The sequence below is a fragment of the Thamnophis sirtalis genome, unplaced genomic scaffold, assembly GCF_051295495.1.
Source record: "Thamnophis sirtalis isolate CommonGarterSnake01/CBP01778 unplaced genomic scaffold, rThaSir2_p1.2 scaffold_3, whole genome shotgun sequence".
Taxonomy (NCBI): Eukaryota; Metazoa; Chordata; class Lepidosauria; order Squamata; family Natricidae; genus Thamnophis; species Thamnophis sirtalis.
This window is the reverse complement of record NW_028261383.1, coordinates 97,723,924-97,796,012: the sequence shown is the minus strand read 5'-3', so window position 1 is coordinate 97,796,012 and position 72,089 is coordinate 97,723,924. Positions and strand designations below refer to the sequence as shown.

Genomic DNA, 72,089 nt, shown 5'->3' with positions numbered 1-72,089 from the left:
TAATTTCAACTTGTTTTAAAACTCAAATTTTCTTCTTAAATTGTTTTCCCCCCCTCCCCCACCCAGATAGGCTCATTTCAGTAGTGAAATTCAAATTTTTTTTACTACCTGTTCTGTGGCCGTGGCTTGGTGGGTGTGGGGGAGCAATGGTTCTCAATCCATGGCCAGGGTCCGTGGCCGCAAAAGGTATTTAAAGGGGGCACACAGAGAAGAAAAATTTTGGAACCACTGCACAAGAACATCCACGAGCAGCAAGCAGCTCAGAAACTCAATGGTAGAAAATGAAATGTTTACCAATCCCACTTTCTTTAGCCTTATTGCTACTGTTCTGATGGGCCTCTAAAGCAGGGGTCTCCAACAAAGCTGGGTTGCTCCTGGTTCGACCTAGATCAGGCAAACTGGTAGTGGCAGCAGCGGGATACACAGAAGCCTCCCGGAGAGACATTATACAGACGCAAACCGATAGTAAAAAAAAAAAAAAAGAGGAAACCCACCACTGGTCTCCAACCGTGGCAACTTTACGACTTGTAGACTTCAACTCCCAGAATGCCTCAGCCAGCGCATGCGCATGCTGGCTGAGGAATTCTGAGAGTTGAAGTCCACAATAGCAATAGCAATAGCAATAGCAGTTAGATTTATATACCGCTTCATAGGGCTTTCAGCCCTCTCTAAGCGGTTTACAGAGTCAGCATATCGCCCCCACAATCTGGGTCCTCATTTCACCCACCTCGGAAGGATGGAAGGCTGAGTCAACCTTGAGCCGGTGAGATTAGAACCGCTGAACTGCAGATAACAGTCAGCTGAAGTGGCCTGCAATACTGCACCCTAACCACTGCGCCACCTCGGCAAGTCGTAAGGTTGCCAAGGTTGGAGACCCCTGCTCTAGAGCATATTTTGATGGGCACAGTTGACTACAAGAAGGAGCCAGAATTGATAAAGAATAACTTCTCTCATCTCAAGCCAGGAGAAATCTCCACAGGATCAAAAGCTTTCCATCTATGGGAGGATTTTGTTGGAGCTGGTCCAGTTCTTTTAGAGAACTCAGATATCTTACTTAGTTTAAGACACGGGAACAGTTTTCCATGGACTGCCACTCTTATCTGAAGAGTAAGCTTAAATATTAATCTCATATCATGATGGAAAACATCCACTTCCTTGTATTTCCTTCCTTCGTTTTGCTTCTTCTCTTTCCCTTGGTATTGTTTAGTGCAGAGGTACAAACAGACAGAGGCAGATCACAGAAGAGGGGGGTTTATGGAGATTCTCAGTCATCCAGGTCATGGTTGTCCCAAAGGTGTTTTTTCCAGAGACAACTGGACTTTCTGCTTTTTCTTTGAAGACATTTTGCTTTTCATCCAAGAAGCTTCTTCAGCTCTGACTGAATGGCAACAGAGGATTTATACTCTTTGTAGACAGCTGGTCATTGGCATTCTTTTAGTGAGTTTCCTAAGGTCACCTGAAGGTTTATTTGTGTCATCAGAATCACCTGAGTGATGGAAATGGGTGTGGAGGCTTCTTGGAACTGTTGAAAGGGCTGTGTTGTAGACTGGAGATAGATGATGTTATATCCCTGCCCCTCTGTTGAGAGAGGGCTGTTCAATTTTGACATGGCCTCTTTGACCCATCTTTCAAACCAGCAGTCCTCTCTGTCCAAAATGTTGTCTTTGCTGTCTTCAAAAGAATGGCCCTCTGTCTTTTACATGCAGATGGACTACTGAATCTAGTCCTGATGTGTTTATTGTACCATAAGTGTACCATGCACTTATGAAGTTGTTGTTTTGTTTCCCCAACGTACAGATTTTCACATGCATTGTACTGCATATATCACGTTGCTCAGTTTTTGTCTTTTATCCTTGGGTGGACAAGCTTCTGCCTTAGTGTATTCTTGGGTTTGAAGTGTGCACATGTGCTACGTTGGCTGAAGATCCTCCTGAGCTTTTCCGATATGCCTACAATGTACGGAATGACAATTGTTGCTTCATTTATTGTTCTCTTCATTATCTATTATGGAGGAGCTCCTGTAGGGTTTTGGCCCCCGCCCATCCCGGCTCTATGCCAGCCTATTTAGGCACATTTTTTGGGCTGGGCGCATGCACAGACAAAGCGGACATGAGTGAAGCGGGCAGGCAGGTAGGTGGCAAACCGGTGGTAACAAAATGTGGAACCCACCACTGGTCCACATATCTATACCAGTGGGTGTGTGGAGTCAGAGCTGAAGAAGCTCCTTGGATGAGAAACAAAACATCTTCAAAGAAAAACCAGAAAGTCCAGTTGCCTCTTCAAAAAAGCACCTTTGGGAGATAGAAGTAGGTGTTCTAGCAACAACAGAACAAATAAGAATACAATTACACACACACACACATGTCATTTCCTACATTTCTAATGTTGTTGAGATAACAGCTGCTGCTGAAATCTATAAGCATTATATGAAGGCATATAATGACTTTGGAGATATAATTAAAGAGACTTTGAACCGGACAAGGCATTACAACAACATTCAAAGTGCAAGAACATTGATCCTCTGCTTACAGCAGCTGTTTCAGAAGCATGTTGAAAGCCAAGGTGATGGCAGCCATATCAGCAATAACTTGGATTCCTCCACCACCTCCTTCAACAACATTAAACAACATCTCTCAGGCTGGGGGGTGAAATTATACGCCCTCAGACAGGGTTCGCAATTTGGGAGTACTCCTGGATCCTCAGCTGACCTTAGAACACCATTTGTCAGCTGTGACCAGGGGGACATTTGCCCAGGTTCGCCTGGTGCACCAATTGCGGCCCTACCTGAACCGGGAGGCACTCAGAACAGTCACTCACGCCCTCGTGACCTCAAGACTGGACTACTGTAATGCGCTCTACATGGGGCAGCCCTTGAAGAACATTCGGAGACTTCAGCTTGTCCAGAATGCAGCCGCGCGAGCGTTACACCTATCCTCCACGAGCTGCACTGGTTGCCTATTGGACTCCGGGTGCATTTCAAGGTGCTAGTCGTTACTTTTAAAGCACTACATGGTACCGGACCTGGGTACTTGAGAGACCGCCTCCTGCCAATTACCTCCCTACGACCAATTAGATCCCACAGATTAGGCCTCCTCCGGGTTCCATCAGCTAGCCAGTGTCGACGGTCGACCCCCCGGGGGAGGGCCTTCTCTGTGGCTGCTCCGGCCCTCTGGAACGATCTCCCCGTGGAGATTCGGACCCTCACCACCCTTCTGGCTTTCCGCAAAGCCGTTAAGACCTGGCTGTTCTGGCAGGCCTGGGGCTGATGAGTTTCCAGCCCCACTTGAATTGGTGCACCTGTTGCGGAGTTTTAATATGTTTTTTGTAATTGTTTGTCTTGTTTTGCTTTTGTTGTGTTACCCCCTTTCCCTATGAGTTTGTTAGCCGCCCTGAGTCCCTTCTGGGAATAGGGCGGCATACAAGTTTAATAAACCATAAACCAAACCAAACCATTAAAGAGCTTGCCCGGCGCTTTTCTAAAACAATAAAATAATTCTTAGGGATGGAAGATTATACTAGCACTTTTCTGCATGTGATGCTTCTCATGAAACATTTGAGGTGTGGTCAGAGCCATGAGGCATGATTGGAAGAAGGACACATGACACGTTTCCCATGTCTTAGCCTGATAAATAATTTATGTAGGCTCAAATGTTTGCTCCTTTGTTGTGTTGTTTGTTTTCGCTAAATGAAGCATTGCTCATATAAAGAATTCCTCATTTTTCTCTGTGAAAATGGGTGGCTTCAAAGTCTTCAAAGTCTAATACTGACTGTGCACTTTCAAGATAACTTCTGGATACTTGTATGGCTGGGCACAATGTTCTTCCTGTCAAGACTTCTGATTCTATTAAGGGTGTCTGTGTGACTCTGTTGAATGCGGTGCTGACAGCCAATTTTGCAAAAAGATAGAGTTCTTTCACCAATATGAAGTCAACTGTAAAAAAAAAAAACATTATCAAATGTTTCATTTAAAGGGAGGTCAATCAGTTCCAGTTGTCCCTGGAAATGGCCCAAGTTGACTTAAAGGCTGAGAATGTGGCTAAAGCGCCCCCTTGTGGTTAACAGTGTCGAAGCCATAAGCTACATTGTAAAAGAAAAACAAGTCCATTTGCCTCTTTGAAAAGCACCTTTGGGACATAAGCTGCATTGTTTCAGGAAGTTCCATAACATCATAAAAAGAGTTGTGGAGCTCAGATGATGAAGAACCCCCAAATGTGACTACTGTTCATCACTTATATTCATAACGTAGCCAGTATTGCTTTTCAGATACGCAAGAAGCTATGACAGGAAGAACCAAGCATATTCATTCTAATTTTCCGTGTGCCAATCTTGGTAACTAGTTATCTTCTCTTGGATGTGTCAGAGTTTACCTCATATCAGTCAAGATTAAGGTATGGGAGGAAAGAAAGGAAATTGAGCAGTGAGCACCAGGAAAAAAGAAATAAGTACTTGAGAGACCGCCTGCTGCCAATTACCTCCAACAGACCTATTAGATCCCACAGACTAGGCCTCCTCCGAATTCCATCTACCGGCCAATGCTGATTGGCTACCACCCGGAGGAGGGCCTTCTCTGTGGCTGCTCCGGCCCTCTGGAACGAGCTCCCTGTGGAGATTCGGACCCTCACCACCCTTCAGGTTTTCCGCAAAGCCCTTAAAACCTGGCTGTTCCGACAGGCCTGGGGCTGACGAATTCCTGTCCCCGCTCGAATTGTGTGGTTGTTGATTGTTTTTAAATTGTTGTAGTTGTTTGTCTGTTGTTTTCCTCTTGTTTGTATCCCCCCCCCCCCATTTTGGTTTATGAGCCGCCCTGAGTCCCTCTGGGAATAGGGCGGCATAGAAATGCAATAAATCAAATCAAATCAATCAAATCAAGTAGAGACACAGAGAAAGAATTGTCAGGCACAAGTTTCAACCCACAAATTAGATTTCTAGACATGTATTAACAGTCTATTTCTCATTAACATCCCATCCTAAATCTTTTTCCTCTAGAGAAAGTATTGCTGATTTTGACAGACGTACTTTCAAGTCGGCCTCTTGACTACTGCAACCCTATTTTAAGTCCTAATTTATTTTTCAGTTATAATTTTTATCTGAAATTATAATAAGCCCTAGGGTTCCAGCTACTAAAGGGAAGAAGGAAGCCAGAGTTTTATCTGGAGGAAGGGGGAAGACTCAGTCCACATGAAGATGGAAGACTTGCTTTGATCCTAACATAAGGATAGAAGAACTCTGATGGATTCAGTCACTGGTCTACATCTTCCAGCATTCAACACCATGTGGGCAATTGAATTCTCGGGTATAAAGATGTGCTCTCTTCTTTTGTTCCATAAAGCTGTCATTTAAAGTTTGTTGCTTCCAGTTCTGGAAGGAGTTATCCTTTTGTAAGGCATTGAAGACTTGGCTGTTTCCCCCAAGTATTTGGGTTAGGAGATGAAGCCTTCTCTGTGAGTTAAGTTTGTCTTCTTGAAATTGTTTTGTTCTCAAACGTTACGTTGGTGTTGTTAAATTGTTGTATTTCTTTTTAACATTTTACATCTGCCCAGAGTCACTGCTGTCAGGTGGGCAGCTATAAAATAAAGACTAGAAGATACTGATCACCTAATTTTCTAGGAATTTATGCAGCTTCTTATTGAAACTATCTGATGTGGTGGATTCCACTTTAGGGATAGAAAAAAACCTTTCTTGAATGTTCATGTATTTAATTTTAATGGGTGATCTCCAGGGGTGGGTTCCGGCAGTCACTATTGCCAGTTCGCTTGTGGCTGTGCTCTACATGCATGCACAGTGCAACAGAAATTGCTCTGCGCATGCGCAGAAGCAAAAAAAATGGCGCCGCCTACAGCACCGCCCGAGGAACCAGTTTGGGGGCATCGCAGGCCTGGGTTGCTGCCGGTTCCAGCGATCTAGGCTGCCAAACCACTACCAGTTTGGCCGAACCGGGCCGCACTGGTAGGAACCCACCACTGGTGATCTCCATTCCCAAGTGATAACATTATGAAAAGGAAAGAAACATTTTTTCTCCCACATTTTCTCTATTGTGTGTGATTCTTTTTTATTTTAAAGTTTATATAATCTATGGTCTTCTATCCCAGGTAGTCTAGGATACAAGTATTAACCAGGAATGTAGCTCTCCCAGCTTGTTATTACGTTTTGACAAATTCAAGGAGAAAAACACACACATTCATAATTTATGGTAGTAGATGTTTTACCTCAGAAACCCAGCTCTTTGTGGTAGTTAAGGCACCATACTAGCAACTGGGAGAGTATGAGTTCTAGTCCCACCTTAGGCACAAAACCAATTGAGCGACCATGAGCGAGTCACACACTCTTATCTTAGGAAGAAGGCAACAACAAACAACTTCAAGAGTTGAAAAAAACATTGTGTGAGGGAGTCAAACATTTATTCAGATTCAGACAAAAATTCCTGCATTAACTAAAGTTTTATTACTATATATACTTGAGTGTAAGAGACAGAGAGAAAGAGAAGCACTGCGGATAGAGAAAAGCATAGCCAATTTCATTGCTGAGTATTATTTTATGGATGAGTAGATTTGAATTTAAAAATAATCGAGATATAATTTAAAAAACTCCATGTTACATAATTCCATGTTCAGTAGAACAGTATCAGAAACTATTTCCTCTTCTGGTCCAATATCATAGGGCACAGATGTCAAACTCACAGCATCACATTGCCATCATGTGACATTTGCAACGTTTTTCCTATTCACAGAGCTGGGGTGGGAGTGGCTTCAGGTGACGCATCCGGCTCAGGCAGGAGACTCTGTACCAATTTAGACAGGTGTCTCTTCTTGAAAACCTCCAGTGATGGAGAATCCACAACTTCTGCAGGAGAGCTGTTCCACGGGTTAATTCAGGGGTGAAATTCAGTAGGTTCTGACCAGTTTTGGAGAACCGGTAGTGGAAATTTTGAGTTGTTTGGAGAACTGGCAAATACCACCTCTGGCTGGCCCCAGAATGGGGTGGGAGTGGAAATTTTGCAATATTCTTCCCCCAGGAGTGGGGAGGGAATGGGGATTTTGCAGTATCTTTCCCCTGCCACGCCCACCAAGCCACACCCACAGAACCAGTAGTAAAAGAAAATGAATTTCACCGCCGGGTTAATTGTTCTCATTGTCAGGACATTTTTTCTTAGTTCTAGGTTGGATCTCTCTTTGATTAGTTTCTATCTATTATTTCTTGTCTCACCTTCAGGTGCTTTGGAAAATAGGTTGACGCCCTCTTCTTTGTGGCCTTCAAATATGGAAACACTGCTACCATGTCTCCCCTGGTCCTTCTTGTGATGTGTGACATCACAATGCACATAGGAAAATTGCAGTGCTTGCACTGAAATGTCAGTCACTATGCTATCTGTCCCTGAGGACCCTGCTGGTGGCTAAGCACACCAGTTCTTAAAATGCTAGCTCAGCTGTGTCTGAAAACAAGAGTGAGATTACCATGGCTACTTACACACCACACATTTTCAGGAATGATATAATCTTGCCTGTAGGTGCCAGTATTTGACCATTTTTGATATCATAATGGACCTTCTGTAGGACTGTGCGTTTCTCATTTAATTTGTTTTAGCTGAATGCTGAGAAAATTATACAATATGATAGCCATAAATATTTTTTAAAAATAAATAATGGATGTCCAAGTATTTGTAAACCTATCTAATTCCTTTATCACTTGTATAAACAGTTATAATAACAGCTTAATAACGTTTGCTGAAATGAGGGCATCAAAATTCACTTGAAAAGGTGAAAAACCTTATCTAGCTCCATTCGTTTTTGAGAGTGTAACTCAAAATCATACAAAAACGTGTCAATGTTTGAGCTTTCAGTGCTCTTCTTTCAGCATCAAGAGTATTTCCAATGAAATAAAGTTCTTTAACTCTGAGCAGTAAGATAAGCAAAAGAGGCAGGGAAGAACAGGTTTCCTTGTTTGTTTATATAAATTAACATTTACATCGATGTAAATGGATGAAGGCTTGCAACCTCTTCTCACATTTTGCCTTAACACTAAGGCAAAATGTGAGAAGAGGTTGCAAGCCTTCATCAATGGTTTCATTAGGAAAACAGATGGTTTGGTGTTGCATTTAGGACTCTCCAAAGAACTGTAGCTTCTTGGGCTGAAAAAGTAACTGATGCTTAATTCCCCATACTTAAAAATATGAAAATGGAACCAGTCTTCATCTCTGGGCAAAATAGTAATGTTCTGTAGAAATATTGAACAGCAGTTCTTTCTTTATAAACAAACTCCCAAGACTCTGAGCAGTTTCCTGCACATTAAAAAAATCATTAAAACAAGAAAGCAATATAAAATTTTGAAAAAAAGCAAAGAGGGCAGGAATAACAAACACAGATAGGAGCAAAGACAAAGCAGAAAAAGGGGATTCACTCATGCTTGCCAAAGACCTGGATGAAGCCCCATGCTGTCAGAGTTCTTCAAAATGTATATTGTTTTAATCAACAGAAAGATCATCAACTAGGCCAGTTGAATGCCAGTCTCTAAAGCTGAGCCTCAGCTCTTGACTTTGTAATATAAAGAAGATGCTATTTCTGCCTAGGTACAATGTGTCATCCACCCTAGAAGAGAACGTATGTAGCTCAGGATTGAGCTGTGGAGTCCTTCATGCTGAGTTTGGTTGTTTGCTTGCAGGTGTTTCATTACCTGATTAGGTTACCTAGTTGAATAGCTGATGATGTTATCTAGTTAGGTAATGAAATGCCTGCAAGCCAACACCCAAGTTCAGCAAGCACTAAGAAATCCACGATATGTCATCTCTCTGCTGAATGATTATTACCACCATCATCAAACCTGGGGGGGAAAAGCACCTTTGGGACATCAAACCTGCATTTATAGCGAAAGCCACAAGAACTCATACTTGATTCCGTGATCTCTCTCTGTCTCTCGCCATGGATGATGTTTGTGTCATACATTTTAATTCACATCACTCTAATTCCTTGGCAAAGTGTCTCTTTTCTTCCGCAAAAGTCGGAGGGTGAAAACCAACTCCCCTGGGCTCCAGAGACTAGAAATGGACTCGTTTCCAACCTTCCAGAACTTTCAGGAGGTCCATTTTTCACCCTCTCCGAGTCTCCGCATGAGTCCTGAACTTACCTTGCATCTAAAACAGGCTGCATGGAGACTCCTGGGAATGGTGGGGCAGGGTGGGGCCAGGCAGGGATGGGATTTGGAGGTTCTCTGAACTGGCCATAACATTAGCTACGGGTTCTCCCGAACCTGGTCAAGCCTGTAGCAGCCGGTTCACTGACAAATGCGCACCGACAAAACTGCGGTGACAACACCGTGACATCAAAAACGCGCCCACAACAGCGCATCAACAAATGTGCGCCGACAAAAGTGCGCCATCCACAAACAACATATTGGGACGCGAAAAGAACGTTATAACCCTAACCCTAACCCTAACCCTAACCCTAACCCTAACCCTAACGTAAAAACCCTAATCGCACTTTTATGGGCGCGCTTTTGACGTCATGGTATTTTCGCCGCGGTTTTGTCGGTGCGCATTTGTCGTGCGCGCATTTGTCAGGTCACGGTAGCAGCCCACTCCTGCCTTTAAGGTTCTATTACTTTTACATTGTGCCTTAAAGGGCACAATGGCTCAGAGGTTAAAGATATTGAGTTTGTCAACTGGAAGGCTGACAGCCTGCGTTCGAGACCCCAGCTCCTGTATCATTGGCATATAACCATACTGGCCACATGACCACAGAAATTGTCTTCAGACAACACTGCTCCCTCAGCCAAGAAACTCAGGATAAGCACTATGCTGTAGAGTTGGACACGAATAACAGGGGGAATATTACCTTTGGGTTTTTTTTTTAATTTTAAGTACATTTTAAAACCAGTTTTTCTTTGCTTATGCTTTTAATTATTGATATTGGTATGATTGTTTTTCATTCTGATTTTATGTTTGATTGTAAACAATTGAGAAACTTTGGTAGTTGGCAATATAGTCAATTAAATGAGTAATAAACAGAAAATGAAGGGAGGGGCTTCTAAGAAGCTTGCAAATGGCCTAGTCCAATATTTTTTCAAACTTGGCAAATTTTAAGATGTGTGTGCTTCAACTCCCAGAGTTTTTAAGTCAACATGGGAATTTTTCTGATAATGCTATTTTACTACATGCAGGCTTATAAAACTTCTTGCCCTCCTTTCTGTTATCTTGGTCCTTACAAAGAAGGTGTTGAAAAGAATTCATTCATTCATTCATTCATTCATTCATTCATTCATTCATTCATTCATTCATTCATCCATGTACAAAAGCAGGGAACATGATATAGTACCTTTCTCCCCTTTTCACCCTCTTAATAGTAAGAGAGATTATAATAAATGGGCATCCTAGAGTTACGTACTGACCTTCCTGCCTATCTAGGGTTTTAAGCCTGTCTCTCTATGTCCTAATCTAAAGCCACTACACTACTCCAGCTCTCAGGAAACCGATCCCAGAAATTTAACCACTGTCAGAAAGTGGTAAATAAATTTGGAATAAGGCTCTTCTTTCACTGCCTTTATCTCCATTGTGCTACACTTTACTGTTTTTCTTTTCTTTTCTTGCATGCACATTTTAGAATTCAAAAGTCAGCTGAATCCATTTCCAAAACACTTTTCTCCATGGTGATCTCTCAAACCTGGGGTCATCTTTTGATATTTTTTTCCCTCTTTAATTTTGTAATTGAAGGCAAACTGCACAGTGATTGTTTTCTCCGGTTCCATCGCAAGGGATCTGCAAAATATGTTTGTGGTTATTAAATATCCCAGCAGAGCATTCTGACGCAGTTTGGGTGTGTTTAGCAAAAGGAGTAATTCATTATTCTGCCTGAATCTTGTGTGTCAGGCTTTGAAGCAGATTTCACTTCCCCTTAATGAAACAGGAAAGCTCATCTTAATCAGACAATGTCTTGGCTTCCTATTGGATTATCAACTACCGAATGGAATTTAACTTAATTATCCCGGCTGAGCCCTGAGAATGTATGAATAAATAAAGCTCTAAGCAAAAAAGATTACTCCTTTAAAAATTCTGTTAAAGATGGAGTTCAGGTTTTTTTCCCTCCCTTTTATATTCACCCTGAACTTTTCCTTGGTAATTTTAAGATTGTAAATGATGCACTGGTAATAGCCATTCAACAGAGAGCTTATATATGGTATATATATGGCTTATAGTATGGTAGAGTTGAAATTTGGGGAAGGAAAATGTGAAGCTAGAAATGGCATTCTGTGAATGTTTGCAAGCATTGGTAAACTAGAAAAATAGAGATTTTTATCTGATCTTTAAATTAAGAATTAACATTAAAAAAGAATGTTTTCTTCCCAACCCCTCTACCACTATTTACTTTCACATTCCTTCAACTTAACGGTTAAAAACACGATTCTGTATAAATCCGTAAGAGCAAAAGCATTTATTTCCAACAAGACTGATATTATGGATATTTAAAAAAAACAATTTCAAAATGTTCACTACAGCTTCATAATTCATTCTTCATAAGTGTTCATCTCCAGATTCCTTGTAAAACTGACTAAAAGTATTTACAATGGTACAAATAAAATAAAATAAAAAATAAGATAAAATATTTTGCAAACATCTGGCAGAAGATACATGACATAGAAGGATGTGAAGGAGCAAGGGGCTTTAAGGGTATGAAGAACTTAAAAGTTAACTTTATCCAGAATCATGAGCCAACATGAAGCTGATGGAAAAATATCAGAGGTATCATAGAATAAGAGCAATGAAAGAGACAATTGATTTAGTCAGCAGAACGCTGAGTATATGTGGAGGGCAGGATAAAGAGATAATAGAAGGTCATGAAGGAAAATATTATAGTAGTCTAGGTAAGAGTAACCCAAGACACAGACCAGAGTTTGCCAAGAGAACAGAAACAAAAAGGCATTTTTACTAGGTTATAAAATGTGGTGATGTCTATTGAATATGGGAAACAAAGGAGACTGAGGAATTAAAGCCAAAGTATCATTGGTGGATGGTAACATTTTTTAATGAAAGTTTAAAAAGCATATATTGGGGAGAAGAGATCAGGAGGGGGGGAAAGAGACACCCCATTTCAAACCTACTGAGCAAGAGAGACTGAAAAATTTCCATGCAGAAATGGAGCAGGACCTGGAAGACCAACAGAGAGAGGGAGGAAAGCAGTCCAAGAACTTCCACCACTAGAAACTTATCTTGATCAACCTAGATTTATTTACAGCATGAAGCTACATTTGGGGGAAAAAGATACTGTTGTGTTGCCTCTGTTAAGCATGTTTGTACCTGGTATATTTAGAATAGTGTTTCTTTGTTCTTAGTTCCTGAATTTCCCTAAAGATCACTCTACTTCATTGGCCCTTCATTGGTACATGCTGGAAGAGAAGGGTCACATCTGGTACCAAGGGGTTGCCGAAGGCAAGGGTATAATAGGCCCTGTCAGGACCTCGGACAGATCACACTAGCAATTGCTCACCTCAAAAAATCAGCAATGAAGCAATGAAAGAAGTTTAAATTTACTTTTAATTTTATCTATTCTGAATCTGGATGAGAATTAACAGGTTCAGATTTAATATTAAGTGGATGGAGTGATCATAGCTTCAGAAGCCCTCCAAGATCAGGAATATTCCGTCTTTGGTCATGCACTGCATTACATATGAAATTAGTTCATAACTTGAGGATCTTCTTGGACTCAGTTCCCACTTGAGGAACAGGTACAGTTTTGAGTAAAAGATATTTGCACAACTACATCTAGTATACCAGTTAGGATCTTGCCATGATTGTCATCTGGACTATTGTAATGTGCTGTACATTGGGATGCCCTTGACTACCACACAGAAGCTTCAGTTGAATAATAACTCAATAGCAATAGCACTTATATACCATTTCATAGTGCTTTACAGCCCTCTCTAAACAGTTTACAGAGTCAGCATATTTTCCCCAACAATTTGGGTCCTCATTTTATCTACACTATATTGCCAAAAGTATTCGCTCACCTGCCTTTACTCGCATATGAACTTACTGTAAGTGACATCCCATTCCTAATCCATAGGGTTCAATATGACGTCGGTCCACCCTTTGCAGCTATAACAGCTTCAACTCTTCTGGGAAGGCTGTCCACAAGGCTGTGTTTATGGGAATTTTTGACCATTCTTCCAGAAGCGCATTTGTGAGGTCACACACTGATGTTGGACGGGTTTACGTGGCCTACCACTTCGTGGCTGAGTTGCTGTCATTCCCAAACACTTCCGCGTTCTTATAATACAGCTGACAGTTGACTGTGGACTATTTAGGAGTGAGGAAATTTCACAACTGGATGTGTTGCACAGGTGGCATCCTATCACAGTTCCACACTGGAATTCACTGAGCTCCTGAGAGCGACCCATTCTTTCACAAATGTTTGTAAAAACAGTCTGCATGCCTAGGTACTTGATTTTATACACCTGTGGCCATGGAAATGATTGGAAAACCTGATTCTGATTATTTGGATGGGTGAGCGAATACTTTTGGCAATATAGTGTACCTTGGAAGGATGGCAGGCTGAGTCAACTTTGAGCTGGTCAGATTTGAACTGCTGAACTGCAGCTAGCAGTCAGCTGAAGTAGTACTGCACTCTAATCGCTGTGCCAGCTCAAGTAAAGAAAGGAGCCTCTAGGTTTAGGAGTCCCTTCTGCTTTGAAAGCTGAATCAGTTAACAGTTTCCCCCTAGCTGCAGTTCAAGATTCTGATTGTCATCTCCGATATTCTACATGGCTTAAGACTGCCTTCTTACCCACCCAATAAAATCAGGATGATAACCTGTTTTTGGATCCTCTCTTAGAAGTGGCCCTTTTCAGGGACCACAAAAATGAGCCTTCTCACTTTCTCCCTCTCTTCTCCAAAAATCAGAATGATCTCTACCATACTGGATTTGGAATGTATGCTTGTTTGTTTGTTGAAAACCATTTAAATGTCGATATTCCATAGAACTTTAGGAACAGATTTGTTATGAGGGGAAACTTCCTGTTATGCATTTTTTATATGAAATAGTTTGCTGTTCCTGTATGGATGATTTTAAAATTTTTCTTGTAGATTCTATACAATTCTAAATTATAGAATTTTTCTTTCAGCTACTGATTGGACTGGAATGAAATATAAGCCACAATAGAGAATCAATCAATCAATCTGTAAACACAATCTCTAAAACAAATAGTTCTTCGCCCTTTGGCCTTAAGAGTATTGGGACTCTGGGTTTTTTTTTGGGGGGGGGGGAAGAATTGCCCTTATTTCCTAATCCTCGGCAGCTATTTTGTCTGATCTAGAGAATTGGATGATAGCTTTTTCATTAGAGTTTTCCCTGTGGGTCAATTCTGTGGGTGATAAAGGAGAATGCAAGCTGGAGAATGTGACAGTTGGTCAAACTGGATAAAGCAACTGGAATATTCATTTCTTACAATTAAATGTATAAATAGGGTTTAGACCATGTCTTACTAAGTCCCATTCTTGATCACCAGAGTTAAGGGCTCTGAAGGAACTTCCCTTTGCTACTGGTTCAGAGGGAGAATGCAAACTAATGGGTGGGCAGGATAAAGGGAACAGGAGAAGCAGAGGCCCCACTGCCTGCTTTATCCCCATCAGTCTACAGCAAATAAATTGAGATTTGAAGAAAAGGGGGGAGGGATTGGAATGGGGTAGATGTACTTAGGGACATTTCCCCCCCAAAGTCAGAAATGGCCCAAAATATATTGGGTGGGGTGGGGTGGTATTGCTCTTTTATTGTTTTCATATTGGATTTTTATCCTTGTAAGCCATCTGGAGTCACTGAGTTGGGTGGCCAAATAAGTTTTCATAAGTAAACAAGCAAATCAATAAGCAAATATTTCTGCCTCCTTATCCTCATATAAGGATGACTATTATTAAAATTGATACCTGCTTTTCTGCTTACCTAAATAAGCAGAGGAGTTGGTTTTTGATAAATTGATTTTATTTGATGCATGACAATCACTTCTTCCTCTCTCCTCCCCCCCCTTTTTAAAAAAATAATTAGCTACTCTGCTTATCTAAACTTTATAATAGCAGTAGCCTTGTGAAGTTGGCTCTGGTTTTAATTTGTAAATGGCTGCTTCCAATAGGTTTCTGGACCCTCTTCCCCCTCAGCTGGCTCTTTTGCTATCATGTTCGGTTCAGACAAAAGGTCCCTAATAGATAAGAAGAGGCAGTAGGAAACAGAGGACCTGATGCCTCTCACGCTCCCCCTTTTTTTTTCCAAATCAGACACCATCCCACATACATGCCATTTTAGATATGATCAGACAGACCAAGATTTTAAAAAAATCATCATTCTGCCTAATTTTGCCCTAATACTATGACACTTTGAAGAGGAAATAATGATGGAGAACATTTGCAGTCCAACGGAGGTGCAATCCATTCTTTCCTTAAAAGTGGGAGTCTGAAAATATCTCTGTAGCTCAGCCTGAGTGGTCCATTTAATTCAATCATCAGCCTAGAAAGAGCCCATTGGAGGGTGATTCATCAGAGCACCGAGCTGCTGCAGCAGCTCCTGCCTGCTGCCAAGGGCTGCTAGTCACTCGGATGAGCTGGCTGTTCTTATTTACCCACGGCTGTTTCAGGTTTCATCCCTCCTTCTCCTGTCACTTCTTTCTGCTCTGTGTCAACTTGTGGTTTTAGGTGGAAAGGGTTTTTTTTTTCCCCTGCTCTGTCTAGCAGGACCTCTGAGGAATAAAGTGTAACCACAGTGATTCCCAGGACTTTTCTTATCCAAACAGAGCTGTGGACACTGTTCTGGAAACCTTCCAAGCCCTGATATGCACGTTGTGGCCTGTCACATTTGTTCTCCACAGTAACAGAGAGAGGAGAAGGCGGAAAGCACAAGGCAGTATCTGAGTGAAGCTGTACAGGCATCAGAGTAAGAGAAAGGAACCTGAAGCTGTGTTTGCACCCTTCTCTTTTGCTGCTCAGCTTTGCTTCCCGATCCAGACGGCAAAAGCTTCAGATCAGTCAGCTGAACTGCCCTCTAGCAGGTAAGATAATATTATGCAGAGATGGCCAAGAATGCTTGAACAACAGGAAATGGATGAGGAAGAGACAGAAAGGGCAGAAAGCCTGATGCACCTTGTATAGGATACTGCTAACTGTAAAAGGCAGATAATCTAAATATGACTACCTTCTGTATTGAGAATCTATCCAGGCCATAAAGGTAAGAGACTTAATCAAGGGCTCCTTCCTTCCATATGCATTCCCAGGGATAATCTCAAAGACCACAATTATCCAGAATTCAGAAAGAAATCCCTTCTTCCCCATCTCTGCCCTTTTATTAGTGATGGGCCACCCTTGAACATGGGTGAATTCATGGGGAAGGTTTCTAAGAATATTTGCTGGGAGACAGCAGGAAAAGTTTGTTTTGCTTAGATGCCAATTCTCTAGCTTCCGCATTAGCAAAAACAGGGGGGGGGGACTGCTATTAGTTATAAGTTGCCTTTTGTCCTGTCTTTAATTATACAAATCCTGTCAAAATATCTATGAGATGGTGCAAAGGATTTTGCCTGCTTGTTTGTTTTTCTTTTGCTAAATCCCCACTGTAAGAAATCTGTAAAGTAATGGAGGTCCCCCCATGGAGGTCAGTTGGCCCTCTTTTCTTCCTTGAGTTTTTTTCCCCACATCAAATAGGTGTGGACAAATGGCTTATGAGAGCTTGAGAAGCCTCTGCAGGCTTCCTGGTCAATCTCAAATGTTTTCTTGTTTCTTGTCTCCAAGTGTTGATACTTTGGAGCAGGTGGAACAGTTAGCATGGTGGTGGGGCAGCTTGGAATCACATGGCTATTTTTTAGAGCGTGTACCACATGTCTTTCCATTTGTTTCTACTTGTGAAATGCTGTGTTCCGAATCACATGGGATTCTAAGGGAACGTATCTCAGCATCTTGATACAAAGCCAACATGTGTCCTTGAACATTGCATTCAAATGTTCCTTTTGAAGTTTATGCCCCTCATTGCCTTTATAATCCTCTGGCTTACTACAATATGGCTAGCGGTGGAAATAATAATATGATCCAATTATATTTGTTCTAAACCTAGAAAAAACAATCCAGTGTTATTCTAGTCCCTGATGACTCTCAGATACCCAGTAATGGGTTGGGTTGGGTTTTGTTTTGTTTTGGCTTATGAATCAAATGCAATACTGTTTCATAGACTATTTTGGGATACGGCTATAGTATAGTATAATATAGTTACCCAGATCAGGGAACCAGGCATGTTATTAGTACCTGGCTTATGCTTGCCAGAGCCCTCCAGGGCTGAAACCGTTTGCTGGAACATGCTCTTTTTTTTACCCCTGTCTTTGTATAAAGCCATAGCAATAGCAATAGTACTTAGACTTATATACCGCTTCATAGTGCTTTATGCCCTCTCTAAGCGGTTTACAGAGTCAGCATTTTGCCCCCAACTATCTGGGTCCTCATTTTATCCACATCAGGAGGATGGAAAGCTGAGCCAACCTTGAGCCTGGTGAGACTCGATCTGTCAAACTGTAGGCAGCCAGTGATCAGCAGAAGTAGCCTGCAGTACTGCACTCTAAACACTGTGCCAGGGCAGAAAGATATGCTCACTGTACTATTTCTACTTCTAAAATACAGCATTCTTCTAAAAGAACAAAAGAAAGAATGGTGCTTGCACTCAAGGATCAATAGATGATTGAAGTCCCTACAACCAATGAAATCTATGTTGTAGAATAATTAAGTTGTATCCCAGGGGTTATTACCACCATAATATTTGTTGGTGTGAAAGCGGATTTAATTTATCTCAGGAACTCCCAGCAGCCTTAATATCTTTATTTGATACCTGGGGTAAATGTTGCTTTGCTCAATTAAGACACCAACTCTGGTGTCTTAGTTGAGCAGAAACCAAATCCCAATTCCATCTCTGCTGAAATCACATTTCTAGCAGATCCTAACTAATGGCTTCAAGGGAAATACTGTATGCTTCCAGTATAATGTGTGATCATTGGGTAAGATTTGTGGGGAAACTGTCATATCTGAGAGCTTCCTAGTAATCTAGGTAAGAAAGGGTGATACAATGCATGTCTTAGGACAATTAATACTGAAAAAAATGTCACGGTTAAATTATTTGTGTGAGAGATAAAAATAATAATAGGGATGTGTTATTTAATCCCTTATTTTTTATTATTTTCTTGATCAGCAATAACCCTCCCCCTTTTCCCCATGTACATTTAATATCTTTTATTTTGTGGATAGAAAAGCAGATAAGGGGCCATTTTAAGTGGGAAAAGAGGAAGAGAGGAAAGGATTCTCATAAGGGTTGTTTGTTTCAATATTATTTTTCTCAAGAGAATTCAAACCATTGTACGTGATCCAAATAGAATCAAAGAAGCATTCATGCCTGCATTCTAAGTTTCCTTTATCCCTTTATTTCTTTTACAATCTCTTTTTCTAATTTAAAAAAAAACAGCAGAAAACTTATATAATTTCAAAAGAAAAGTTATATAAAGGTAAATACATCTTAGTATATACAGGTAGTCCTTGACTTACAACATTTAATGACAGTTTGAAGTTACAATGACACTGAAGAAAGTGACATGACCATGTTTCACACATATGACCATTGCAGCACTCCCATGGTCAGGTGATCACAGTTCAGACACTTGGCAACTGACTCAGATTTATGACGGTTGCAGTGTCCTGGGGGAATCTTGTGATTACCTTTTGCAACCTTCTGAGAAGCAAAGTCAATGGAGAAACCAGATTCACTTAACAACTGTATTACTAATTCAACAACTGCACTGATTGACTTAACAAATGTAGGAAGAAAAGTCATAAAATGGAGCAAAACCCACTTAACAAATTTCTCACTTAGCAACATAAATTTTAGACTCAATTGGGGATGTTAGTTTAGGGCTACCTGTATAATATTGCATTAGATTTCCCCCCTTGGTGTAGGCAAAGTCATCTAAGGCATTTCACAGAAGACTTCAGTACTGGAAGAACTGAATGTTCTAATTATGTGCTGGCATAAGGTGACAACCAGGAAAGGGTCCCATACCCCTTTCCAGAACTTTCCCAACCTTTCTATTATCCATCGTTTTCCAGTTGTAAGAATTGTAAGGGAATCAAAGCCAAGAAGGAGAAATGTAGCTATAGCAGCTATAAGTCTACTGCTATTGCTCTTGATTCCAAAACCATCTGAACATGACCTCTGTCCAATCTTCCCAACATCTTGTCCTGGGCCTTCTTGGTGTCAGAAATGTTGATAAACAGTTTCAGAAGGAAATGGAAGAGGCCAGAGGGAACAATCTAAGGATTTGATACTTCCTGCTTTGCGTTTGGAGCCCTCAATCAAAATCACCCGCCCATGCATGCATTCTTAATTAAACCAACTTAATTGCATATTTAACTCAAACATTTTTTTCAACTCACAAGGATAAGGCTACTTATAGTCTTTTTTTCCCCTACAGAAGAATAAGGCTACTTATAGGGTGTGTTAAGCTCATCTTCTCCAGGGTGGAAACTGAAATACTCCCTTCATAATATCCAGAATTGAAATTATAATATAAATAGTGGTGTTTCTTCGTCCTCAGTGATACCTTTGAAAGGCTATAGAGGCCATAGTTTTTTCCATGTGTAAAAACTACAAAGAATCTTATGTTAGCAAAAATATGAAGACGTGTAATGGACACAGGCTTTGGGAGAAGTATAAATTAGAAAATGCGTGGAACATTATTTTGTTCATTTATTTACTTCAATATATTGCTTTCTATGAAATGATATCTCCAGATGGTTTATTTGTATAAAATTAAAGAGTATTAAAATACAAAAATAAAATACTTAAAAAACACGTAAGATACAATATATCAGGTGCAAGTAATCAGGAACTAGGAGAGCGTTCAAATTACTACAAGTTTAGTTCACACAAGTCTTTGAACTACTAAAGTCAAGGCAAATTGGCACTAGATAGGAGTCAACGGAATTCATGGGCGGCTGAACTTAGGTCTCTTAAGGGAGCGTAGTGACTTCAAACTGATGGTACATTTTATCCCATCCTTGGGCTCAGTCTCATCAACAACACTATAATTTAAAAAACAGTGTGTGGCAAAGCAAATTCACAACATTGAAAGACAAAGACAACATTGAAAGAAGAGGCCAAGTGAAGAGTCAGATTTTTAATAGGCATCCAAAAGATGTAAGACCTTCTGGGTTTCAGTGGAAGGAGCATTCGAGAGTACTATAGAGAAAATCTACATGTAATCAAATACAAATTTATACTTTATCATTTGACAGTGAACAAGGAAAGATTTTCTTTAAGGTTCTTAACAATTAATCATCAGTACACAGAAAGTGAATCCATGTATTCTAGCCGCAAATCACATATGAGCTTATCGGTCAGAAGTAAACCTTGAATCTAGCTTGGTACTAATTGATAATTAACATTATAATTGTAAGGGCTCCAACTAACACCCCCAATGAAATAGGACTCTGAGGCTCAAAGTTCCATTTTATTAGAGATGTCATATTGGCACCTTGGGTAAAACCTGATTCTGAAAGCTTCTAGGTTTTCCTCACCCAAATGAAAGACCAAGTTGCTGCCTAGCATACACATATCTGTCACATTTCCCAATCAGGCACCATCCCAACTGGAGATGCCTCCCAGTCATATCCCTCCAGGTGCAGGGCAATATGTCCTTGACTCTCTGAGAAAGGAATGTTATTATGAGTATATATCTCCCATACTCCATATAAGCCCCCCTCCCATTTTCTCACAGCATTAAATGTGGCAGGCCTAATGGCCCAATGCAAAAGATTGTTTCTAGGCCTGACAAATAAGTAACAAGTGAACAATGAAATTAGGTGGATAACTGCATATCAAAGAGAAAATGGTCAGGGGAAGTGCATAGCATTCACCTGTGAGTGTTTCATGTAAATCCTTCATCACTTTGAAAATGTATTTTAATAAGTAATTTAAATGTAATGGTTTTTCATTTCTACTGTATAATTTGTATGCTTTTTTTTAAAAAAATGCAGGCTTTACTTAATTTCCCAATTTCATGTGATTTTGCTATCCTTGTTTTGTGAATTTGTTGGGAGAGCCTGTGCTGCGGGATAAAGTAAAATTCAAAGACTTGTGAAGAAATGAACTTCCCAGTTATATCCTGAAAACACGGTTTTTAACTTGCATTGTAACATTTATAAATTAGGGTTGCACCCATTTTTTTTTCCACTTGATCTTTTTGCAAGGGCTGGAATCAGCAATGTTGAATACATAAGTATTAGTCCAGGTACAGTAATTTCATAACAATTCCAAGAATTACCTGATGTAATCTGCATTCCTGAGCATTAATTAAGCTCATAAATCTCAGTTATAAGTTTCAGTTATAGTGTTTTGTCTACTTGTAGGTTTTGTATGGAATTGCCTTTGATAACATCTGGGAAATTAATATATCAGTTCAACTCATCAGAAGAATGAATCACTGAAAGCATGTTATGTCAATGCTCTATCCACCATCCAAGTAGAGGATGCTAGGCTAGGGAGAGTCTTGAGGCTGCTGTTGTGGATTCATGACCTTGATAAATACAGGTAGTCCTTGACTTAGGATCATTTGTTTAGTAAGCAAAGTATTCTTTTGAAATGATTTGGAGATTATTAGAGAAATCCCAATAATATCCCAAAGTAATTTCAACTGAAAGTTGTGTTTGCATCCTCTTGAAGGAAGCCCCCTTCACTGGAATAACTAAATTCAAACGATAATGAATAACCAAATAACCAATTATTCACCTTATATGTCACTAAGATAATCTCTGAGAAACATATTTAAGATAAATTATGATAAATATAAAAGCTGTAGATGCATGCTTATCCATTAATTCTTATGTATGGCACTGTAGTATTTCTTTATCTGTCTATTCCTTACAAAAAGGTAAACATGTTCATTTAAGACTGACCTAGTTATGTCTGGTAAGAGAACTACCACGATTTTTAAAGAACTTCTCTTAATAGTATAATAGGTCTTGAGGGGTGGGACTTGTTGATCCACGTCGTGGCTCCTTCCTTCTGGTAGCAATTGTGCAGGCCATTTGTAGTAAGAGTAATAGGATAGTTGTTGTGAAATGAATTCAAAAGCCATCTTGGGAATTGCACCCATAATAAGAAAAATAACATGCTATTTCCTTCCTTAAATACATAAAAGAAAAGGAACTTCCTTACCATATCTGTTTTATTTAAATCAGCCATAAGCAGATTTCTGTACTTTTCAAAGCCATGCCAAAAAATCAGGTATGGTCAGACTTAACAAATAAAGAATTGATTAATTATGGGTGAGTATCAATTCTTCTCAGCATTGGAGCTTTCTCCAATGAGCTACAGTAGGTCTTCACATAATGTATTAGACTTCATTGTATGATAATTTAGAGCCAGGTCATTTATGCCTTGAGTGAGAATTCTGGATTGTTTAACAATCCATTTGTTCTTCCTGTTGTCGTTTTGGGTGGGGTTTTTTTTTTTTTTTTTTTTTTTTTGTTATCAATGTTATTCTCAACACCTTAATTCAAACACACCAATACTCTTTCTATCCTGCTTCTTCCAAATCCAACTTTTGCTCTCATAGTGGGTCACAGAGAATAGTATTACCTGGACTATTCTAATCTTTGTAACAGAGGTTGGTTCCTACCAGTTCGCACCTATTCGGTAGAACCGGTTCATCAAATTTACCGAACCGGTTAGAAGAGGTTCCACCAGTGGACCCGGAAAACAGGCCACACCTACAGAAGAGGTTCCAAAAATTTTTGGAAACCCACCACTGGTCTTTAGATATGATTATTCTACACTACAATGCTCATATTTATAAAACTCAGTGCCTCTGTGAAAGGTAAGGATGACTACTGCGTTTGTGGTGCAATCAGAACATTGCGTGTGTTGAAGTTGTTTTAACGCAAACCAAAGATGCCTTTTAAAAAACAAGTTTACATCATATTCTTATGCATGCCAGTGCTGTGTGTGAGGTAATTTAAGGTGGTTCTGACAAGTGTCGTCGGCATCTTCATATCCGGTCACATGAGCGGCAAGCCATTCCCATCCCTTCACATGGGTGGCAAGCCACTCCCACAAAGGAAGCCACACCCACAGAGTAGGTTCGAACAATTTTTGAAACCCACCACTGCTTTGTAAGTATACGATAAGTATAGACATACCGTAATCTCTTTTCCAAGGCCTTTGTGGCTGCTATACCAAACATTAATCTGCAGCAAATTCCTTCCTTGACTGCTGTTACTTTTACATTTTTGTTTGATTCCAAAAGCCAGAAGTTATCTACCATTTCAATATCTTCATTGTCTATCTTTCATTATTTCTCCTTAACATTTGCTTGCATTCCAATGCTCCTCCCACTTCTTCCTCTCTCCCCCACCCCTCTCTGTGTGTTCTGAGTAGTGAGACATAGGATTTTTTTCACTTAAAGCATAAAATTCCGGTTCTTTTCAATTGGCTGATGCCTAGGATGTCAATGCACAGTCAATTAATGTAATTTTCCCCTAAACTGAACTTCCCCATGTCATTTGTTCTGGTTCTTGATATAAGATACCAGCTTTGGATTTTGTATTTTCTGCTGCTACATCGGCAACTGGATGCCTTGAAGGCTTTAATCTAGGTACGAAGCACCATTTTTCGCCATTCGTATTCTGAAAACTTCCCAGCTCTTTCTCAATAGCTGGACCTATTTCAGTCACATTTCAGCCTGGAATTTAGACCAGAAGAGCATTAGTGACATGACAAGGTAAGGGTAGTTTTCTCCAGCACCTCCTTACATGCTACATCAGGGGTCCCCAACCCCTGGGCTGTGGTCCACTACCAGGCCATGGCCTGTTTGGAACTGGACCCGCAAGTGGCTGGTCAGCGCACTTGCATGCATGCGTTCAGCTCGACTTGCATGAACGGTGGGTCAGTGCCTTCGCGTGTGCAGCTCAACTTGTGCAAGCAATGGGCTGGAGCTGACCTTCTCAATCTCTATGATCATTACATTCAGCATTTTGGGGGGGGGGGCTCCATTCCAGTTAATTAGTTGCTACTTTCTAGCAGTTAGTAAATACGGTTGCTAAGTAGTATAGCATATTTTCTGTTGGCAGTATCCAGATTCAGTTTGGAAGTTTCAAGTGAATTTGGGGAAAACACCTAGACAGCTTCTCTTAATCAGTATCAAGCATCCTATCCTACCTTCATAGAAGTTGTACGTTGGGTAACAGATAGTATCAGTCATTAATTCATTCATTCCAGTCTGACTCAGTAAAAGGATCAGAATTGCTGATCCATAAGATAATATCACTTTATTAAAAAGACTTGGAAGATAGAAAGTAAAACATCAGAAGTAGTTTCATGCCCTCTATAAATAGTTAAGTATCTTCAGAGAGACAAAGACTTGTATCAGACTGCCCTCAATTTTGAACAAACTATATATTACTCAAGATGTTTTTTGTCCCTCCCCAAAATTAAACAATCTTAATAGTAACAACAGCCACATAAAATGTTACACAGTGTTGAACAAATGCAAAGGAACATAGTTATTACAGCAGCTGGTATTACAGGATAGGAATATGGAGGTAGGAGGAAGCATATCAGGAACAAACCTGCCATATTATATATTGTGACAATCTATATATGCAGTAATTCATAAATAAATGAGATACACACCCCAAAGTCTAGTATTTCTGGCAATCTCATGAGATATTGTAATGCAAATGAAGAGGTGAGGGTTATATTAACATGGAAGTTCAAACATACATGTCTGGAATGAATAATGCAATTCAAAATGAGTTTTATGTTTTCCTATTTACATAATTAATCTTGGGCACAATTTGGTTTCTGAAAACTGGATATGAAGTTCTGGGAACTGGTTCAACGGGTGTAATTGTAGTGGAAGACCAACTTTAGGTTTGCATCTTTTCTACCTTCTGTCCAGATTAATGCGCATATTTCAAAAAGTCCTTAATGAGATTTCTCAAAAATACAATCAGGAAGATAAATTTAGCTTGTCTTATCTCCAACACCCACCCTCATTGCTCATTCCTTGAAGGCTAACCATTTTGGATCAGTTGTGACTTATAATTGAAAGGCCTTCAAGTAAACATATTGTTTTGTATATGTGTTTAACTGATCCCAAATTACAGGATGAAGCTGCAGGCAAGTATTGTAACCACTGACCACCAATCTTTTCTGTCTATCATGCAGGGTTGAAGCATATCCACCAACAAGACACTTACTCTGCTCCTACTGTTTCTGTCTCACTGCTATTAAACAAAACCTAGTCCATTATCTCTTAGTGGTGTGTATGGGACTTAACTATGTGTAACTTTTCTTGCTTTAGTGGGAAAATGAAGATATTTGTACAACACATATTTGTATTGAATACAACAGAGTCACTGCATATATTTGTTGTACAAATATATTTAAGTATATTAACCTCTACCATACTCTTTCTGTATGGATCTACATAGGCTTGCCAGGCTAAACATCAAAATATAAATATCAATATAAATATCAATACCAATATCAATACCAATATCAATACCAATATCAATACCAATATCAATACCAATATCAATAATATCAATAATATCAATAATATCAATAATATCAATAATATCAATAATATCAATAATATCAATAATATCAATAATATCAATATCAATAATATCAATAATATCAATAATATCAATAATATCAATAATATCAATAATATCAATAATATCAATAATATCAATAATATCAATAATATCAATAATATCAATAATATCAATATCAATAATATAAATATAAATATAGAAATAGAAATAGATACAGTTATAGATACAGATACAGATACAGATACAGATACAGATACAGATACAGATACAGATACAGATACAGATACAAATACAAATATAAATATAAATAAATAATAGAAATACAAATACAAATACAAATATAAATAGTGTGTGTGTGTGTTTGTGTTTGTGTGTGTGTGTGTGTGTGTGTGTGTAGATTTTCATGGGTGTAGGTTTCTGGTCTTGTTGTATTCGGGTCTTTTCCCATGTAAGATTGAGATTGTCTTGGCAACGTTTTGGCGAAGTCCCACTCGCCATCTTCAGGCTGGTGTTTTCGGCTTCGTGCTTGTGCAAGTAAAGTGTGGTCGGAGCTGCTGTTTCTCTATAAATCTTGGTGTGTGTGTGTGTGTGTGTAGTGCTGACTTTGTTGCTGTAAGTGGGTTGATTGAACACCACTCAGACCCATAGTCAGTTCCATAGGCTCACTTCTACAGAATCTTGCCAAATTCCTCGCCAAACAATTTCAACCCTACACAGAATCCATCACCTCACACGTACAAAACTCACTCCATTTAATAGAAACAATAAAGAAACAAAACCTACAACCCAGCGACCTACTCTTGAGCTTCGATGTCATATCCCTCTTCACCCAAGTGCCTATAAAAGAAACCTTGACAGCTATCCAGAACAAATACAACCCCCCTAAGCACATCCTGGACCTGACCAACCAGTGCCTAACCAATACATACTTCAGCCATAATGGACAAAGATACAAACAGATAGAAGAAGCACCCATGGGATGGTTCCACCACAAAACCGTGGACGACAAAATCGCGGTCGACGAAAGCGTGCATTTGACGTCATCACAGCGTGACGAAAACATCGCACTGTGATCGAAAAATGTAAAAATAAAGTGAAAACCTTACCCTAACCCCCCCAAACCTAACCCTAAACCTAACCCTTAACCTAAGCCTAAATCTAACCCTAAACCTAACCCTTAACCTAACGCTAAACCTAACGCTAACCTTTAACGTAACGCTAAACGTAACCCTAACGCTCTAAACCTAACCCTAACCCTTAACCTAACCCTAACCCTAACCCTTACCTTTATGTGAATCGGCTTGCTTTAATTTTATTTTTATTTCAATTTTTAATTTTTTTCGTCGCGCTGTGATGACGTCAAATGCGCGCTTTCGTCGATCGCGCTTTTGTGGACCGCGGTTTTGACGGGTCACGCCATGGGATCACCCCTCTCACCCGTCATCACAAACTTATTCATGTAACATTTTGAAACTAACGCCTTAGATAAATCTGAACACAAACCCAAACTCTGGCTTAGATATGTAGATGACACTTTCTTAACCTGGCCACACAGGAAAGAAAAACTGGAAAACTTCCTCACACATCTCGTATATATATGATATGATATGATATGATATGATATGATATGATATAATCTCCTTGGGATTATATTGCAAAGAGCAACAATAAACTGAACAATCCAATCATTTGAATGTTTAAATCTAGAAATATAAAGATTTGTGTTTAGATCACAACCTACGGATAGAACTTTTGATCAATCATACTATTCCAATTAAACCAAGTTCACATGAATGAAAAGCGGAGATTGCTGACTTGAGACTCTGGGGAAAATGTAAAAGTTCACAAGAAATAGGTTTTGTTATGAAAAATATCAAAACGTAGAACAGGTGGTAAACAGCCTCCACATCATCATATTTTTCATAGCAAAAGAAGAAGCCACTTTGATGGTTTACGTTTTAAGATCACAAAAAGTACACAGTGATATATGGAGCATTCCTTCTCCCAGCTAGTGAGAAAGAGGACCATATAGCTAATTTAATGTTATCTGCAAAGATGATCCAAAATATAGTTTGCAGGTGTGTGTGGTTTGTTTTTTGTTTTTTTTGTGCCTGTAAGTGAGTTGACTCCAGTAGACTCCTGAACAGGTCCTTGCAATTTTCCTGGCAAGATTTCAGAAGTGGTTTGCCATTGTCTCCCTCTTAGGGTTGAGAGATTGACTGGTGGTCCAGCAACTTCCAAAGGCTGGTCTAGAACTCATGACTTCCCATTTCTAGCCTGATTCATTTAGCAAGAGAGAAAGGCTCAAAGAGACAAATGCATAACCCTTTTCTGTTCCATTTTTTTTGTCACAAAAGGCTTATACTTGTTCCTAGATATGACTATATATAACTTGGATGTTGCAGCAGGAGGTGGGGAATCGAACACAGCACAGAGTCCCAGGAGGGAATTTCTATTTGCAGAACAGCCTATTTCATACGTGACAAGGTGCATTGCATCCATTTACAGGATTTAATTATAAAAGGACCCAGAACTAAAAGTACTGGCAACTCAAGCTTATAATTTTGCTGTCCGGTGTCAGAATACTGAAAACCCTTCATTTACTCTTTTGCTTTTTCTGGAGGTGCCTGTTTGTTTTGGTCAAGAGAATGGGGGTCACTGCAGCTTCCATGGCTTACTCTTAAGAAAATGAGAAAACACAATCTTCAAGTAAACAACTAATTTTTAAAAATTGAATATCAAAACATCATTGCCATTGCCATTCATAAATCCATATTTTCCCCAGTTATTTTAATTTGCCAAATACACATCCTTTGCTGAACCTTTCTTCCTATACTGTTATATCCATTAGTAAAAAAAAAAGAAGAAGAAGAAGAAGAAAGGAAGAAGAAAAGAAGGAGGAGGAGGAGGAGGAGGAGGAGGAGGAGGAGGAGGAGGAGGAGGAGGAGGAGGAGGAGGAGGAGGAGGAGGAGGAATTAACTCAGGAAAAGAGGACTGGATAAGTGGAATTCATGGAATGTGTCCAGGGTAGAGAAAAAAGTGGTACTTTAGGAAAATAATAAAAATAAGTTTTAAAAAGTTATATGGCATTTTTCATTTGATATCACATGTCTATTTTTTTTTCATCTGAAACACCAAGTTTCCTTTTAAGCATAACATGACTATATATAAGCTTTTGTGCTCTAATATTGATCTCAAAATAATACCAGAAAAGTAATTCATGGTCCATACAATAATTTTTATTTATATATTTGGGTTATAGCCTATCTTTTCCTCTAGAAGTTCATGTGTGCAGCATCTCTTCCTCCATTTTTCTCTCCTAAGCATCTTTATGAGTATTTTGTGTTCAGAGAAAGTCACTGCTCCATACACTATCAACAAGCCACATATTTGCCTTTTTTATCTGATGTAATTGTGTTCTGCAAAAAAAAACTACCTTCTTGTAAGAAAATTATTTCAGGAATCATATTTATTCCCATCCTGTTATAGGTTACGAAGAAGAAGAAGTATTCACTGTGAAATAAAGATGCAAGGACTGGTGAGTAAAAATGAAACAAGAGTAAAAATTATCAGTACCATAACAAACGCTACACATGTACCCTTTTTTTCTTACTCTATTCATTGCAAAATTTGGAATTAATCCTTCTAGTAATGTTATCATCATCATCATTTGACACCAATAGATTGGAATTCTGCAATGCATTTAGCAATTTTTCTTCACTGTCACTTGCCATTCTTAATTCTGAAATCATTTTCATGATTTATTTATTTATTTTTTTAAAATGCATTTACATTGGGCTTGCAGATCCCCATTCTCTCCATCCCTGACCATATCCCATGCTGCTTGTATCCTCAGAGAGCTTTCCACTTTCCTTGGCAAAAGAAATTTGGGACTGCTTTGTATATGTCACCTAAAGAAGCACAATTGATTTGTGTTTAAAAGTCATACCGTAGTTTTAGCTGCACATACCATGTGTAGGGGAACAGTTTGGGACAACTCATTGACTGGATTCACATATTACACTAACTCATCATATGTATTGTTTCTTTTGCTTTGATGTTCATTGTGTTGTTTGAATCCAGCCTTTGTTTGGAATGTGTACCCTCATGTTATACTTTGATGATTTTTAGGTTTTAGGTATTTTTAATAAGAGGTCATTTTATATATCAGATTACCTGGAACTAGTTTTAAAATATGTAAAAGTAGTTGAAAAGTTGAAAAGAAATATCTCTACCTGTTCAGTAATGCCCTGTCTTCCAAACAACCCGATTTTATTTTGAATAGCCGAGTCCATCAAGGCAGAATTAAAAAGAAAAAAGAACAGTGTTCATCCTTGTATCTCCAGAGAGGAAGTTCACATCATAATTATCTGTTCTTCCTGGAAACTGACGCAGCAGGGATAAGATAGGATGATTCTGAATAGCCTGCAAAAATAACAATATAACAGCTCATGGTTAATTGTTTCTATCTCCCACATCTGCAGAAGGATGTCTGCAAACATGATTTAGCCTCTTCTCTTCTCAAGATAACAGTATTATAGTTAGGTCAGGCTGTCCTAAAACTTTAGGCTCAAATAACGCCCATTCTCCGTTTCTTGGGTCCTTAGTGTGAAAAATAGAATCTAAAGACTAGATCTAATACAAAATCTTGTCTTTTGAAAATGGAGATGAGGGGGAAATGTGGTTCTTTTCACTTGGCTCCATTTGGACATTAGTTGTTTTTTGACTGGATTAACAGAGCAACAAACATCTGGAGATTAAATTGTTTCAAGCTCCGGTCTCAGCGTACAGGATAAATTCTGAGTGAGTGGTTGATTTGCTGACCGCAAATAACTGGCCATTATTTATATTTTCAGGCAGGCCTAAAAAGCGAAGCAAAGGAAAAGGGGCAGAATGGTGTCTAAAAACGGCATGGTGAAATAAACCTGTTAAATGCCCTGCCTTGGTCCAGAGGTGATTGTTGTTTTTGTATGGACTTATTTTCCTGCAATATGGAGCAGGAGGAAATGGCTAACTACTTTTGTAGGAGGTAATTCAGGGCAGGATTTTTGTGCTACGGAAGCCACACCTGCAGAAAACACCAAACAAACCTGAGTTGTATTGCTTTTGTGGTCTGACATTTATATATATGTAAAAAGAAAGAAAGAAAACAAGAACAAGCAGACAAAACAAAACAAAGTGATGGGAATATCTGGCCCAATTAACTACACCAGGGAGTTGACTTATTTTGGATTTCTATCACGCTTTCTGTTTCAAAATGTTTCAAAACCCAGACCTTCCAATTCAAAATACTGTCAAAACATTATCACTTTGCTTAGCAATTATCACAAAATTGATAATGAAATAAAATACGCCGGGCTGTAATATTCCCAGAAAATGTTTAACAACCAGATAATGATCTAGAATCATCTAGAAGTTTCATAAGAAATAATTGAAAAATATATAAAGATTAACTTATTTGGACATTGAGCCAGATTCCATGTCCCATGTCCCATATCACAAATGGCAATGCAACAATCCTTGGGGACAAGCCCAGAGGCTAAATGATTTATTAGATTTTCTTCTTTGAGGTTATTTAGAATGCCACAAAGAATTCAGAAACCCATTTCTTTCTTTGCAGATAATTCCTCGGAATTTATTTCTTCAGTTAGAGCTAAGGATGCTCAGTGCCAAAGAGAAAATGTAGAGAGAATCACTGGGCTTTCCTGCTGTGTACTTTGAAAAACTCTCTTGAAGGTTGGAAGACCTCCTGGGCAATTTTGATTAAAACATAGGATCTGTTGGGGTCCAAAGAACCCCAGTACAGAAAATTGGTTTAGATTGTAACATGTTAACTTTCCTCTTGTTTTCTCTTATGACATTAATGAAGCAACATCTGTCCTTTGTCCAAAAAACTTTGGCATGGAACATTGTCCAAAGTCATCCAAAGCACTTTGGACCAAGTTTGAAGTTTTTCCAAACAACATTAGCATATCATTCCCCCCTGTTATTCTTGCAGCTAAGATATAGCAACAGGCCTTCTGTTGTTAGTTGCGAAGCCATGTCCACCCCATCGCAGCCCCATGGACAATGTTCCTCCAGGCCTTTCTGTCCTTTACCATCCTCTGGAGTCCATTTAAGCTCACGCTTACTGCTTCAGTGACTCCATCCAGCCACCTCATTCTCTGTCATCCCCTTCTTCATTTGCTCTCAATCTTTCCCAGCATTAGGCTCTTCTCCAGTGAGTCCTTCCTTCTCATTAGGTGGCCCAAGTGTTTGAGTTTCATCTTCAGGATCTGGCCTTCTAAAGGGCAGCCAGGGTTCATCTCCTCTAGGACTGGCCAGTTGGATCGCCTTGCAGTGCAAGGGAGTTTTCTCCAGCACCATAGTTCAAAGGCCTCAGTTCTTTGGCGCTCAGCCTTTCTTATGGTCCAACTTTCACAGCTATATATTGCAACTGGAAAAATCATAGCCTTGACTATACGCACTTTTGTTGGTAGGGTGATGTCTCTGCTTTTTAGTATGCTTTAGTATGCTTTTTAGTAAGCTTTAGTAGCTTTCCTCCCGAGGAGCGAGCGTCTTTTAATTTCTTAGCTCTAGTCCCCATCTGCAGTGATCTGGAAGCCCAGGAACAGGGCTAAGTGTACCTATTTAGTTTACAGCAGAGATCCTGAATCTGGATTTCCTTGATGTAAGTACAGCATCTAATCAATATCCACATGATCACTTACTTTGTAAAGAATTTTCTACCTTGTCTTTTGCTGAAATTCAAAGTGGTTCCTTCCTACCTGCCCAAATGGTGCCTTTGAATGCTCTCAGGTACAGAGGCAAGAGTGTGCGTCTGGAGAACAGATCAGAATGATTCATTTGTTGTGGTAGTTCACTGCCCATCTGTTTGATGTCTTTTGTTGGCTGTAGTGACTAATGACACTTTCCATTTTAAACCGAAGAGGCTTGAGCAATGATAACACCATTTGATGTGGCTTGCTTGGACACATGATTACTCAGAAAACAGGGGAAGAAAGCCAATAGTTTTTTTTTCCCCTGCAACTCAATAAGCCATAATTTATTTTTCTTCTGCAGTCTACAGATAGTGAACAACTCTCCTCCAGAACTAAGGGCCAATCCCAGCTATCATTTCAGTATTAAGTTATTCACCAGGCATAAATGTTGCAAACCCCAGGAGGCTTGTCTCACTGTTCCTATTTGAATTGTCTACATGGAAGAAATCTGTATGATACTTATAAAACAATGTCTTCACATATATTCCAAGAGATCACAGAAGAAAAATATGTAGACAGGGTCTTCTCCCTTGCTGCTTCTCCTCCTCCTCCTCCTCCTCCTCCTCCTCCTCCTCCTCCTCCTCCTCCTCTCTCTCTCTCTCTCTCTCTCTCTCTCTCTCTCTCTCTCTGTATATCTCACTTCCTCCCTCCCTCCCTCCCTCCCTCCTTCCCTCTCTCTCTCTCTCTCTCTCTCTCCATAAATGAGTCAGTCTATTCAGTCAACTCTTTCTAGATCAGCAGATTGATTGGGTCAGACCGGCTATTAAATGCTGAACTGAAGCAGACAATTCATACACAGGAGTCTTTCTGTAAGTCCCATGTCACCAGGTAAGCAAATATCTCTCATGGCTGGGGAAGGGAAGGTTTTTATGGATTGATTCCAAAAGTTTGACATGGGATATTGCTACAAAATATTTTGCCTTACAGAAGTCAAGAACATTCCATTTTCTCTTCGGGGTACCCAAACTATCTTAATTATGCATGCATTAGCTCTGGAAATGTCACAGATGGAATTGCTTCTCCTTTTGTGGAAGAAGAGAAGTACTGAACTGCTTCCAAAGAAAAAGAACACACCACATTCCTTGCATTCTCTGAAAGTTTTGGTAACAAAGGCAAAAATAAATCAGAGCACAGAAATTAATCGGGAGATACAAAGAGATGCTTCCCTGTTATCCTTATATTTTGTTTTACCTCTATATAAGCAGAGCTGCATCAGTAACTTTGAACACAAATTCAGAGCCAGCCTCTGGATACCTAGATGCATCTCCTGAAAGATCTAGAAATTGGATAAAGCTGAGAAACTATTTGACATATTTTGATTCGAATGGAGTACAGCCGCTGCGCATTGACCTGCTGAAGCTACAGTTCTTGTTTTGCTCTGCTTATAGCACTCTATAAAACTAGCTTCTTCTAGATTATATGCAACTAAAAACAGATAATAAAACTTTCCACTTCATACTAGCAAAGTCTTGCATTATTTATGATTTGTTGTTTAGCTAATCAGATATTATTTTATTTGAGTCAGTGTGGGGAAGAAAAGCAAATAAAGAGGTCTAGACTTTATTGTACTTAAACAGAGTTACAGATAGGGTCATTTTACTTTAACCTTTATATAGCTTGAATATCTACAATATGTAGTAATTGCCTTTTGCTAAATACAAATAAGGTGTGAATAATAATATTTAAGTATATTTTATCCTTTTTGCATTATATTGTTATGAAGGTTCAGGTTAAAACTGTCTAGGAATTATGGAAGTTGACATGTAAAATACTTCCAATAAGGCAACTTTCTCCTATATGATACTGGGGAAAATTGCCTTATTGTGCTGTGAACTATCTTCAAAAAAGGAAAAAAATAGATCCAGGAAACTATAGACCTATCAGCCTGACATCAATACCAGGGAAGATTCTGGAAAAGATAATCAAGCAACGAAACAAACACCTAGAAGCAACAAACTAATAATCAAAAGCCAACATGGGTTTGTCAAAAACAGATCGTGCCAGATCTTATTGCATTCTTTGACAAAGTGACAAAATTAGTGGACCAGAGGAATAATGTCGATATAATTTACTTTGACTTCAATAAGGCATTTGATAAAGTAGACCATAACCTACTACTAGATAAAGTAGAAAAATGTGGTTTAGACAGCACAACCACCAGATGGATTAGTAACTGGCTGACCAACCGCACTCAATGTGTAGTCCAATGGAACTGCATCTACATGGAGGGAAGTATTCAGTGGAGTACCCCAAGGCTCTGTTTTAGGCCCAGTACTTGGACGAGGGGATAGATGGGGAACTCATCAAATTTGTGGATAATTCCAAGCTGGCAGAAATAGCCAACACTCCAGAAGATCAGCTTAAGTTACAGAAGGATCTTGACAGACTTGAACATTGGGCGCTATCCAACAAAATGAAATTCAATGGTGAAAAAGGTAAGGTTCTACATTTAGGCAAGAAAAACAAAATGCAGGTACAGTATAGATGGTACCTTGCTCAATAGTAGTAACTGTGAGAGGGATTTTGGAGTCCTAGTGGACAACCATTTAAATATGAGCCAGCGGTGTGCAGCAGCTGCCAAAAAAGCCAACACAGTTTTAGGCTGCATAAACAGAGGGAGAGAATCAAGAACATGTGAAGTGTTAATACCACTTTATAATGCCTTGGTAAGGCCACACTTGGAATATTGCATTCAGTTTTGGTCGCCACAATGTAAAAAAGATGTGGAGACTCTAGAAAGAGTGCAGAGAAGAACAACAAAGACGATTAGGGGACTGGAAGCTAAAACATATGAAGAACGGTTGCAGGAACTGGGTATGTCTAGTTTAATGAAAAAAAGGACTAGGGAAGACATGATAGCAGATGGATGGATGGATGGATGGATGGATGGATGGATGGATGGATGGATGGATGGATCCACCAGAGGTCATCTATAAAAGCATGATCAATATGATTTGGTTCTATACCAGCCCTGAATTCTGACTGAATAGGGATAGATATTGTAATAACCAGAAATGTATTTATTTATATTTTATTTATTTATAACATTTATCAGCCACCCATCTTACCATAAGATTGGTTGATGCCATAAAAATTGGTGGTTTTGCACAATGCATTGAGCCCTAAACTCTGCTTATTAATAACCATGGATGGGTAATGTCTTTTATATTAACCAAACCAAATGAGCCCGTGTTGTCTTTTAGTGTGGTATTAGCAATAGCAATCACATTTAGGCTTATATACTGCCCCATAGCACTTTACAGCACTCTCTGAGCAATTTACAATGTCAGCATCTTGCTCCTATCAATCTGGGTCATTTTACTGACCCTGGAAGGATGAAAGGCTGAACCAACCTGGAGCCCCTGTCAGGATTGAACTTCAGGCTGTGGGCAGAGTTTCCCTACAATGCTGCACTTTAACCACTGTGCCACTCAGGGTATTGAAAATGTGCCATTGAAATAATGAATGGAAATTATGTAAATATAGTTTTTCCTCTCTATGAGAATCTATATGATAAAAATATTTGGACTCCACCTAGATGAAGACATTCTGAATACTAACTGGGTTTGAGATAGCTAGTAAATCTGTTAACACTGATAAACCTGGCATGGGAGCAGTAACATGGAGCTGAGCTCAGCCTAAGGATATAAAATGTTTTTTACCTTCTGTTCAATTGTTTCCAATTCTCAGAGATTGCTTGACATGTCCCTGCAGTTTTCTTGGTGAGGTTTTTCAGAACTGGTTTGCTATTGCCTCCTTCCTAGGGCTGACCAGCCCCCACCTGGTTCTGTGCCTAAGACAGAAGTAGAACTCACAGTCTTTCTCTTTCTAGCCTGATGCCTTAATCACAACCACATTAAACTGGCTCTTACCTTTAAGATATAGAAACCAATATACATACCCATGTAGAAATATCAATATTTGGGGTCTAGGTTCTTGCTTATTTATGTTTTCCTCCTAATAAACCTAGCCTGAGAAATATATTTTGTGACTTTATAATGTTATAATAGCTGTGGTGGTGCATTGGTTAGAATGCAGTACTGCAGGCTAACTTACTGCTCACTCCAGGAGTTTGATCCTAACCAGCTCATGGTTGACGCAGCCTTTCTTCAGTGGTGGGATTCAAAAAATTTTACTACTGGTTCTGAGGCCGTGGCTTGGCAGGCGTGGCTTGTTAGGCATGGCAGGGGAATGATACTGTAAAATCTTCATTCCCTCCCCACTCCAAGGGAAGGTTACTGCAAAATCTCCACTTCCTCCCTATCAGCTGGGACTCGGGAGGCAGAGAATAAATGGGGACGGGGTCAGTCAGTGATGGTATTTACTGGTTTTCTGAACTACTCAAAATTTCCGCTACTGGTTCTCCAGAACTGGTCAGAACCTGCTGAATACCACTTTTGCCTTTCATCCTTCAGACAATAAAATGAGGACCCAGCTTGTTGCGGGCAATATGCTGACTTGGTGAACCGCTTACAGAGGGATGTAAAGCACTATGAAGCGGTATATAAGTCTAAGTGTTATTACTAACTTACCAAATTTCCCCCAAATAAAATTTTCTGGAAACCAGGTAAACTTAAACTAGATAGGAAATAATGTCAGATTTCTTTGTTGGTCTTCTATTCTGGTGCTCTCTGTTCAATGCTGGTTATACTAGGAATTCTAGGCCAATATATCCAAGGGGTACCAAATTAGGCAAATCCCTACATCAGCAGAAACACTGATATGCCATCTTCTAACAGAATCTCATTTAGAGAAAGAAAAAAAAATCACTCCTCCCACTCAATAGATCCAGCCTTCTGCTTTTCATCAGAGATTAGCAGTGAGAGCTTTTCCATATGAGACAGTAAAGTTTTGCTTATGCAGCTATTGTGGTATTTGTTTAAAAATGCAGATGGGCCACATAGAATCCTTCTTTGAAATGTTAAAGCCTTCCTAAAAAGTCAGAAAATGACACAGCTCTAAAAATAGAGCACTCTGTGATACAGTAATCTCTGCTGACCATACTGATTAGTTTGCAGATCAATGATTATTCTTTTGACGGTTGGGTTCAACAGTACAGTGGAGAAAATCTGAATAAAACTAATTGATGTTAGTGGGGAAATTAGCAAGGGGTTTCTTCTCCAAAACTGGAGGCAAGAACTGAACGGTGAATTAAAACTGGATTTAGAGGTTACTCAAGAACTAAGAAAGAGAATTTATTTATTGGCAATGAAGAACTCAAAAGAGTGAACTGTTTGAATGTTAAGAGATGGCAGTGAATTGGACTGGGACACTAGGAAATTATTGTTATTGGTGGTACAAGCCTCCCTTCAAATGAGAGACAAGGGCAGTAGTAAAATGCTCTCCCCCAGAACAGAGTGTAGACTTCCAAAATCTAATTAGAAGATTATGAAGGTATAGTAAGTGTAATGACTTTGTCAAATCAGCCTCTAGATAAGAAGTTGGATAATTTAAAGAATCGGGAATTGGGATGTCTAGCTGCTAAAGGGAGATAGAGATGTAGAATTATTTCCAGTAGTTCCTCTGGTATTTTATTCAACAACATTCAGGACTTCAAAGCACTTGTGGATAAAAACTGGTTGGTTTTCTTCTGCTGCTTTAGATTGACTTAGAACATATATAAGAACATACATTGATCTGCTCCTGGTCCCATCTTGCTAACTGGATTATATTCTATATACTTGTAGCATTTCAGTTTTGTGTGCTCCATCTGGTAATACACTTTACATTTTATTTTGCTTGTTTGAAGGCATTGCTAACAATGAAGAAATCATCAGATTGGCAAAAAATGATGTCATTCTCTTGATTCATTCCTAATTCCTAGGCCATACAATCCAAACTATATATTCAAATCTCCTTAATATATATAACTTTGGCATTCTGATATCCAACCAGAACAGACTGCATATTCTGTCAACTTTGGATTGAACTTGACTATTAAACTCATCAGACTCCTCATTTTGTGCATCAATGGTTGGAGTATGACTTTGGATAATCATCATATGGGAGAGTTGTCTGTAAAATCTAATTGATATTATATGCTCATTGATGGCATTATATATCCAAATATTATCTTTGCTGTATCTTTTCTGATTATAAAAGCAATGCTATCAGTTTTCATGTCCTGAGTAGTAAAAGACATGATGTCTTCACTCAGTGTATCCAGTTCCAGTTCATTTCTATTCATGCCTAAAATGGTATTCTGTAATTGAAACATTTTATCTTTAATGCTGTTTAAGTCCCAAATCTTGGTCTGAAAGTAAGACTGAAGGGGGTTCTGATAATCCACTTCATTCAAGATCCCCTGAAGCTGGTATGTGACCACTTTCTTATAAACGTCCCTAAGAAAATAAAGGTTGGATATTGGAAGAAAACTGTCCAGCATGATTAAGGTTAGTGAACCAACACCATTTTAAAAGATGAAGGGACAATCTCCTCTCTCAAGGAAGAAATCACCACCACTAGAACACAGCCTCCTGTCACTTTCTAGGAGGCCTTTGCCAACAGGAGAATCGTGGATCTGATAAATAGATGGCCAAAGTCAGTCATGAGGAATTTGTCTACTTCATCAGGTCCTATCAGACTCTTCAAACAGAGCAAGACTGCTCTGGTTAACTCCATAGATGTATAAAGCAGGAGTGTCAAACTTGGTTTCATTGAGGGCTTCCTCAGGGTTGTGTTTGACCTTGGAGGGCTGGGGGCATGGCCATAGTGGGCATGGCCAGCTCAATATCACTCATGTCAGGGGAACCTGTGACAGCCAAATGCTAAGGTAGGACTTCCCTGAGACCCTCCCTCATTCTGTTATAATCTCCTTCCTTCTTTCCTTTTCTTCTTTTTTCTTCCCTCTTCATTCTCCTCTTTTCTTCCTTCCCCTCTTTCCTTATTTTTCCTTCCTCCCTCTCTTCCCATCTTTCTTTCTTTTTCTTTGTCTTTCCTCTTTCCCTTTCTCCTTTCCGGTCCTTTCTTGCATCCTCAAAGGCAAAAGGGGAAACATTTCTGCCTTTGTTTTGGTTTCAGTTTATTTTGATAGCTCTCTGCCAGTAAAAATGGAGCTGCAGGAGGCCATGCATGACAAACACACACACAAGCTTCATTTTCACTGGCAGAGGGTTGCAGGAGGCCATCGTGGGCAAAACCAGGGCACAGGTGGCTGTGTGCAGCCCTCTCCAAGATCCGTTTTTGCTGGGAGAGGCACCATGGTCATTGCTGTTTCCAGGCTGGCCCTGCAGGCAATATCTAAGCACCCTACAGGCCAGATCCAGCCCGCAGGCCTTGAGTTTGACACCCTTGGTTTAAAGAGAGTAGAATTTTATCTGACAAATGCTCTGCAGTCAATAGGAAACAGATGGGGAAAATATCAAAGCTGATCATTAATTTAATTGGACTTGTCATACTTTCCAGTATTTCTATATTTTAAGATTGATGGATGACGTTCAGTTGCTCCTTTATATTTCAGTCTGTCGCTGTAAAAAAGTTTCATCTTATCATTTTAGGACTGGGTTGTAGTCCTAAAATTTACACACTTTGCCTATAGTCGTGTGTGCGTGTGAAAGAGTGAAAGGAAGGAAGCAAAGAAAGAAGGAAGGAAGGGAAAAGAAGGAAAGGAAGAGAGTAAGAGATTACATGCCATCAAGAGGTTGTCAACCTTAGTGGTTACATAGAGAGACTTTCTCCATGATGACCTGTCCCTAACCTGGTTCTTTCAGCTCTTCCAATGGGGCAATCATTGCCACTATAACTAAATCCACCCATCTCTTCTTCTTTTTCCTACATTTCCACAACATTATTGTAGAACCTTCTCCACAGAGCTGAATCATCACATAATGTGTCCGAAATAGAATAATTTGAACTTGGTCATTTGTGTTCCAAATGAGAATTCTGATTAGGTTTGTTTGATGATGTAGTCTACTACAGGGTTCACCGACAAATGCGCCCTCGACAAAAGCGCGCCGACAAAACCGCTGGGAAAAACCACGAGTTTGAAATCATGCTGACGAATGAGTGCAGAAGCGCGCCAACAACAGCACACCGACAAAAGCGCGCTCTAAATCTAACCCTAAACCTAACCCTAAACCTAACCCTAACCCTAAACCTAACCCTAACCCTAAACCTAACCCTAACCCTAACCCTAACCCTAACCCTAACCCTTACCCTTACCCTAACCCTTACCTTAACCGTAATTTGTGGGTGCGCTGTTGACATCGCGGTTTTAACGCCGTGGTTTTGTCAGGCGCTTTTGTCGGGCGCGCATTTGTCGGGTCACGCTACTATAGTACACAAATGTTTTATAATTTTTGTCTACAATTATCTATTGCATAGATTTGAATCTACTGTAGTTTGTTGCAAGGATTTGGGGTTTGCCAATCTGATGCCCTGCTAGAATGACTGAAACTCCAGTGGCAATGATTCCAAGCCAGCATTGCCAAACCTTTACATTAATAAGCTTTCGAGGGTTAACTAATTTATTAGCTTATTAACTAATTTCATTTAATTCATAAATAGCAGGTCTCACCTGATAATAATCTATCTGTAGTAAAATGGTTGGTTATATTCGCTATGTATATATATTTAATCTTTTCAGACAGTTAGCTAAAATAATAAGATTTCACAGTTCTGATTTAACAATAAAAAACCTCTGTTGTTGATGTTAGTTGCAAGGTCGTGTCCAACCCTTCGCAACCCCATGGACAACGTTCCTTCAGGCCTTCCTGTCCTCCACCATCCTCTGGAGTCCATTTAAGCTCATGCCTACTGCTTCAGTGACTTCATCCAGCCAGCTCATTCTCTGTCATCCCCTTCCTCTTTTGCCCTCAATCTTTCCCAGCATTAGGCTCTTCTCCAGTGAGTCCTTCCTTTTCATTAGGTGGCCAAAGTATTTGAGTTTCATCTTCAGGAAAAACCTCTAGAAGACCAAAAACGCAAATCTCCCCTCATGTGCAGTTCTGGATAATAATTAAATCCTTGCTTCATTCCAAATATTTGGGTTTGATGTTGTTATAAGTATTAATCTGAAACATGACCACAAACATCATACCTTCAAGTATTAAGAATGTTTAACAAAAAAAACCATCCGGTCCCAGAGATCTGTTTACTTTCAGATAGATTTTTCTTGTCTCACCCTATAAAAACTGCTGGGTTTCCCAGAGCAACTTGCTTTCACTGTTTATTGATGGATGCCCAACCTTTCATTGCCACCTTAATCTTGTGCTTGTTCTGAACAAGATTAAATTTTTGAAAATTCTGGCCTTTCATTTTCGGAAATAATTGTATAACTATTGTTCTTCAGGCTACTCAGTTTTAAACCTTACTACTAAGAGTAAAAATAAGCTATTTTGTAACATCCCCTCCTGGTTCCTCTTCTGTCCTGGATGGGGGAGACTTTGGAGGCAGAAAACTCATTGTAGGTTCTCTCGCACAGCTATTTTTCACTGCATAACCTCCACCTCTGCTTGGCCATAAATAGCCACGTAATCTTTATTTTTAAACCTGCATTACTGCAGTTGTGGAGGGGTGCATGAAGTTAGTAGCTATTAAGCAACCCAAAACAGCTACTCCAGAAGACAAAAGTATAACTGCATCTAGTTAACTTTACTGGGGAGAGGAAGCACTCCTCCTCCTTCCTCTTCTTTAAAATGTTAGTTGATGTAATTTGTCATCTGCTTGATTTATGCAGCACACGTCACAAATAGAGTGTTGTTGTAGGTTTCCAAAAGCATATTCCCTGTCACATGCCTATTCAGCAGCCACTCTGTTCTGGAAGACTATCACCAACATTGGATTCTTATGTCACAAGGGCTGCAGGGTTTTTCTTCTCCTTGTTACATTAAATGTCTCTTCATTTTTAAATAAAACTTGCAGGGAAGCCATGGGTTACCAGTAAACAATTGTGGTCAGTCCTACAGCTATTGCAGAACTGAGATCTGAGCTTTCCATACCCAATCAGGATTTAGTTTCAAGGGAGGAGAAACAAAACAAAAAACTTCATCAGCGCTAAGAAAAATTCAATGTTCAGTTTTAATAAATTCATAAATAAGATGAAATTGAATCCTGGAAGAACCAGGACAGACGAAATAATTTTTTTTTTATCCTTGTAAATAAAGTTTGGAATTTGCTACCTGAGATGTGGTGATAGTTATAGCAAGTCATAGAAGTCCCAGTGGCTAATATTTATTTATTTGCTTGCTTATATATTAATTCATTTTTCAAATTTAATTATCCTTGATGGCAGCATGTGCTTCTGGAGGGCATCTGATGAGAAGCTAGTGGGCTTCCTTGTGTAGCTTGATAGCCATTGTGAGAACACGTGGCTCAACCAAATGGACCAAGAGTCTGATGCAGCAGGACACCGATTATTTATTTTATTTATTTGTTTGGTTTGCCAAGCGTGTATAAGATAATAGATATAGGTACATACAAGATTATGAATATATGAAATTGATACGAATAAATGGGGTTGTTAGGACAGGGATGGTAGGCGCTTATGCACGCCCCTTACAGACCTCTTAAGAATGGGGTGAGGTCAACAGTAGACAGTCTAAGGTTAAAGTTTTGGAGGTTTGGGAAAGAAACCACTGAATTGGGTAACGCATTCCAGGCATTGAAAACTCCTTTGCTGAAGTCGTATTTTCTGCAAACGAGTTTGGTACGGTTTACCTTAAGTTTGCATCTATTGTGTGTGTATTGTTGTGGTTGAAGTTGAAGTAGTCATTGACAGGTAGGACATTGTAGTAGATAATTTTATGTACTACGCTTAGGTCAGACCGAAGCCAGCATAGTTTTAAATTGTCTAAGCCCAAAATTTCAAGTCTGGTGCCACAAGATATTCTGTTGTGAGCAGAGGAGTGGAGGACCCTTCTTGTGAAATATCTCTGGACTCTTTCAATTGTATTAATGTCCGATATGCAGTGTGAGTTCCAGACAGATGAACTGTATTCGAGAATTGGTCTAGCAAATGTTTTGTATGCTCTGGTTAGTAGTACAATGTTACCAGAGAAGAAGCTCTCCAGTTCTAGGCTGCATAAACAGAGGGGTAGAATCAAGATCACGTGAAGGGTTAATGTCACTTTATAATGCCTTGGTAAGGCCACACTTGGAATACTGCATTCAGTTTTGGTCGCCACGATGTAGAAAAGATGTGGAGACTCTAGAACAGTGGTTCTCAACCTTTCCAATGCCACGTCCCTTTAATACAGTTCCTCATGTTGTGGTGACCCCCAACCATAAAATTAGTGTCTCGGTTCCTAAGACCATCGAAAATATGTGTTTTCTGATGGTTTTAGGCAACCCCTGTAAAAGGGTCATTCGACTCCAAAAGGGGTCCCGACCCACAGGTTGAGAACCACCACTCTAGAAAGAGTGCAGAGAAGAGCAACAAAGATGATTAGGGGACTGGAGACTAAAACATATGAAGAATGGTTGCAGGAACTGGGTATGTCTAGTTTAATGAACAGAAGGACTAGGGGAGACATAAGCTACCCAGGATTAGGCTAGAAACTCTTAGTGCCTTTTTGGCAATGTTGTTACAGTGGGCTCTGGCATTTAGATCATTAGAGATGAGCACTCCAAGGTCCTTGACAGAGTGTGGGTCATCTACAAAGTCGTATCCGGTCAGCTTATATTTTGTGTTCTGATTATCTTCTAAACATTCTGTTTCCTTGAGAACTTGTCAAGAAAGCTAACAGACTTAGTTTTACCAAAAAACCTACCTGATGTACTCTTGTATATGAACAGGAGGATCTGCAGGGTGTCAAAAAATCAAGACGATGGCCACAACCATAATATCAGAGCCCTGTCCTTTTTCTTGTGATTTGTATAATAATAAATCTCACAGTTGTGGCTGCCACCTTCCAAAGGAAGGCACAGATGTCTGAAATATCTTTTGATTGAAGTTTGTCTTATCCTTAAATGAACCCCTGCAGAATAAGGTTTAATTTGCTACTATTTCTGCACCAGCTTGATCAAAGAGGCTTCTTTGTGATCAAATGAATACATCATTTTTGGAAGAAAATAGCATTTTAGCCAGGTTAACACTAGATGTCCCCCTTGCAAGCTAATTTGCTGTTGCCTTCAAGAAGCAGGCAGAACTTTGAAAACAGTTGAATACCTATTGGCAGATTAATTCAGATGGTTTACTAAGCCATTCATTCTGCGGTGACATTCAGATTTACATTTGCCTCCTTCCTATTTAAAGCAACTAGGAACAAATATACAATCATGTTCAGAGAATGCACGGCTAGTGTATTTGAGTGCAATGCATTCATTTTAAGGTCTTCTGTTGCAGCTATAATAGTATCATATGTGTCTGTTCATGTACCATATATGAAATTGTATAAATACAATACATGTGTATGCATGTATACAGAGAGACAGAGTGTGTATGTAAGTTCAGTTCAGTGCGCATGCGCATGCGCAGAACTGAAAAACAAGATGGCGGTGCCTATGGCACTGCCCAGAGAACCGATTTGGGGGCATGGCAGGCCTGGGTCGCTGCTGGTTCCAGCGACCCAGGCCGCCAAACCACTACTGGTTCAGCTAAACCAGTCCAAACGGGTAGGAACCGGTAGGAACTAATACATATGCATATACATACACATACACCAGTGATGGGTTGGAAGCGGTACGCCCTGGTGCAGGCGTACCAGAGTCTGCCCTGAGCACCGGCTATCATTCTGGTAAGGTGCTCCAGAGGGCCACCTGCCCGCCCGAGCTCCTTACTGGTCTTTTACGTCTTTAGCGCTTGTGCACAGCGCGTTCAGCACCTGCGCGATGCTCCGCTGAGCAGCTGGAGCATCATGGAGGCTCGCGGAGGTGCTAAGATGCATGCGTGCACTGCGTGCCTGTGCACGTGCACTGCACGCATCCATGTGGCCACCGCCGGGCCCGTTCCAACTGGTACAGTTGGAAGAGGATCCGAAACCCACCACTGACATACACACATATGAGTCGGAGAGGGAGAGGGAGGGAAGGACAGAGAGACCATAGACTTGTAAGGGGGTGAAGACACATATTAAAACCTAAATTGCTTAATTAATATTACCTTGTACAATCAAAATTATTAAAAGCAAACATGCTTCTCCACTTTTTTAGTCTGTTCAGCAGTGTATTAGAATGCATAGTATCTTGTAATCAGCCATTATTATTTTTGAAATATGGGCACAATGGCTCACTAATTAAACTAAGCTGGTCAGCTGGAAAGCTGACAGCCAGGTTTTGAGACCTGAGCCCTGCACAATGGGGTGAGTTCCCATTCTGTCTCAGTTTCTGCCCACCTAGTTCAAAAGCATGCAAATGTGAGTAGATAAATAGGTCTCCACTAGTTTCCAATTCATCTTCAAGACCAATTCAAAGTGTTGGCTTAAATTGATAGATTCTACGTATCTTAAGGGGTTGATACCTGAATAGAGCAATTTAGAACAATTCTTCAGCAAACTTTTAGTTTTATTAAAACTAAATCAGCTTAGCAAGAGATTAGGGCATTGCAAAACTTCTAAGGGTGCTTCGCTTCAATTAAGGTTTGTGCAAATCACCCCATCAAAGCAGTTTCATAAAACTGTGCTCCTAAGAATATAGTGGTTGCCTCACTGGAAAATGCAATAAAGTTCACTTCTGGCTAAGAGAAATGCCAAAGCGGAAGGTACTTTGTGTCATGCAAAATATCCTACAAAATAAAAACATATTGTCCCGTTTCCTAAATAGCTTTATAGGACATAGCTACACCAGGGATTTTCAAAATGAGAATTACCCAATTTCTGTAGAGGAGGGACACAAATTAATCAGGAATGACCCAACATTTTAAAAAAAGTTGTTCAAACAAGCAGTGTATGTACACTGTCAAAATGCTCTTCAACTTCATCTAAGCATTATGTTTGCACTGGCAAAGCAGGGAACAAGGACCAGAACGAGTTTTGAAAGATTGATTATGCCCATGGGCCTAAGCTATCCGTTAAACCCATCCATCAATCACAGCACTTTATTTATTAATTATGACTTCTACATGCTAAACTCTCTTTTTCTGGTGTAGCGTCTTCTGTGTACAGAACTGCTGGACATCTTGAGATTTGTAAATATCCTTTTTTTTCTAGAACGAAAACTGGAGAAAAGAGATGAAAGGAAAGAGCAAGCTGGACAGTTACTCATAAGAATATTTATGTGTACAAGGACTTTGTACACATGTTCTCAGTGTATACACAAACAACAAACTGATAAATCATAAATTTTAAATCATAAGGTACAATCACAAATTATACAATACAAACAACAGTGATAAATCATAAGATTCCAATAGGAGAACGTAATAGGAAAGATGAAAAGGTTAATAGCAATACAGCCCTACTACATGGGTAAACATCCTTAGGCGTAAGACAGTGCTGTGGTGATTATGTGTTTAGCAGAGTGATGGCACAGGGGTGGGGGGTGGGAGTGGAGACTGTCTCTGTGCCTAGTTGTTTTTGGCATGCAATGCTCTATAATGGCGTCCTGAGGGGAAGAATGGAAACAGTTTACGTCCAGGTTGTGAGGAGTCTGTAGATATTTTCTCAGCCCTCTTTCTGGCTTGTGCAGCATACAAGTCCTCAATGAAAGACAGGCAGGTCACAATTGTTTCTTCTGCAGTCCTAACTATCTGTTGAAGTCTGTACCTGTCCTGTTTGGTTGCTGTGCCAAAGTGTACAGTTATAGAATTACAAACAGCAGATTCAATAATTCCTCTGTAGAATTGTATCAGCAGCTCCTTGGGCAGTCTGAGCTTTCTGAGTTGATGAAAGAAGAGTATTCTTTGTTATGCCTTTTTAATGATGGTTCTAATGTTAGGTGTCCATTTCAAGTCCTGGGAGATTATAGAAGCCAAAAACATCAAGGTGTCCACTGCTGATTAAAAAAAAAAAAACCTGTGTTGTCCGATTTTGCAAGAGGTGGTAGAATAGGAGGGCTCCTCCTAAAATCGACTATCATCTCTTCAGTTTTAAGTGTATTCAGCTCCAGATTGTTCTGGCTGCACCAAAGGGCTAATTGTCTGTAAAACAGGAACTACTTTACCTTTCAAGTTTATTGTTTTCTATTAAGGTTTAGATTCCTATTCAACTTATTCTTTCAGTCTATTAAATCTATTTTTAATTGCTTTCGATGCAGGTTTAGAAGAGTACAAAAACATCTGTCTCATACTACTGTTCCTTTGGCTTAAGTGTTGAGTCTGTGAAGAATGTCAGTGGCAAGCTTTCTGCTTGGCAAAGTAACTGCTCAACCACAAAAAACTAAAGAAGTTGGACAAATGTAATTCCATAAACATTATTGTAGGAGGCAAGGGAAAGGAAGAGATATTGTTTTCATACAAGATGATGGAGGGAAACCATGAAATATAGACCTTAAAAAAATATCTCCCACCTCACTTCCAGAGAAAACAGAGAAGAATTTTCAGATCTCAGACAGATGAAAATTCAAGTAGAGTACAGCTAAAGATGAATAACAGATCTTTAATTTTAAACAGTTAATGGAGCCTTAAATCTGTAAGGAAATAAAGATAAATACGAAATCAAAGATTTAGAAGAAGATTGGATAAATCAAGATCTGAGAAAGAAATGGCATGGGTGAGGAAGGGGAAAGTAATCCATCTGTGGCACCATTTGTTATTTTTCATAAGTGTTCAGTCCACTGAGTGTGCCCCATCTTGGAACATGCACAGGTAGTAAAATTCAGCCAGAGAAACAAAAATAATGTGTAACTCACCAAGGTGAGCAATTCTAATTTGTACAAACTATGAAAGTCTTTTTTTCAGGCTTACAAATTCAGGTGGTCCTCGATTTACGACCACAACTGAGTCCCAATTTTCTCCTGTTAAGTGAGATATTGGTTAAGTGAGTTTTGCCCAAATTTACAACCTTTCTTGCCACAGTTGTTAAGTGAATCACTGCATATGTTAAATTAGTAACATGGTCATTCAGGGAATCTGGCTTCCCTTCTGATTTCACTTGTTAGAAGGTGGCAAAAACTGATCACTTGATTCAGGACACGGCAACCATCATAACTATGAGTTGATTGTCAAGCATCTGATTTTTGAGCACATGGCCGTGGGATGCCGTAATGGTCGTAAGTGTGAAAAATGTTCATAAGTCGCTTGTTTTAGTGCTGTTGTAATTTTGAATGGTCATTAAATGAACTGTTGTAAGTCGAGGACTACCTATACAGTATGTCAAGGGGAAAATGTACCTATTGTGGCTTGTCGACCACTGGCCTCTCCAGCAGCCGAATCAGATGAGTCGAGACCAGCCAGGAGGGGCACGGGTCCAGTACACAGGTGGAGGCACTCACCGCTCCCATGGCCTTGTCCACTTCCTCAGGAGCGACAAGTTGAAACTCGCTCCATAAAATCCAATCAAGACCTTCCCCCGGTGCCTCGGCTGGTACCGTCCAAGTGGAGTACAGGTCCGTCCGAATCCAAGCGATTTTATCCGACAGAAACTGAACAAATTCCTCAGCTCTACCCTGTAGAGGGTCATCTGCGTCCCTCCCTTTCAAGAGGGAATGGGCTATCCTAAACAGGGCGGCTGGGCATGATTCTGCGGATTCAATAAGAGCGGAAAATGTGCACATTTTGCCGCCCGTATCGCCACTAGATAAGTCCTAATAAAAGCTCTAAAGTGTGTTCGGTCGGATTCAGAGTTACTAGCCCTCCAGCGTCGCTCTAGACATCTCTTTTGGCGCTTCATCTCCCGGAGTTCCTCGGTGAACCAAGGAGCCCTCCTGGATCCACTGCCGCGGAGAGGCCGTAAAGGCGCAATCCGGTTTAGAACCTCCGCCGCCGCTGTATTCCAGGCAGCGACCAAGGACTCCGTTGGACTGTGGGCGAGAGAGTCAGGTATCTCACCAATAGGGTCCCATAGGGTCCATCAGGTGCCTGGGGCAGAACCACCTAATCAGTTCCCCCTCCCTACAGTGGGGGATTGGTTTCCGAAAGTCAAGCCTGATGAGGAAGAGGAGGAACAGCTGGATCCAGCGCCTGACGTGCAGATGCACAAAAGGCAGAGGAGAGTGTGGGCCGATCCTTGGGATGGAAGAGCCACCTCTTCTAGCAAAGCCTCATCCTAGCTCTGGTGATAAAAGGCAGAGGGCGGAGATGAATAGATGTGGCAGACAACTATTCATCTTCCAGCCAAATGGACTTGTTAGCCTGCTGTGAGAGAGAGACTTTTTGCTGGCGCTTCTAATAAAGGAATCAGTGATTAAGTACAGAGGGTTAGTCGTGTTTGGGGAGCTGGGTCAGAACAGTACCATGCGTTTCAGAGGTTTGGAAAGAACTGGTGTAATTCGATAAGAACTGAAACTTGGGCAACATTACCAAGCAGAGAAGATAGGAAAAATATATATTCCACTCAGCAATTGTTTTCCGTTGCATTTTTCCAGGTACCATTTATGATTTTGTAAGGTCAATTACAATTACAATTATGAGCCTGCAGGGATTCTGTCATCCATGTCATGGTTGTCCCAAAGGTGCTTTTTCAGGAGGCAACTGGGCTTTCTTGTTTTTTCTTTGAAGCTTTTTCGCTTCTCATCCAAGAAGCTTCTTCAGCTCTGACTGGATGATGGGGAATGGAAGGATTTATATTCCTTGCAGACAGCTGGTCATTTGCATTCTTTTAAAGGGTCATTGAAGAATTTGGAGGTTTATTTGTGTCCTCAGGGTCATCTGAGTAACCCTCCAAGTACTTCAACGATCCTCTAAAAGGATGCAAATGACCAGCTGCCTGCAAGGAATATAAATCCTTCCATTCCCCACCATCCAGTCAGAGCTGAAGAAGCTTCTTGGATGAGAAGTGAAATGTCTTCAAAGAAAAAAACAAGGAAGTCCAGTTGCCTCCTGAAAAAGCGCCTTTAGGACAATCATGGTTTATGTAGATGTCCTTACAATGGCAAAATACTGAGCTCATGCAAAGCAAACCATGATTATGCTATTGAAAAAAGTGAGAAAAATAAACTTTAATATAAATTTTGTGTTTTTTAAGAATGGAAATTGTTTTGCATTTTTAAAATGTGCCCTTTTCTTAAGTGTACACTTATGAAGAACAACTTTTTTGGGAAAGAACATATCTGGAAGTACATTTCAGCCAAACCAAATTCCATAAACTGCCCTATTTCTAATCTGCTCCATTAATCTGCAGTAATGGATTACCTTCCACTATTATTCCAAGCCGTTTTATAGCCACAGAATGTTAATAATGTTTCTTCAACTAAGAACAAAAATAAATAAAATGAAGGACCGTGTAAGACAAGCTTTCAAAGATTTTTTTTAATATAATTGTATTTTTTAGGAAGCCTAATACTATTAGAACTCCTTTTAAAAAGATGATTGATTTGATATGATATGATTTTCATCCTGCATTTCTTACTGGGTGGTGAACATAATATTGTCCTCATTTGTTTTCCACAACAATCTACTCATGGGATAATCTAAGGTGACAGAAACTGACTGGCACAAACTTACTCAATGAGTTCCCATGGCTGTGAGTGGATTTAAACCTTGATCTTTAAATCCTGGCTCTAAATTCAACGTTCAATTAATCAAGCAAGAAGCAACCATTTCCTGACAGTTAGAACAATTAATCAGGGGAACAACTTGTCTCCAGAAGTTGTGGGTTCTCCAACACTGGGGGTTTATAAGAAGATATTGGACAACCATTTGCCTGGCATAGAGTCACTTGCCTGAGCAGGGAGTTGGACTAGAACACCTCCACAGTCTCTTCCAACTTGTTATTCTGTTATTATAAGTGCTGCATCAGGGGTGTAAAACTCAAGGCCTGGGGATGGATCCAGCCTGCAGGATGCTTAAATCTGGCCCATGGAGGTCCCTTGGAAACAGCGAAGGACTGGCCTGTGGTGCCTCTGTCAGCAAAAATGGAGCTCAGGGAGGCCATGCAAGGCCTACCCAGGTTCCCTTTTCCACCCCAATGGACTCCTGCAGCCCTCTGCCATCAAAAACAGAGGCCCTGGGAGGTCACACACTCTGTTTTTGCTAGCAGAGGGATGCAGGAGGCCGTCACGGTTGAAATGAAATGAGATTGAGTTTGACACTCCTGCCCTACACCATACTGGTTTTCCTTCAGATTAAATGCCCCTTAGTTCAATGCCGCATGGTTCCAATAAACTTTGTTCTGTAAGCTTACACATACCCGTGAAAGGAATTGGAATTGAAAGACGTCATCCATCTACCTACCTACCCATTCATCCATCCATCCACCAAATCTGCAACAGAATCATTTGCCAATCAACAGGAGTAGGGCAGGGGAATCCTAAGTAAACAGTGGCATAGATGCCTGTTGACAAGTTCCAGATAAAGCTCTGAATAAGTGAAGAATCATTTGACAGAGCTGACAAGCCACAGCCCAACATTGGGATGAGTGAGCTTTCTAATCAACTAAGATCAGTTATTTTTTTTTGCAATTGATGTCACCCAAAATAACTTTAAAACACCTATGCGCTTATGCTCTCATTTTTTTCAAATATTATTTATAAACTACAGGAAAAAATATTACAGAATACTAAAATGCGCTTAAAAATGCATAATTGACAAAAAGCCCTTTGACCTTAAAACATTTAGAACAAAATGACTTGTCCATTGTTTCAATATGATTCTTTTAGTCAACAGCCTCTCTGCCCCTATGCTCACTATAATAATTCCCGATAAGCAGTCAGTTCCAAAGGTTTGGTATATAGTTTAACATTACATTAAAATCTTTAACATTTTAAGCAGGGATCCCCAACCTCTGAGCCACAGCCCACTACCGGACCATGGCCCATTCAGAACCGGGGCATGCAAGCAGAAGACAAGCGCTTGCACACACACAGTTCCCATTTCCATATGTGGCGCACATGCCTGCCATTCCCACAGAACCATCTCCTCTTCCCCCCCCCCTCCATGGTCTGCCTAGCTGGAAAGGTTGGGGATTGCTGAAAAAGTTCCCTGCTATTACACACACACACACACACACACACACACACACACACACACACACACTCACGTATAGATATGTGTATGTGTATGTATGTACATGTACATGTATATGTATATGTATATGTACATGTACATGTACATCTACATCTACATCTACATCTACATCTACATCTACATCTACATCTATTTGTTTTCGTAGATTTTCACGGGTGTAGGTATGCTGATCTTGTTGTATTCGGATCTCTTCCCGTATAAGATTGGGATTGTCTTGGCAACGTTTCAGCAAGGTCTCACTCGCGATCTTCAGGCTAGTGTGATTACATTATATGATTACATTATTCCAAAAAAGATATCAGACAATCAAATGACCACATCATACAAGTCATTGAGCCCTCAAATTTTTTAAACCACTGACATAGAGAATCGGATGTATATCCTTTCAAATGCATCCTTTAGGGAAGCCAATATAGCCTAAATACATTTTTTTAATAAATCAGATTTAATCTCAGATGCATAGACATTGTTTAAAATGTGAATCCATTGATAGGGGCATTACTGGAGAAAATCTTTATTCCTGTCATGGATTCCATCATGTAAGAGAAGATCTTTGGTGTCTGCTTGGGCTCTCATTCATGGTTTCTCCTTTTATAGCCATTCACCCTCCCAATACCTTTGATGGACATTGCAGTCTGGACAGCAAGGGATTGGGAGAAGCTGCTTTACATATTTCCTGGCAGGTTGCTTGTGTCTTATTTGTTCCATCTTTGCTGCAAAGGCTGGGAAACAAATTTCACCATGGATAATGTTTCCTGCCCTTCTCCAAGCATTTTGAATAATTAAATGATTAGGCTTTCAACAAGAAAAAGACAAGGCTTGTCATGTTGTCTTTGGTGTATACTCTTGCTCCTTCTTGAGCCTTTGTGTGTTTGTGTGTGTTCACTTTCATTTCCATAAAACCCAAAACCTTATCAGAAAATACAGTCTAGCAGCCAAGCCAAGAGTAGAGCTATGTATGGAATACCAAAAACACAGGCCTAAGATGATGAGAACACACATCGATCACAGTATGATAATGGAGACAGGAGCTTGTATTCATTCAAGAATTCTGCTGGAGTCACAGGCCACTGGCAAGCAAGGACAGATTCTAAAAATAGTGATGAATCTTAAAACAGACATATGGAACTTGCTAACTTATTTCCAAATGCACTAGCAAGCTCCTCCATTAAAACATTTCAAAAGAGCCCTGGGAGCATCAGGCCATTAAATATATTAAGATAGCACCCTCGTCTACCCCTCCTTATTTTAGCACTGGTAATACACAGATGTAAGTGTTGATCAGGGGTGGGTTTCAACCGGTTCGCGGTGGTCCCCACGAACCGGTTGGCCAGCGAACCCGGAAGTAAGTAACTTCCGGGAACGGCGAAGGGCCCACCCGCCCGCCTGCGCTCCTTACCGGTCTTTGAAGGCTTCTGCGCTTCCACGCAGGCGCATGACACATACAGCGCCTGCGCAATTCTCCGCAAGCAGCTGGATGGCACATACAGCGCCTGCACAAGTCTCCGCAAGCAGCTGGAGCATCGCGCAGGCGCTATGACGCATGCGCGAACTGCCCGCGTGCACGAGGACGCCGCCGGCCCCATTCCAACCGAACCGGTTGGAACGGGATTAGCAACCCACCCCTGGTATTGATGTAGAAATAGATTGAGATAAAGATCAGGGGCAGGTTCCAGCAGTCACTATGCTTGTTCACTCATGCATTTGCTTGATGCGTGCATGTGCAGAAGCAAAAAACAAGATGGCGCCGCCTCTGGCACTGCCAGGAGAACTGGTTCAGGGGTATGGCAGGCCTGGGTCGCTGCCGGTCCCAGCAACCCAGGCCGCCAAACTACTACTGGTTCGGCCGAAAAGGATCTGAACCAGTAGGAACCCACCACTGATAGAGATACTATAGATACTGTACATATATAGATCCACACACTCAGCCATATCTGTCTATTCCACGGTTCAGCGAAGAACAAAGTTCCCACTGGCATCTGAAATTATCTGCCATCTGTAGGTGTGGTTAAAACAATATGTCTCACTTTTTGTTCTATATTTTTACTACTCTGTTTATCTCAGCTTTGGGATCAGTTTTCAGAAAACAAATAAGCTAATGGCTTGGGTTTTTTAGGTGGCCTAAAGGAGATTGCTGATTCAAATAATTGTAACAGGGCATCCTGTCTGGAGCAAATACTCGCTGACAATACTACCAACATCATTTTTTTTGGTGCCATGTGAGGTGAATGGAAGACTTGGCCTGAGGAAGTCCTCAGAGAAGTGAAAAGGATTTGCCCATTTGCTGCTACCCAACCCCACATTTTTCTTAACCACTCCCATGTTTGGTGTTTGCTTTGAAAAAGAGCCAATTATTTGATACTTAATCAAACAACAAGGAACAGTCTCCAGTTATACTGGTGTGTGTGTGTGTGTGTGTGTGTGTGTGTGTGTGTGTGTGTGTGTGTGTGTGTACATGTGCCCATGCGCTGTGGATCCCTTTTAACCTTGTTGGAACCTCCTCCAATTATAAACGCAGCTTCCTGTCATTTGACATGGAAAACAGATGAAAGATCTAAAACATCTCACATGTAACAGAAAATTATGCCAAACCCTTACTTCTGGGTACATGTGTGCTATAATTTTGCCCATTCTACAGCGTTTAGCTCTTCTCCAGAAGCTACCAACTTCTGATTACAAGCAATAAAAGTAATCCAGGAAAGCTTAGGTCTTGCTTTCTTTCTTCTCTCTGCCGATTTTCTTTCTAGACAGAGATAGGGATTGAACTGGTAAACATAGGGCCCTAGTCTTGCTTTTATCTTATTTGTTTTTATTTATTAAACACCATTTTATTGATTTAATACTATGGCATACAGTAGGCATATTCAAAAAGGCTTTTCAAAGACTGAGGAAACCAAAGATACAGCATACTGTTTTGCTCTGTAGGTTGAATGATACTTTCGTGAGGTGGGTAATCCCTAAAATAATGTGTATAAATAATGCTTGGAAAATTCTCCTCCCACTTTGAACTTGCCATGACATGGAAGGTATCATTACTATTTTGGCTCCTTTCACTGAAATCCTGCTAAATTTCTTTTCCAGGACTGAAGACCTGAGTCCAAGGAAGGGAAAGAGATGTCTAGAGGGAAATCACAACATTTCCTGCCATGACAGAAAAATTTGACCTGCCAATGGCAGATTACAACCAGCCCAAGCTTCTTTATTGCAGCAATGGTGGTCAGTTCCTGAGGATCCTTCCAGATGGCAAAGTGGATGGCACCAGGGACAGGAATGACAACCACAGTAAGCTGCTGCTATTGTTATTGTAGCTGTTATTTCTGACCCAACTGATAAGTTCAGTGACCTTCTCTTAGTGGCTTTCAACTTTGTGGCATGGCAAAAGATTTGGAGGCATCCTCTGTGTCAAGGCCAAATGATTGTGGCACAATCCATATAAAAACATATCACTCTGTCACTTAATGAGAGTAAATGTCAGGGTTCCAGTGGATGCCCTAATTAAATCATGAGCCTCAAGCCAAGTTTCAAAAGAAATCAAGTTATTTATTAGGAGCTTCATATCGACACATTCCAAGTGAAGCCAACTCTGACCCCGCATAATTTACGGTCCAGACTTAACCCTGTTTCCTCCCTCCTCTCAGGGTGTCATCAGTCACATTCACCAGCAGAGCAATTTCGCAGGGTGTAGAGATCACTCCCCTCCAGCTGCTGTGGGTAACCCTGGGAGACAGCCTTGTGAGAGATATGTTGGGAATGTGCTTTTGTTTTTGGCTGCCGTGCTGCTTCGCCGTTTTCCCATCTCCTTTGCCTATGGCAACTCAAGAGCAGGGCAGGAATGCTGTGTAAGTTGACAGTAGAAACATCATACACAGACTTGTCCCCATCCCTATCCAGTTTGAGTGGTCCCAATACATTCTGGCTGATATAACAAAGCATTAAATTTATTTTTAGAGCAGTGCTATAAATAAGATGTCGAATGCTACACACACATCCATACCCACACACACATCCACAAATACTGAAAGTCAAGTCAATTGTCAGAAGTAACCCATCCAAAGCCCATTAAAGTTTTTAAGTGTGGTGTTAGTTAATTAAACCATTAACTCAAGCATAAATTGTAGTTGAGTATATCAAATGCAAGCAGAGACCTAGATTCTATTTGTGTAATTAATCAAATTACTTTGGGGAAAATATTGGGGTATAGGTCAAGTCCTTCCTGTCTTCAAGTTTACTGCATAGCTCAGTGGACCATCTAGGAATCTTAGGAACCTTCAACTGGAAATTCTGAAGCTAGGAGGCAAATCCTCCATTGGCCAAGCATTTAGCCACATGTACCAGGAGGGTCTCCTCAACTCTTCCTCCTACATTTATTCATTGATTATTGTCTGAGCTCAAGTATAGATGGGTAAGAAGACAGCCTATATGTCAGAACTGCCATCTCACTTGCATTCGCTCGATGCCAGACTCTGGGGGAGGGATATTGGATGGGTAGGGGAAAGCTTACTATACATCACACCTTCTGGAAACACAGCCTGAAGGTCAGAATGGCATGCAGCTGCATACCAGCCCACAATAGGAGACTGTTCACCAAACAATTCATTTCAATATGATTGGACAATGGGAGACCAGCAGTGGGAAGTGGCTCAAGGGGAGAAAGTTAAACTTAAGAGTTTTTTGTGCCCAAATTTCAGTTATGGCTTTGCTCTATTGTATTCTCCTTGACCGTTAGTAAACTATACCTTTTTCACCAAATGGAGTCCAGGATTGTTAGAATAGAATAGAATGGAATGGAATAGAGTAGAGTAGAGTAGGGTAGGGTAGGGTAGGGTAGGGTAGGGTAGGGTAGGGTAGGGTAGGGTAGAGTAGAGTAGAGTAGAGTAGAGTAGAGTAGAGTAGAGTAGAGTAGAGTAAGAGTAGAGTAGAGTAGAGTAAGAGTAGAGTAGAGTAGAGTAGAGTAAGAGTAGAGTAGAGTAGAGTAAGAGTAGAGTAGAGTAGAGTAGAGTAGAGTAGAGTAGAGTAGAATAGAATAGAATAGAATAGAATAGAATAGAATAGAATAGAATAGAATAGAATAGAATAGAATAGAATAACAGAGTTGGAGGGAACCTTGGAGGTCTTCTAGTCCAACCCCCTGCTCAGGCAGGAAACCTTATTAAATAAAAAGGTTCTTATTTAAAGGTTCTAGCAGATATAGGGCTGACACTATGCCAGTCTCCAAATATTCTCCTCTCCTTCTGTTAGTCAGACAAAGGATCATATATATTATATCAGAATAACAAAGCTCCAGATGAAGACGCATAACGAGATTTTATGCAAAATGTTTGCAAAGGTCAAGTTATATTTCTGTTGTCCCTTTTTCTGGCACTATCTTCTGAAAAAGATGGACAGAGTACCTTTATTTTTTTAAACGTCTTTTAACATTTTATATTTTTCCACCCCCACACTCCACATTGATCCAAACAGGAGAAAATATTATCCAGTTCTATTACAAAGCATTTACAACAGTTTACCAAGGCTGTTTCTAGATCTGGGCAGATGTTGATCCAACGGTCATGAATCCCCTTTAATGTTTAACTGGGGCTGGGCTCTTAGTTATTTTTAACGGATATATAATTTGGAGGGGGGGAGCTCTCTACAGTCTTAAACATAATATTTGTCTGGATTATTCTGTTGCACCCATGTTCATTTGGACTAAATCCATTGACAGTTGCCTGTATGCCTTTAACCACATCTATTATTACAGTGAGAACCCACAAATGTATTGGAAAATAGTGCCATGCATTGTGCAAAGTGGTGAAAGAAATGGCACCCATGAGCTAAGCTGAATCATGGACCTAATGATGCCAAATATCATTCAGTCTTACACAGCTGAGAAAATCATGGGCTCAGCTCTAAAATCCTCTTTGACTTGGTCCATAAAGGATTGATTCTTTCCTCTGAGCACATCTTCATACCTCAAACACACACATGCCCATCATATGTTCTGTATGAATGCATGCACATATAATGTGCATGTATATATAAAAAGTATGCAATTGCAACCTCTCTATCTAGATTTCAGGCACAACAGCCCACCTTTTAGGAAATTTTACTCCAACAATTGACCTGTAGTATTTTAAAGAGGACTACAGGAAAATTGGACATGTTTCTGCTGTGGCAGCAAAAGCTATAAACATGTCTCATAAGTATTTAAAGCTTTGTAGCTGCTCTCCTTTACATATATTAAATCTACTGACATTCCCTTCTTGATAATACCCATTGGTCTGTTTGTTTGAAGTGGCATCCTTTCACTAATTTAAAGTCTGTTGTCTTGCCAAGACAAAATGCCTTTTATGTCTGTTTGTGCAGGATGTATTCTCAGCTCGGATTCATTTTCCTGAGGGAGTAGAATCTACTGAAAAGCCTCTTCTGTGCCATAACAGCCTGGAAAGAGGAAATGAGAAGGCCAGAGAATCTGCAGGAGTCAATCTTTATTTCTTAGGACACAAACAATTTGGTCTATTGATCCGAAGCTATTGCTCTTTGTGCCACACTCAATAAAAATGCTCAGTTGACTGAGAGGCTGACAAAATGCAGTTTTAACCCTTCTTTTACGTGTTATTAACTAGAGTATGAAGTTCGCTGATTTTTGCCACTGCAATCCTGTTTCAGATTTAATAAATCTTTACAGTGGACCACTCCAGCCAAATATTTCTGTACTAACAAGAAAGCTACAAAGCAAAGTTGTAACCCATCGATCAGGCTCCCTAACTGTATAGAGGTAAAATACCCAGTCAGATGCCTGAGATTTATCCCCTATCAGCAGGAAAGGACAGAAGTAGAAGAGACAAGACAGAGAGTGAAACCCTCTCCCCTCTTGGGATTCTGCCCCCCCTTTTTTTGTTTTATCTTGGGGGCTTTTTTCTGCCTTTGAATTAATCTTGACTCCTGGTAATTTCCTGGGCAACCCCTGCCATTTTCTTTGCAAAATTCTGAACTAATTTGCCATCCCCTGCTTCTTCTTAGGGCTGAGAGATAATGAATGGCCCAAGATCATCCAGCTGATATGCCTAAAGTGGGACTTTTGCTGGGAGACATTATTATTCTGGTTGATTGCTGAGTCAGTCAGCTGTTTAGGCTGGGTTTGAGATTTTGGTCCACTTATCTAGACCTTCCAAAGGACAGGGGTTTCGAGTTTCGAGTTTCATTTTATTTATATGCCGCCCTATTCCCAGCGGGACTCGGGCGGCGCACAAACCCAAGGAAGGGAAGGGAAACACAAAAACTACACAAAAAGTACAGGGCATGTAAAAAAACCAACAGACACACGATTCGAGAGGGGAAGGGAACTCATCGACCCCAGGCCTGCCGACACAGCCAGGTTTTAACGGCTTTTCGGAAGGCCTGGAGAGAGGTGAGGGTCCGAATCTCTGCGGGGAGCTTGTTCCAAAGGGCCAGAGCCGCCACAGAGAAGGCCCTCCCCCGGGTAGTAGCCAGATGACATTGGCTAGTAGACGGGACCCGGAGGAGGCCTAATCTGTGTGATCTAATGGGTCTTTGGGAGGTAATTGGCAGCAGGCGGTCTCTCAAGTACCCAGGTCCAATACCATGAAGGGCTTTATAAGTGACGACTAGCACCTTGAAGTGTATCCGGAGACCATTCAGTAACCAGTGCAGCTCGCGGAGGATAGGTGTAACGTGGGTGTACCGAGGTGCATCCACGATCGCTCGTGCGGCTGCATTCTGGACGAGCTGGAGTCTCCGAATGCTCTTCAAGGGCTGCCCCATGTAGAGCACATTGCAGTAGTCCAGTCTTGAGGTCACGAGGGCATGAGGGCATGAGTGACTGTTGCGAGTGCCTCCCGGTTCAGGTAGGGACGCAATTGGTGCACCAGGCGAACCTGGGCAAATGCCCCCCTGGTCACAGCTGACAAATGATGTTCTAAGGTCAGCTGTGGGTCCAAGAGGACTCCCAAATTGTGAACCCTGTCTGAGGGGCGTAAAATTTCACCCCCCTTCAAAGTCATGCCGGATAGGCAGATATTGTTGTTTAATAATATTAAAGGTATTGCTACAGGATATATCATTATGGTTCACTGCACAATCAGCCAGATGCTCGGCCTGGATTTGGTATGTCTACCTGTATTTGATGGTATTATCATTCTGGTTCATTGCACAGTCAGCCAGATGTTGAGACTGGATTTGGCTGGATTCCACCTGTGGAATCCTTCCTAAGGACCTAAAACAGGCAGATGTGGCCTGTATTAAAGGTATCATCACAGGGTGTAATTATTATGGTTATTATTGGTATGTAGATGGACCCAGATTTAGTGCTACCTAACACAATAGCTGCATTTAGCTGACTTTATTTGATCTGAAAATTAAGCAGATCAAACATGGTCAGTGGCTGATGGGGAGACTCTTGGGTAATCCCAAGATTCTAGCCCAAACTATGAAGTTAAAAGAGAAATCCTAAAATGGCAAATGACTTCTGTATTGTAGCAAAGGAAGTTACAGTACATAGTTGAAGCATTAGATCATCAACAACTGAGCTTCACTCAAGGGAGTTGAGCTTTACTTATGAAAAAAATAGAGTTCTTCCATGTTTCTATTATTTAACAGATTTTTATGTGGTAAGGAAAAAAATGGAATCATTACAAAAACATGGGTGGGTAACAAGTGAAAGTTGCCAACATAAATCTGAATCAGAGAGGGATGTGTGATGAATGTACAACTAGCATCTCATCTAGAAGGGCCCTACATCTGCTAATATCTCTCCAATGGTAGTACAAGATAGAAAAGTGACCTTTGGCCTCTGACAGGAAGCAAGTCTTCCCATGCAATCAGTTAATCTGCCTTTCTCTTCTTTGTGCTTTTACAGGTTTACAAATTGGCTGTTTTCACTATGAACTGCATGACTCTGCAGTATATGTGCATGATTTATCTGACGTCTACTTCAGCATTTCTTTTTCTGCATTTCTAATACATCAATCATATGTATACCATGGGAAAACTGGGTAGTGAGATGGCAGAAGATGAAAGAATAATAAGCTGAGCTTCATTGCTACTATTGGTACTACATGAACAGATGAACAGTGTTTGATCAGCACACACATATGCACAACAACTTGGTTTCTCAGTAGGGTCTTCTGTACTTCAGTTTATACATTGTGCATTGCTGAGACTAACTGGAATCCAGCTGGATTCCTTGGCGCAAGATGTTTCAAAGTTTCAAAGTTTAATAGCATTTGTATGCCGCCCAATTTTGAAGGACTCCAGGCGGCTAACAATACAATAAATCAAAAAGAATAGAAGAAAGAAAAGATAGATTTAAAAACACACCATGCACTCCATTCCAAGTGGGGCTGGACCATATTTTGGGGTCAACAGCCCCAGGCCTGCCGGAACAGCCATGTTTTAGTGGCCTTATGGAAGGCCGAGAGAGTGGGAAGGGTCCGGATCTCTGCGGGGAGATCATTCCACAAGATGTGATGAAGATGGCATCAAATGCACAGGCCAATTCTAAGAAAAGCACTTATTTTAAAAAAGAAAAGCCACAAAAACACTTGGTTTTCCTCCCCTGCCCCAGCTCTGCTCTCTCTCTCTTTCTTTTTTTTTTTTCTGAAGTCAGTTTATGGTTGAGGTTTATTAGAAATAGCATTTACATACTCGTGCTTGCACCCTCAACACTGGTCTGAATCAAGATGATCTCATCCTGAATAAACATAGCAAAGGACAGGCAGGAAGTCGCTAATGTAGAGTAAACTGGCATATTGCCTTTCTGAAATCTTGTTCAAGTGATAGAGGTAGGAAAGCAAACAAGGTAGAGATTCTGTCAAAGCACAAGTGTGCTTCCAGTTTTCAAGAACAAGCACAAGACAAAATGCCACATGCTGTGAAATCACTTATCTGGAATCCATGCACAAGGAGGCAGCCTGATCCCCAGTGCTACATAGGCTAAATGGGACTCGCTTTTTAGAAATTTTGGCTAAGTATCCTCATGTCTTGACTGTCCCCTCTGGATCTCCTGCAGGAATCTGGACTTGCTGACATCCTGTGCTTACTCTGGGATCTAAAACTATATATAACAAATTCTTCATGTCTCGTAGAGTTAGTTTCTTAAAAAATCAGCCACTTCCGTCCATGCTGCAGGCCTTTTCCCACTCACTGAAATGTCACGCAAGGGAAGTGTAATGTAGATAAAATATAACACATGCTTTTGCCAGCACTTTGAATTTCAACATTAGCAGCCTAGTCAAAACACTTATGATAAAGTGCTTTGATATTAAGTATAAATCAAACTATATCTTTCTTCTAGAAAGTAGTTCTTCAACCTGGTTTCCTCCAATTGTATGGAGCTTTAACTCCCAGAATTCCAGGGATAGTATGACAATGGCCACTAGGTTGGCCTATTCCTATTTCCCTTATTCTTCTAGGTGTCAATGACTCATTATCTTGACTGTCCTATAACCAGATTTCCAAAGCAGTCAACCAGCTTTATAACTTTCTTCAAGCAAAATCAAGTAATAGGAGCAATGCCTATCATCTAGGCTTTGGAAAATAGTTTCCCATGTAACTAGGGAAAACTTTCACAAGAAAAAGAAGTAGCACAGCCATGATGAAAAATGCCCAAAATGCGCAGAAAGCTATTTCAAGTCTCCAACCCAAAACAAGAGATCTACCTTGAAGCCATTATGCCATGAAGAATGCATGTGTGAATCAGTCCCATGAATGGACGCACCTGATAAGAAAAGAAACTAATTTCATGGCAACAGAAGGGAAGATGTTTAGATTGACAACTGCACATCAATCAGCTAGCCGGGAGTTATGAGAATGAAAGAAAAACCACTTGTATAAATGCTTGGCCAATTTAATAGAGGAAGTCTCTCATCGTCTCCATGCTCATCAAGGATAGAAGCCTCCACCACACATATGTTTAAATACTATGAAATAGAGACAGGCAATGAATTATAGTTGGTAGGAGCCTTCTGGAGCATTGAGTCCAGTCCCCTGGTCTAGGGCAGTGGTCAGCAACCAGCGGCTCTGGAGCCACATGTGGCTATTTTATCCCTCTGCTGTGGCTCCCTATTGCCAATCTGCTCCACAATTGATAGGGCTTTCAGTTAGGACAGGTAGAGGAGAAAGGATGCCACGCTAGGAGGAGACTCTATGGTGGGGGAACTAGACTTCCAGTTGGCTCCAGAATTGAACAGAGGCCTTTCAGTTAGGACCTTTGTGGCTTTTTGTGTGTTTAAGGTTGCTGACCCCTGATGTAGGGGAAACGGAGTAAAAAAAAAGTCAGGCTGGCAGCCACAATTGTGTGTGTGTGTGTCTAGGTGTCGGTGTGTCTGTGTTTGTGTGTGTATGTGTAGATGTGGATGCTATCTTGACTTTCTCCTTTACCCCCAATCCCATAAACACCCTCCCACTGGTCAGGACAGGTATCCAAATTAAAGCCTCCTTAAAAGATCAAAGCTCCTGTTTGAATTTAAGACCATTCTTTCCAGTGTGGTATTTTTTCAGAGGTATAAGACGGCTTTTTTATGGCCCTTTCCATTCCCCCGGTCTTTTTTTAAAATATGTACGTCACACATACCTGCATTTCAGACCAAACAACTTCAGGCTTTTTTGAAGCTGCCCAAAATAGGCCCAACTTCAGCATGAAAGGTACTACAACTTGATGCTCTAGGATTGCATGCTACGCTAAAAAAAAAAAATTCAAAAAGGAGTGAAGCCCCAGAGTTCCTTCAAGTGTAGCCAAGGAATTTTAGTGCTCCAAGAATATTATTAACCTGGGAAGTAATGATATTAACTGGTGTTTTTTTTAAAAAGTCCTACATTAACATTACTTTTGTTTGTTCCTGCCCACTTTTTGGGTCTGTGCTTTTCTATGACTGAGAAAATCCAAACACCTAAGTTGGAAGGGCTTGCTTTTGTTGTCATAAGACCATAAGAAAAATCCTGCTGCCTGTTAATTCAGCCTTTGGTTTTCAAAAATGGCCGGACATTCTGGGTATTCGCAAACCAGGAGCACACACACCTAAAGGCATTTTGTTTTCATAGCTGTTGGGCGATGACAGCCTTTGAATTTGTTAATATTTCCTAGCAACCACCTGATTTAGTGTTCAGTTTTGGTTTTATATGTATGAATTTATTTCTTCTACTTCTGTTTCTAACCTGAAGCTTCCAGAAGTTCTAGCTAATATTTTCCATGGTTGGGAATTCCGGAAACTGTACTATAATTCAACACATCTTGATAAAATTCCGATTTGGGGAAAGATTCCCTAACATATCAGGGAGGCAGGCAAGTAGGCAGGCAGGAAGGCTGGAGGGATGGAGGGAAGGCAGGCGGGAAGTGAGGAGGGAGGGAGAGGAGGAAGGCAGGAAGGCAAGCAGGAAAGCAGGAGGGAGGGAGGGAGGGAGGGCAAGCGGAAGGAAGGAAGGAAGGAAGGAAGGAAGGAAGGAAGGAAGGAAGGAAGGAAGGAAGGAAGGCCTGATTAGGGAGAGGAGGAAGGCAGGAAGGCAAGCAGGAAAGCAGGAGGGAGGGAGGGAGGGCATGTGGAAGGAAGGAAGGAAGGAAGGAAGGAAGGAAGGAAGGAAGGAAGGAAGGAAGGAAGGAAGGAAGGCAGGCAGGCCTGATTAGGGGTTTTAAAAAACCATTAGGTAACATTCTTGAATTATAATTTTCTCTTTCTTTTTCTCCTGGAAGTAGTTTCAAGCCAGCACATTATTTTTAAAAAAATGCATGTTTGCCAACTAATGCTAGAAATGAATTTATTGTAAATGAGTTATTAAACTTGGACATCCTGATGAAAAAATATTTACAGAGGAAACTCTTTAAACGGTTATGTGCCAGTGGAATAACCCTAGTTACAGAGTACACTTCTTGGTGCAGACTGTGTAAATAAACTTGGGTAGTGCCTTTACTTTCCACAGCCCATTAAGCTAATGCAATTATATTTGTACAGAGCTAGGAGGGGATTCAGAAAAGCCTTGGTTCTGTCTTTGGAAACAGAGCTTGGCAGGTTGAGGTCCCTGATCTGCATGAGGTTCTCAATCCTTTCTTTTGCAAGCCAATCAGGCTGAACCATGCCCAACACACACACATTTTCATGCAATTAGAAGTTCCTAGGATAACACCAAAATATTATCAGTCTTGGCAATTAACTTAGTCTGCACTGCACAGCTTCAACAATAGTTATGTATTAACAGTGGTTCATAATTCCTCCCTTTTTTCTTTCTTTCAAACTATAGTTCAGTTACTGCTCAGCACAGAATATTTTGGTGCAGTGTACATAAAGGGCATCGGATCTGGATTGTACTTAGCTATGGATGTCAATGGACGCTTACATGGCTCGGTAAGTATAAAGTTCCCATGATATTAACTATAGGGAAGTTTTGAGGGTAGGCGAAGATCTTGTAGCTTGGAGAGCTTGGAATCAAAAATCATTTATACATGCACAATTAAAGGTCACTTATTTTTGCTGCTGGGTGGATGCCTTTTGACCAATCTTTATTTCTGGGAAAAGAAAGAGAAATATTTGAAAACAACATTCCGAAACACTTCAGCTATTAGAAAGTGGCACTGTTCCTCCAGATAAGATGAAACCATCAGGAGGAACTGAGACATACTGTACTTAAATCTAAATGAAATAAAGCTCATTCAGTAATAGGGTTTGCTAGGTTTTCCTAGGTTTTGCTGGTCTATAATAAAAACGGGACACAGTGGCTAAGACGCTGAGCTTGTCGATCAGAAGGTCGGCAGTTTGGCGGTTCGAATCCCTAGTGCCACATAATGGAGTGAGCTCCCATTATTTGTTCCAGCTTCTACCAACCTAGCAGTTCGAAAACAAGTAAAAATGCAAGTAGAAAAATAGGAACCACCTTTGGTGGGAAGATAACAGTGTTCTGTGCACCTTCGGCATTTAGTCATGCTGGCCACATGACCACAGAGACGTCTTCGGACGGCACTGGCTCTTTGGCTTTGAAACAGAGATGAGCACCGCCTCCTAGAGTTGGGAACAACTAGCACATATTTGCGAGGAGAACCTTTACATTTTAGCAATTAGCAATTTAATAAATTTGTATGCCGCCCAAATCCCGTAGGACTCTGGGCGGCTTACAGAAAGATAAAAATTAAAATTAAAAAATAACGTGAGATACAATTTAAAAAACAACACACCATACATTCCATTTAAGTGGGGCTGGACGTTGTTCAACAGCCCCAGGCCTGCCGGAACAGCCAGGTTTTAGTGGCTTTTTGGAAGGCCGAGAGAGTGGGAAGGGTCCGGATCTTTATGGGTAGATTGTTCCACAGGGCCAGAGCAGCTACAGAGAAGCCCCTGCCCCGAGGAGCTGCCAGCCAGCATTGTCCGGTCGACAGCACTCGGAGAAGGCCCAACCTGTGAGATCTTATTGGTCGTTGGGAGGTATGTGCCAGGAGGCGGTCTCTCAGATATCCAGGTCCTAAGCCATGTAGAGCTTTAAAAGTAATAACTAGCACCTTGAAGCGCATTCAGAGACCAATGGGAAGCCAGTGCAGCTCGTGGAGGATAGGTGTAACGTGGGTGTACCTAGGTACACCCGATATCGCTCGCGCGGCTGTAGTCTCTGAACACTTTTCAGGGGCAGCCCCATGTAGAGCGCTTTATAATAAAAAAAAGAATTGATAGGAAGCCTTACTAACAGCCTTGCAAGATAGATGGCAAGTATCTTGCTAAGCAGCAAAGATCTGGAGCAAAAGGGTTAATTTTATCACCTACCAAAAGGCAGCAGATACTCAGACTTTCCCACCTTCTAAAGTTGGACTAGAAACTCAGTCAAACTCTTCCATAATCCAAACACAATCACGATGGTCCTTCAGTGCCATAAACGGTTTTGGTCATTGTATGTGCTTCCCTTCTGAATGCTCCCAACCTCTTTTTCTTTAGCAGTTGCCAACAGCAGAGTGTGTGTTCCTGGAAAAATTGGAAGAAAACAATTACAATACTTACAAGTCAAAGATGCACACAGATAAGAACTGGTATGTTGCCTTGAAGAAGAATGGAAACAGCAAATTGGGACCGAAGACTAATTATGGCCAGAAAGCAATTCTTTTCCTTCCTCTGCCAGTGTCACCTGATTAGATTGCTTCTGCCCCTCCGTTAGAAAAGTTGTCCTGAACAATTAAGCAGCCAGTGAACTTTCCCTTTTGTCCCCTTTGATTCTTTCTCATACTGGAAACAAACAAAAAATGGGCCACAAAGTACTTGAGATGGAATATATATACACTGCATCTCTAAAATGTCCATTCAGCCTCAACAATTCCATTGGCATTACCATAGCATTACATACAAAATGAATCTGTTAACCTCACTAGAAAAGCATTTATCTTAGTGTATAGTTCCCATAGCCATAGACAGCCTATAACAGAGCTTCCCACTTTGAAAGTGCATATTCACGAGGCCCATTTCAAGGTTATATAAGACGGCTTTTAAGAATACTTGTGTATCACACAGAAGCAAAATACTTAAACTATACAACCATTTAAAACCAAGACTTTGTGCCAAGGGCAAAGGAAAAAAACATATATATTCATTATATATGTGTGCGTGTGTGTGTGTGTGTTATGAATATTCATAATTATGAATGTAGTTTCCCACTCCCAAATGGTTTAAATCACACAAGCTTATTGTGTGATTTATTATTATTATTATTATTATTATTATTATGATTCACAGCCTTTGGGGCTGGTTGGTAGCTCAACAGCTCGAGTCCTAACCAAGGACCTAAGAACTGTTAAGGTAACGTCGGAGGATATAAGTCCAATAAATTAAGAATTTCCAAATAGCGAGGTAGCCCTTTAGATATCACTCCAAGAGCTCCAATTACAATCAGGACAACACTCGGTTTCTTTTTCCACAGTCGCTCAAGTTCAATTTGCAAGTCCCGGTACTTTGTGATTTTTTTTCTTGCTGCTTATCTTCAATTCGCGCATCACCAGGTATTGCAATGTCAATGAATCAAAATTATTACTATTATTATTACTACTACTACTACTACTACTACTACTACTACTACTACTACAAAACTGAAAATTATACAAGTCAATCAGATTGAAATCTAGGCTCTTTACACGTTTAACTGTGTGCCTATATTTCATGACTTAAAAGTTTGGGTCCCAGCATTAGTTTCCCTGTATTGATGTGAGGTTTTCCCGTACAGCCAGTTGTTTCTCACCAAGCCAGAAAACAGATGGGCACAAATCCCACCAGCTGTATATAGACAGTCCTTGAGTTACCATTGACCACCATTGAGCCCCAAATGTATGTTGCTAAGTGAAAAATTTGTTAAGTGAGTTTGCCCCATTTTATGACTTTTCTTGCCACAATTGTTAAGTGAATCATTGCATTTATTAAATTAGTAACATGTTAAGTGAATCTGAATTCCTCACTGACTTTGCTTGTCAGAAGGTCGCGAAATCTGATCACATGACCCTGGGATACTGAACCATCATAAATATCAACCACTCGCCAAGCATCTGAATTCTGATCATATGGCCATGGGAATGCTGCAATGGTTGTATGTGTGAAAAACACTGAATAACTCGCTTTCAGTGCTGTCGTAACTTTCAACGGTCACTAAATGAACTGTTGTAAGTCGAGGACTATCTGTAAACTATGGGAACACTGCCTCTGATTAAAAGCCTGATGCTAACATTGCTACAGTATGTAGTTGCATCAACAGATTCCCTAACTGTAGAATAGAGCAGGTGCGTCAAACTAGTGGCCCATGGGCCAGATATGTTACATGCAGGCCCCGCCCACCCCAGCTCTGCGAAGGAAAAAAAACATAGCAAAACATCACGTGACAGCAACATGACGCTGTGAGTTTCACACCCGTGGGCAAGAGTAACTGACTCTAATTTGTCTTTTTCCATGTGAATTCATTTATTTATATTGATTTCAAAAATGCTCTACTCCAGGTGACTCTGAGTTCTTTACCTAATAAAAATAGAATGATACACAGAATCAGATGATATGTGTTCAGATAGATTAAATACAAAAGAATAAAATTGTACGAGTAACAGAGTAAAACTGTATTTGTACCCAAATCTTACAGTGGTTCACCCAGGACTTATTCCAAAGCTTGGAAAAATAGCCCCATATAACATAATCAGAGTCGGAGCCAAATGGTCCCTGGGAGGAAATGATTCCAGAGGCTTAGCTCTGTTTAACAAAAGAGACTTGAAGTGCACAAACTGTGCCAGATTTTATCAAATGGGCAAAAGCGAGATATTCAGGAACCTTATTAATATCCAGATCAGTGGCACTGTGTAAGTTCATTGGTTTAATTCCAGAAATGACAGTGGCTTTGAAAAAATAAGCCGGTGAGAGTAATTATACTATTGTTATAAAGATAATGCATATATTGCATGTACTACAGCCATTCAAATGGAAGATAGGAGAGCAAGACTTAGGAAAGGAACACTGGAGGATTGAATGTAAATTATTATAGGCTTCTACCAACATACATACATACATACATACATACATACATACATACATACATACGTGTGTGTGTGTCTGTCTGTCTGTCTGTCTGTCTGCCTTTGGTTATTCGGGTTTTCTCATAGTAAAATTGGAAGTGTCTTGGTGACGTTTCGACAAAGTCTCATTCGTTATCTTCAGGCTTGTTTGCTCGGTTTCGTGCTTCCAGGAGCAATGTGAGATCTCAACTGTTTCTTCCTTTTAACTGCCAGTGGGGGGTTGAGCTGATTGGGTGGGAGCTTGGCTATGTTCTGATTGGGTGGAGATGTGTTCTGATTGGTTGGGGGTTTGTGCTTCATGTAAGGATTGGAGGGGTTTAAAGTGACTAATGGTGCAGTTGCGGTCTGAAGATGACAAATGAGACTTCGGCGAAACGTCGCCAAGACACTTCCAATTTTACACGGGAGAAAACCCGAATAACCAAAGACCTACATACCCGCGAAAACCTCAGAATGAAGATATATATCTATACACACATACATACACACACACACACATACACACACACACATACACACACACACATACACACATACATACATATATATGCTTAAAATAAGCCCTCCCCAAAAATATTGCAACACAGCAGGGGCCATGAGGTGACCATGCTTGCCGCTTCCTGCACCTCAAAAATAATAAGACCTCCCCAAAAATAAGGCCGAGTGCTTATTTCGGGGATCAAAAGAAAATAAGACCCCGTCTTATTTTCGAGGAAACACGGTGTGTGTGACTGTGTGTGTGTGTGCGTGCGTGTGGATGTGTGTTTTCGTAGATTGCTGGTCTTGTTGTTGTATTCGGGTCTTTTCCCGTGTAATATTGAGATTGTCTTGGCAACGTTTCAGCGAGGTCTCACTCGCCATCTTCAGGCTGGAGTTTTCGGCTTAAAACATGGAGCTGCCGTCTTTCTATAAATCTTGGTGGGGTGGGTGTGGAGTCCTGGCTTTGTTTGCCAAGACAATCTCAACCTTACACGGGAAAAGACCCAAATACAACAAGACCAGCATACCTATACCCGTGAAAATCTATAAAAACGAATATATATACATATACATATACATATACATATACATATACATATACATATACATATACATATACATATACATATACATATACATATACATATACATATACATATACATATACATATACATATACATTCACACACACACACACACACACACACACACACACACACACACACACACACACACACACACACACACACACATATATATATATATATATATATATATATATATATATATATATATATATTCAGAACCTTCAAACTGAAAAATATACATTGTTAATGGCTGCATTGTTCTGTGCTTGAAGATAATGTTTGCATCAAAGTGCCAAAGTGCCCAATAAGCTGCCAGTGACAACAACATGTCCCTCCTTAGATAAAGAGGGCCCACTCGTTCCTGGTCCCAGATTATGTTAGCTCTGCTTGCTTTGGTTGTATTGGTTTGTGCACTGTGCTTCTAACTAAAGAAAATTTACAACTTAAATATTTGCCTGTTTTATTCCAATCGAGCCACTCAGGAGCCACGTAAGTAGAACAAACAGGAATAGGAAGGGGATATGGCCATGGAACATTTTGTTAGCAATGAACTGCCTATTCCAAATCTGGCACTGTAAATCCATGAATACCTACAGCCCATTTCCTAACTAAAAACCCAAATCAATTTTTCATAATTTACCCAGGATTCAAAAAATTGTTGTGTTGGTTGAGGGTAGAAATAGGATCTGAAGCAGGGGTGGGCTTCAAAAATTTTAGCAAGGGGTTCTCTGCCTGGTTGCTGGGTGGGCATGGCCATGGTGGGTGTGGCCTATTCAGACTCCTGCACCATGGGGGGGCGTTTTTGCCCTCCCCGGGATCTGGAGGCTTTCCTCAAGCTTCCAGGAGGACGAAAATGGCCTTCCCCGGGCTCCGGTGGCCCTCTGGAGGCCAGAAGGGAGACCGTTTCCAGCCTTCCCAAACTTCCGGGAGGCCTGTTTTTGGTCCTCGAGCCTCCGTGCACACCCTGCCCTTACCTCCATCCATAATGGACTGCGTGTGGACTTCTGGGAAGGGAGGGGAGGGGTGGGCAGGGCCAGCCAGGAGTGGGATTTGGAGGTTCTCTAAACTGCACAAAATCTTAGCTAGAGGTTCTCCCGAACTCCTGGAAACCCCCAGCAGCCCACCCCTGATCTGAAGATAGCATTGCAGAGGG

The 72,089-nt window shown here is 40.5% G+C and overlaps 1 protein-coding gene across 5 annotated transcripts; it reads left to right on the top strand.

Moving 5' to 3' along the window:
- Positions 1-15,580: 15,580 nt before the first annotated feature.
- On the top strand, positions 15,581-67,527 carry FGF1 (fibroblast growth factor 1). Of its 5 annotated transcripts, none has more exons than XM_087709582.1 (5): positions 15,581-16,014; positions 29,099-29,147; positions 55,448-55,648; positions 65,597-65,700; positions 67,273-67,527. In XM_087709582.1, exons 3-5 carry the CDS (start codon positions 55,513-55,515, stop codon positions 67,465-67,467), a joined length of 435 nt encoding a protein of 144 aa, XP_087565708.1. In that variant the 5' UTR covers positions 15,581-16,014; positions 29,099-29,147; positions 55,448-55,512; the 3' UTR covers positions 67,468-67,527. The 5 variants fall into 5 exon arrangements, with proteins under 5 accessions (XP_087565708.1, XP_087565711.1, XP_087565707.1 ...); XM_087709585.1 differs by lacking the exon at positions 15,581-16,014 and adding an exon at positions 28,212-28,318 and having other exon boundaries at positions 67,276-67,527; XM_087709581.1 differs by lacking the exon at positions 15,581-16,014 and adding an exon at positions 28,213-28,318.
- Positions 67,528-72,089: the final 4,562 nt, after the last annotated feature.

Bases quoted from the DNA above. Each gene is read 5' to 3' on its own strand.
- FGF1 (XM_087709582.1), top strand. From the start codon at position 55,513: ATGACAGAAAAATTTGACCTGCCAATGGCAGATTACAACCAGCCCAAG. The intron at 55,649-65,596 runs GTAAGCTGCTGC...TTCAAACTATAG, and splicing joins GGACAGGAATGACAACCACA to TTCAGTTACTGCTCAGCACA. The intron at 65,701-67,272 runs GTAAGTATAAAG...CTTTTTCTTTAG, and splicing joins ATGGACGCTTACATGGCTCG to CAGTTGCCAACAGCAGAGTG.